The following is a 72,089-nucleotide window of genomic DNA, read 5'->3' as shown; positions in this document are numbered from 1 at the left end:
TAATCTTGTGGAAAATATTAAAGAAATGTGTCATCTTTACCCTTATGCCTTTTGGTGATCAGTTCATCTTCTGCTCACTTAACTATTCACGGTAACAGAGATTTTCAGCAAGGGTGCCCAAACTTTTGCATGCCACTATATATTCTTCTTCTTTAGTGTTCTGCCTAATGGCAGGTCTGTTTTCTAGAGAAGAATTACAGTAGTGGTTTCCCATTGCCTTCTACTGGATGGGCAATTTAGGCCCTGTCCACACGACAATGGATTCAGGTGAATCTGATAAAATTGTTTATCGTTTCGGCCTGGCATCCACACGGCACTGGCGTTTTGGGTGCCCCAAAACGAAATCTTTTGAGAACGGGTTCCAGAGTGAAAAAATCTGGCAACGGAGCCGTTGCGAAGTCTTCTGGATGAGTAGAACTGATTTGTTTACGATGATGTCACAACCACATGTGCTTCACGCCGGGTAGAAGTGTAACGAACTCGATGCGAGTTGTCAACAAATCCTATAACTTGGTTCATGAAACACGCTTACAAAATATTTTCACTGTGAATATTTATTGTGTAATGGTGCAAAGTGAGAGAGAGAGAGAGAGAGAGAGAGAGAGAGAGAATAGCCCTTAGGGCAGAGTCAATCCTGCCAGCAAAAATAGGGGAAAAAAGGAGTGATCTCACCTCTTCAGATGTTGGTTTAAGTCCGACAATACATTCCTCAAAAAGGGCGTAGAAGAACAAAGTAATCCATCAACGTGTAGCATTCAATTTATTCCGGACCATTAAAGAATTCTGGAGGATATCAGAATGTTGGCGTACCAGCTTCCATCTACCCCCGTTCATTCCTCTTTCCGCGTCTCCATTCAAAAAACGAGCACGTGATTTAAAGGGACTATATCCATAGGATAGGGAGTGAGAAAGTGTGTGCATGTGACAGTGACAGGGATAGTCACTGTGCGCATGCGCAGTTATGCGCATGCGTCTACTTCTATTGTTCTGGTGTCTCTGATGGGACCGTCTTACAGCGCACGTAGTGGTGTGGCATGTGTATTGCATCGTTTTCAGCAAGCGTTGCGTTGCCATATGAACCTGATATTTTACTGATCTGTTGCCCATGTGGACCCGATATTTAAAAAAAAAAATCTCATTGCCGTTGTCGTGTGGATGTAGCCTTAGGCTACGTTTACACTAGACCGTATCTGTCTCGTTTTCTTCGCGGATGCACTGTCCGTTTACATTAAACTGCCTGGAAACGCCTGGAAATGGGAATCCGCCAGCGTCCACGTATTCAATCCAGATCGTGTCAGCTCCGGTGCTGTGTAAACATTCAAAATACGTGGATACGCTGTGCTGAGCTCTAGCTGGCGTCTCATTGGACAACGTCACTGTGACATCCACCTTCCTGATTCGCTGGCGATGGTCATGTGACGCGACTGCTGAAAAACGGCGCGGACTTCCGCCTTGTATCACCTTTCATTAAAGAGTATAAAAGTATGAAAATACTGCAAATACTGATGCAAATACTGCCCATTGTGTAGTTATGATTGTTTTTAGGCTTGCCATCCTTCCACTTGCAAGTAGTAAGTGATATGCGCTGGGATCTCACACACAGCGGCTCAGTCCCGAATCGTGGCTTGTGCACTTCACTTGCGCGCTGTGTGAGCTGCGCAAGGCTGGAGTGCGCACCCTCCAGAGGGCACTCGCTGTTCAGGGCGGAGTGATTTGGAGCGCAGGATGCCTGCGGAGCCGAGCGTATCCGTGTATTGGCGTTGCTGTGTGCACGGCTAACGGTTTTAGTGTAAACGCGAATCATTTTAAGAACGTTAATCTGATGAGCCGCTGATTCGACGTAATGTAAACGTAGCCTTAGAGTAGCCAGTCAAAATAACCGCATGTCTTTGGATAGTGGGGGAAACTGGAGCACCTGAAGGAAACCCACGCAGACATGGTGAGAATGTGCAAAGTCCACACATAAAGGCCCTCGTTGGCCACAGACCTCGAACCCAATACCTTCTTGCTGTGACGTGCTAACCACTACGCACACACACACACATGCATGCACACACACAGACAGAGTACTCTGCAAAAGTCTTAGGCACATGTAAAGAAATGCTGTAGACCAAAAATAGCTTAAAAATAATTAAATGAAATGTTTTGATATAAAAAAAAATATAGACTATAAACAGCAGTAAGCCATAATAAATGAAAAAAAGTCAATATTTGGTGTGAGACGATCTTTTGCTTCAAAAAAAAAGTAGTCTTAGGTACAATTGTTGCAGTTTTATAACGATGAGCTGTACGTTTTTATGAGCTGTAGGTTTTACTGAGTATCTTGCAGAACCAGCCACAGTTCTTCTGGACACTTTGACTGTCACACTTGCTTCTTATTTTTGCAGCAAAACCCAGTAGCCTTCATTATGTTTTCTTTTTTAATCTGAAAAATGTTCTCTCATGTAATATGTTGCTCAGATACAAAGTTTTTATGGTAACATTTAATTTTGTGCTGGAAAATGAACGTTTGGAACTCTGTAGAAGTCATAAAACAGAAATCTATTACAAAGTTTGTATGAAAAAATAGGGTGCCTAAGACTTTTGCACAGCACCATATTATATATATATATATATATATATATATATATATATATATATATATATATATATACAACCCCGATTCCAAAAAAGTTGGGACAAAGTACAAATTGTAAATAAAAATGGAATACAATAATTTACAAATCTCAAAAACTGATATTGTATTCACAATAGAACATAGACAACATATCAAATGTTGAAAGTGAGACATTTTGAAATTTCATGCCAAATATTGGCTCATTTGAAATTTCATGACAGCAACACATCTCAAAAAAGTTGGGACAGGGGCAATAAAAGGCTGGAAAAGTTAAAAGGTACAAAAAAGGAACAGCTGGAGGACCAAATTGCAACTCATTAGGTCAATTGGCAATAGGTCATTAACATGACTGGGTATAAAAAGAGCATCTTGGAGTGGCAGCGGCTCTCAGAAGTAAAGATGGGAAGAGGATCACCAATCCCCCTAATTCTGCGCCGACAAATAGTGGAGCAATATCAGAAAGGAGTTCGACAGTGTAAAATTGCAAAGAGTTTGAACATATCATCATCTACAGTGCATAATATCATCAAAAGATTCAGAGAATCTAGAAGAATCTCTGTGCGTAAGGGTCAAGGCCGGAAAACCATACTGGGTGCCCGTGATCTTCGGGCCCTTAGACGGCACTGCATCACATACAGGCATGCTTCTGTATTGGAAATCACAAAATGGACTCAGGAATATTTCCAGAGAACATTATCTGTGAACACAATTCACCGTGCCATCCGCTGTTGCCAGCTAAAACTCTATAGTTCAAAGAAGCCACTGTATCTAAACATGATCCAGAAGCGCAGACGTCTTCTCTGGGCCAAGGCTCATTTAAAATGGACTGTGGCAAAGTGGAAAACTGTTCTGTGGTCAGACGAATCAAAATTTGAAGTTCTTTATGGAAATCAGGGACGCCGTGTCATTCGGACTAAAGAGGAGAAGGACGACCCGAGATGTTATCAGCGCTCAGTTCAGAAGCCTGCATCTCTGATGGTATGGGGTTGCATTAGTGCGTGTGGCATGGGCAGCTTACACATCTGGAAAGACACCATCAATACTGAAAGGTATATCCAGGTTCTAGAGCAACATATGCTCCCATCCAGACGATGTCTCTTTAAGGGAAGATCTTGCATTTTCCAACATGACAATGCCAAACCACATACTGCATCAATTACAGCATCATGGCTGCGTAGAAGAAGGGTCCGGGTACTGAACTGGCCAGCCTGCAGTCCAGATCTTTCACCCATAGAAAACATTTGGCGCATCATAAAACGGAAGATACGACAAAAAAGACCTAAGACAGTTGAGCAACTAGAATCCTACATTAGACAAGAATGGGTTAACATTCCTATCCCTAAACTTGAGCAACTTGTCTCCTCAGTCCCCAGACGTTTACAGACTGTTGTAAAGAGAAAAGGGGATGTCTCTCAGTGGTAAACATGGCCTTGTCCCAACTTTTTTGAGATGTGTTGTTGTCATGAAATTTAAAATCACCTAATTTTTCTCTTTAAATGATACATTTTCTCAGTTTAAACATTTGATATGTCATCTATGTTCTATTCTGAATTGAATATGGAATTTTGAAACTTCCACATTATTGCATTCCGTTTTTATTTACAATTTGTACTTTTTCCCAACTTTTTTGGAATCGGGGTTGTATATATATATATATATATATATATATATATATATATATATATATATATACACACAGATTTTTGGTTTTATTGCATTTTTGAATTTTTCCATCTGGAAATGGACACAGAAAAGATTTTCAATAGTTTTACTGACCACTGTAATTGTATTTTGTAAATATAAACAAAGTTAGAATTTGATGCCAACAACACACTCAAAAAAAAAGTTGGGACAGAAGCATTATTGTCATGGTGTTATTCCTTTGAATAACATTTTTTAATTGTATGGGATCTGAGGTTACTAATTGTTGCAGTTTTACATTTGGAATTTTTGTCCATTCTTGCTTGATACAAGATTTCAGCTGCTCAACAGTCAGTGATCACCATCGTCTGATTCTCATCTTCATGATGCACCATACATTCTCAATAGGAGACAGATAATGGATCGGCAGCAAGCCAGTCAAGCACACGCACTCTGTGTCTACAAAGCCATGCTGTTGTTGCCTGTGCAGAATGAGGCCTGGCATTGTCCTGCTGCAATAAGCATGGACTTTCTGGGAAGAGGCATTGTCGTGATGAATATGTTTCTCTAAAATCCCAAGATATCAATGGTAGGCACCTTCACACACATGCAACTCACCCATGCCATGGGTACTTATGCACCCCCATACCTTCATTGGCTTTTACACCTTTCTCTGATAACAAACTGGATGGTCGTGTTCACTTTTGGCACCGAGAACTGGATGTCCGGTTTTTCCTGATAACAAGCTGAAATGTGGACTCATCTGAACACAGCACATGTTTCTACTGTCTTCCGGTCCAACTAAGATGAGTTCGGGTCCAAAGAAATTGGTGGTGTCTCTGCATGTAATTGATGAATGGTTTCCTCCTTGCGTAATACAGTTTCAGGTTGTATTTCTGGATGCAGCGGTGGACTGTGTTAAGTGACAGTGGTTTTCCAATGTACTCCTAAGCTCATGTGGCTATATTTGTCACTTTAGCATAACGGTTTCTCAGGCAGTGCCACCTGAGGGCTCAAAGGTCACACATATTCAACTGTAGTTTCTGACCTTGCCCTTTATGCACTGAGATATCTCAGAATTCCCTGAATCTTTTCACAATATTATGTACTAGAGATTTTGAAAGAACTAAACTCTTGAGTTGAGAAATGTTCTTTTTGAATTGACAAACAATTTTGGCACAAAAGAGGGAGCCATGACCCATCTTTGCTGGTAAAGACTGAGCCTTTGGTGCATTCTCCTTTTATAACCAATCATGTTACCAACTGATCTACTTATTGTGGAATTTTCCAAAATGATGTTACTTGAATATCCTATAAAGTTTTCAGTCTTATTTTGCCTCTGTCCCAACTTTTTTTTTGAGTGTGTTGCACACATCAAATTCTAACTTTGTTTACTATATTTACAAAATACAATTAAGTTGGTCAGTAAAACTATTGAAAATAGTAGCACACACTGCTGAAAAAATTCTGTTTTAGCCAGCATTAACTTTTTCAGCAGTTTGTGCTACAATAGTTCTTCTGTGGAATTGGACCATATGGGCTAGCCTTTGTACCCCATGCGAATCAATGATCCTTGGCCTCCCATGACCCTGTCACCGGTTCACCTGTTGTCCTTCCTTGGACCATTTTGTTAGGTATGAACCACTGTATACCAGGAACACCCCACGAGATGTCCCATTTTGGCAATGCTCAGACTCGGTCATCTAGCCATCCCAATTTGGCCCTTGTCAAAGTCACTCAGATCTTTACGCTTGCCCATTTTTTCTGCTTCCATCATATTCTTCCATCAACTTTGAGAACTGACTGTTCTCCTGCTGCCTAATATATCCCACCCCTTGACAGGTGCTACGGTGTTTATGACGTAAAGGTGTAGATCTGGAGGGTCCTCAGACATGGAGTGTTTTGGTAAACTGGGATGTATGGATGCTGTCAGTCCCCACTCACTTGCTCTCTCAAATTTGTTGACGGTGTAGTGGCTGGCTGCTTTATGTCCCAGGGCTCCCTCATGCCTGTGTTACCTTCTGGCTCTCGCCTTTTAGTTATGCTGTCATAGTTAGTTGCCGGAGTCCCTGCTTGTACTCAGTGCAATATATATACTGTTCCTACTTATTCAGGTGACATTGGGCATACCTAACAACCTATGTTTTCTTCCCCCCCCCCAAATCTGTCCCTTTGAGTTACATGTTGGTCCTGGGATCGAGATGCTGACCTCTTCTGCTCCTCAGACCTGCCTGATCCATCCTGGTGCCCTGTGTCTGGTTGGAGTCTCATCGCATCGCTCCTGTGGAGGGCGGCCCCATGTGGACAGTTGGGGGTTGCGCCTGGAGTACGCTCTGGACTCTTGCAGTGGTGCTATTGTGGCTGGGGACTGCAGTTGACTTGCTGACTTTGGGACTATGGTTGTCGTGAACGGTTTTGCGCTCAGGTTTCCGTTGGTGGGGGGTTTATAGCATCAACGAAGATGACTTTGTTGTGACTGTTAATGTTATAGTCATGTTGTCCGGATGGGGATGAGTTCCCTTTTGAGTCTGGTTCCTCTCGAGATTTCTTCCTCATGTCATCTGAGGGAGTTTTTCCTTGCCACCATCGCCACAAGCATGCTCATTGGAGATAGATTAGGGATAAAATTAGCTCATATTTTAAGTCGTTCTAATTCTGTAAAGCTGCTTTGTGACAATGTTTATTGTTAAAAGCGCTATACAAATAGACTTGACTGTAACAACATCCATCCATTATCCTGTTCTACAGAGTTGCAGGCAAGCTGGAGCCTAGCCCAGCTGACTATGGGCAAGAGGTGGGGTACACCCTGGACAAGTCACCAGGTCATCGCAGGCTGACACAGAAACAAACAACTATTCACACTCACACCTATGGTCAATTCAGAGCCACCAATTAACCTAACCTGCATGCCTTTGGACTGTGGGGGAAAACCACGTAGACACAGGAAGAACATGTAAACTCCACACAGCAAAGCCCTTGCCGGCCCCTGGGCTCGAACCCAGGACCTTCTGGCTGTGAGACAACGGTGCTAATCACTACAGCACTGTGCTGCCCTCTGTAACAACATCTCATCTCGTTATCTCTAGCCGCTTTATCTTGTTCTACAGGGTCACAGGCAAGCTGGAGCCTATCCCAGCTGACTACAGGCGAAAGGCAGGGTACACCCTGGACAAGTTGCCAGGTCATCACAGGGCCAACACATAGACACATTCAACCATTCACACTCACATTCACACCTACGGTCAATTTAGAGTCGCCAGTTAACCTAACCTGCATGTCTTTGGACTGTGGGGGAAACCGGAGCACCTGGAGGAAACCCACACGGACACGGGGAGAACATGCAAACTCCGCACAGAAAGGCCCTCACCGGCCACGGGGCTTGAACCCGGACCTTCTTGCTGTGAGGCGACAGCGCTAACCACTACACCACCGTGCCGCCCTGTAACAACATAATCAATGTAATTAATTTTATCTGTCAGTGTTTTTAATTTTATGGCTGATTGGTGAGTATATATTACACTTTTACACACACATTTATATATATAAAATTTGATTGACCATTTATGCATGTAAAATTTTTAGTGCATTGTTTTATCCATCTTCAAATCGGCTAACTATGTAAAATACAATAATTATTTTTCTCTACACAATAAAAAGTCTGTAACTTAAAGGAATGCAATAAGGTCTCTTTATTTGTCACAGAGTATAGGTATTTCATGACAGGACTGTTTTTGACTTATTGCTGTTTTGATTATGAATTTACAATTTAGGATCAGGAGACAAGAACCAGCTCAACCTGTGTGCAAGTACACCTTTGAACACAAACCTGGAAACAGTTAATCATGCTCGTACACCACAATGCCAAGTCTCAAACACTTTGAAGTATCCCAGCTTATTTTTCCGATGATAGCCATACAATTGAGCAACAGATTTTCTCTGAGACACAGAGGCACCTCGTGTTTTAAACAACAGTACAATGAGTGATCCAGAACAGGCACCTCACATATATTACCTCTGCACGCAGCAGGGTTTGTAGATAATGTTGCGCAAGCTGTGGATGAGTGGATAAGCAGAGCAGTGATATACAGATCCATCAGCAAAAGTTACATGAACACATTGACACATTTTTCTACACACCTTATAACATCTTTTTATTTTCACATGTGAATATTTATATTCATTTATATACTGTAAATCAAGATGTTGATTTATATTATAAATATATATTTTCATGTTTTATTTGTTAATTTTTCAGATGTAATTTTCTCATATTTGGCACCACAGTGGTGCAATGGTTAGAACTGTGACCTCATAGTAAGCAGATTCTGGGTTCAAACCTGCCTGTTGATCAGAGTTTTTCCTGTGTGGAGTTTGTAAGTTCTCTTTGTGCCTGTGTGGGTTTCCTCCCTCAGTCCAAAGAAATGCAGATTAGTTCAACTGGCTACTCTCAATTGCCCATAGGTGTGAATGTGAGTGTGAATACCTGTCTGTATCTCTGTGTCCAGGATGTGCCCCACCTCTCCCCCAGTGTCAGCTGGAATTGGCTCCAACTCACCTCCAGCTTACAATGGGATACATGCTACCGGTATACAAAATGAATGAATTTTCTCATATTAATAATTATCTGTGATCATTTGATTTGTTTACTTAACAACTTTCACATGCAATTTCAGTGCATAACACATTGAAATGCACCTGTTCATGTAATCATATATGACCCACACAAAATGTATGTGATTTTTTCATAAAGGGATGACTAAGTTGCAGAGCTCTTTTATCCAAGATGAGTCAAAAGTGCAATCCAGATCATAAACAACAGAACATCAAAATTCATCTGCTTTATCCTGGTCATGGTTCTCCGTATATTTCAAGTCGATTTGGGGTATTACATAAAGCTGTCAATGCACCTTAGATAAACCTCATAGGTTACAATATTACCATTGTGATAGGATATTAAATTTTCCAGTTGTTTTGTATCTGAAGTTTTTGTCCTCAAATGCATTTATTTTGACTATGCCAACAAGCCCTACTTTAATCATTGTGAATACTTTTTCTCTACACAATAAAATAAAAAAAATCTAACCTTTGGATGTTGTTAATATTAATTTCATTATGAAGACGCTCTCATGGGGAAGGCTTTTACATCTTAGATGCCCGTTTGGTTATTTGCAGCAGAAAAAATACAGCTATGAAAAAATATAGAGAGAGAGACCACTTTTACCATTAAAAGTGGTCTCAATTTATTTTTTCCATAACTGTATTTTTCTGCTTTATTAGCTTTAATTACATAAGCAAATAACAGCCGACTGGATAATTACTACAGTGATTAATATGTTTCAGCAGACAATTCTTTTAACTGATGTAGTGAATACCTTCTCATTTCTTTAACAACCATGTCTGAATATGTATTCCATGGTTGTGGAAAAGATGTTCCTGTGTTTCAGAAGTGTCAAATTATTGGCCTACATCAAGCAAAGAAAGCAACTAAGGAGATTGATGAAATTATTGGAACTGGGTTAAGAACTGTCCACTGCATTATTAAAACCTGGAAGGATAGTTGTGAACTGTCAACTTCATGGAAGAAACGTAGTCGGAAAAAAAAACCTTGACTGACCATGATCAGAGATCACCTAAACTACTTATTGGTGAAGTCCATTCCATTATCTGTAACCGCTTATCCTGTGCAGGGTCGCAGGCAAGCTGGAGCCCATCCCAGCTGACTGTAGGCAAGGTACACCCTGGACAAGTCACCAAATCATTGCACCGCTGACACATATGCCTCTTTTTCACCAAATCAGTTCCAGGGCTGGTTCGGGGCCAGTGCTGGTGCTGGTTCACAACTTGTTCAACTCGCGAGCCAGCTGAGAACCAGTTTGCTTTTCCATAGCTTGCGGTGCTAAGAGAAGCCACGTCATTACGTCGCTGTATAGACCCCTTCGCAGTAAACGTCATTCATACGTAAGCAGAAATTGCGCGCGCAGCCTGGACCCAAAAAAGACTCAGAAATGCCTAGTTGTTGTGTTGTCGGGTGTCAGAATCGTAGCAGTGATGGGGTTAAAATGTACAGAATTCCAGCAGGATCTCACCCATTCCAAAAAAATCGCCGACGTCTATGGCTATAAGCCATCAAACGTGTAGACTGGGATGAAAGCACCATCAAAAATGCGCGGGTTTGCAGCGCCCACTTCATCACAGGTAAGATCAGGCTATTTATTAAATCTTTCTTTTTTATTCTTTCTAGTCTTCGTTTATTGATGTAGCAAAATACTTTGGTAACGTTTGTCTGATTAGCTGGGTCATAGTTACACAATGTAATGAATATTGTTAGCATGTTAACTTAGCTTTGCATGCAATTTTGTTTGTAGGAGAGGTCTCGCTTGACTCAAGCAGTCCAGATTTTGTGCCATCATTATTTGTGTATGCCGAAAATCACAATTTTAAAGCAAGGATGGAAAGGTAAAATTGTGTGCCCTCACTCTAAATGCCAACTTACGTTGACTGCTCTAACCTAGCTCCCGCCCCGTTCAGTTTCATTTCTGCTCTCTGCCTCTCGCTTTTTATGCAGCTCTGATTTCTCTTAGCTGCACTCTTTACACTATCATTCCTTTCATGCCATTACCTCCTGCAAATTGCTGTTTAGTGTTGGTATTTGCTGTTGTAGCTAAAGCCACATTGCCATCACATCACTGGCATAATTTGATTAAAACAATTTCAGTGTAAAACACGTTCTGTACATGCCCGCACATAACATAATCATATGCGTCTAAAGACTTGTAGGCACGAAGTTTTTTGTGGGTGTACACTGAAGTCTTGTCATTAAGGTACGAGTATATATCTGGCCATTGCATACCAGGGAACTTACTAACATCGTCCGTCCACTCTTTAATTAAACGCGGATCCGGTAGGCGATGTCCACTTGTTAGAGTTAACTTATTTATGTAGCATTCTTGATCTTGTAACGACAATTGTTTTGCATAATCTGACAGCTCATAATGCCGGTCTATGGGCAGCGCCATTGTTTCTGAGTCCAGGCTGCGCGCGTATCCTGGCAATGGTCGGTTTGTTTACAAACATGCGAAGGGGTCTATACGTCAGTTACGTTGCTACGTTTGCATAAACCTTAGCGCGAATATCGAAGCAAAAACAACACGGAAGCAGCAGCAGCAGCAACAACAACAATAATAATAATGGATGACTTCGCGTTTGTACAGCTGCTGCTTCTTGTCGCTTAAAAATGGCGATCTTTCGCGGTCTTGTTATTGTTGTTGGTCTTAACAACTCCGCCCCCCCGCTGACGTAAGCGGTTCTTTCCTCTGGCCCAGCAGAGAGTTGGTGCTAGCCTGGAACCGGTTTTTCTGGCCCCAGAGCCAGTTCTTTGTCAGTGGAAACAGAAAACCCGGTTCCAAACTAAGCACTGGCCCCGAACCAGCCCTGGGACTGCTTTGGTGGAAAAGGGGCACAGAGACACACAATTCACACTAATGGTCAATTTAGACCTAACCTGCATGTCTGTAGACTGTGGGGGAAACCAGAGCACCCAGAGGAAACCCACGCAGACCCAGGGAGAACATGTAAACTTCACACAGAAAGGCCCCCGTCGGCCACTGGGCTCAAACCCAGAACCTTCTTGCTGTGAGGCAACAGTGCTAACCACTACACCACCATGCCGCCCTTGGTGAAGTCAAATCATAAAAAAAAAATAATCCACAGTTGTGAACGCATAACTATATATATTTTTTTGGGCCTTTTCCACCTTTATTGGATAGGACAGTGCAGAGACAAGAAATGAGCCGGAATCGAACCTGGGTCCCCGGATTTATGGCACGACACCCCAACACATAACTATATTAATACTGAAATTAAGAGCATTTCCACACACACAATGTGACAAGAACTCACAGGATTAGGACTAAACAGCTGTGTGGCTATAAGGAAACTACTTGTTCGTGAGGCTCATGGGAAGAAAAGGCTTCAGTTTGCTAGGGAGCATAACTGATAACTTATGGGCCTTTTCCACTACCCTTTTTCAGCTCACTTCAGCCCAACACGGCTCGCATTTCGACTACCTCAGAGCAGCACGACTGAGCTCACTTCAGCCTTACTCAGCACCCAAAACTCGCATGGTTTTGCAGTGAGGCTGAAGTGAGCCAAATCGAGCCGAGTGGGGCTAGGGGCGTGAGGAGACACTCCCCTGTGCACTGATTGGTGAGGAGGAGTGTCCTCACATGCCCACACACGCCCCGCGAGCACGCTGGGAACCATCATCTGTAAACACCGTAAACCCGGAAGAATTACGACAAAAATTATGCGCCTCGCCTCATCTATACGCTCTTGCCAGTATCTGTTGGCGTTGTCAGTGACAACAAGCCACAGCACCAAGACCAGCAACACTAACGACTCCATGTCCTCCATGTTTATTGTTTACTATCCAGGTCGTAAGACTACCGCTTAAAAGGTCAGATGTCACTGTTTGCGCCGCCTAACGACATCACGTGACGTCCACCCACTTTCGCTAACTCCACCCAATGTGTCCACCCACTTCCAGCCAGCACGGTTCAGCCCCACTCAGCTCGACTCAGCTCCGTTGGTAGTGGAAAAGCCCCATTAGGGACTCTAGAGCAATGGAAAATGATCATGTGGGCTGATGAGTCCAGATTTAGCCTATTCCAGAATGATGTGCACGTCAGGGTAAGGAGGGAAACTCATGAAGCCATCATGCATAGTGGCCACTGTACAAGACTCTGGAGGCACTGTTATGATCTGTGTTTACTTCAGTCAGTCAGGATGAGGCTCAGCAAAGTTATGTGGGAATAAAATGAAGTCAGCTGACTACCGTTCAAAAGTTTGGGGTCACTTTGAAATTTCCTTATTTTTGAAAGAAAAGCACTGTTCTTTTCAATGAAGATCACTTTAAACTAATCAGAAATACACTCTATACATTGCTAATGTGGTAAATGACTATTCTAGCTAAATTCTACTAAATGTCTGGTTTTTGGTGCAATATCTCCATAGGTGTATAGAGGCCCATTTCCAGCAACTCTCACTCCAGTGTTCTAATGGTACAATGTGTTTGCTCATTGCCTCAGAAGGATAATGGATGATTAGAAAACCGTGTACAATCATGTTAGCACAGCTGAAAACAGTTTAGCTCTTTAGAGAAGCTATAAAACTGACCTTCCTTTGAGTAGATTGAGTTTCTGGAGCATCACATGTGTGGGGCCAATTACCGTAAATGCTCAAAATGGCCAGAAAAATGTCTTGACTATATTTTCTATTCATTTTACAACTTATGGTGGTAAATAAAAGTGTGACTTTTCATGGAAAACACAAAATTGTCTGGGTGACCCCAAACTTTTGAACAGTAGTGTACCTGAATGTACTGAATGATGAGGTTATCCCATCAATGGATTTTTTTCGTTCCCTGAAATTAGAGCTCAAATTATGAAAGAGTCGCTTAGGAAGCATGAGGAATCATTTTCACATGTGAATTTGGGTGGCATGGTGGTGTAGTGGTTAGCACTGTCACCTCACAGCAAGAAGGTTCTGGGTTCAAGCCCAATGGCTGATGGGGGGCTTTTCTGTGTGGAGTTTGCGTGTTCTCCCCACATCTACGTGGGTTTCCTCAGGGTGTTCTGGTTTCCACCACAGTTCAAAGACGTGTTTAGGTTAACATGGGGCAGCCTTGGGCTGAAATGCCCTCAACTGCTCCCTGGCTGCTGTAGTAGAGCTGTCCACTGCTCTGGGTATGTGTGTGCTCATTGCTCACATGTGTGTGTTCACTGCTTCAGATGGGTTAAATGCAGAGAACAAATTTCACTGTGCATGTGACAAAGGGTTCTTCTCCTTCTGAACTGGCCACAACAGAGTCCTGACCTTAATCTTAACCCTGTTGTGAAAGTGCTTGGGATGTGCTGGAGCAGACTTTAGAGTGGTTCAACTCCCATCATCAAGACAAGTTCATCTCATCTCATCTCATTATCTCTAGCCGCTTTATCCTTCTACAGGGTCACAGGCAAGCTGGAGCCTATCCCAGCTGACTAAGGGCGAAAGGCGGGGTACACCCTGGACAAGTCGCCAGGTCATCACAGGGCTGACACATAGACACAGACAACCATTCACACTCAATCAAGACAAGTTCTTGGTGAAAAATTAATGCAACTCTGGATGGAAATAAACGTTATGTTGCATGAAGTTGTCGAAACAATGCCACAGTGAATGCACCATGATCAAAGCTAAACATGGTCTAACAAAATTAGTGTGCACAACTTTTTTTTTTGGACAGGCAGTGTATTTTTCTTGTTTAAATAAGATACCATTCATTTTTAAATTGTGTTTCCCTATATAACTTCTAATATATTCAAAAATTATCAGCATTTCAAGCTATTCCCCTGTGACATCCTTCAAATTAGGGATAGGAAGGACCATGAATGCAGGTCATCTGGAAACAGGTTTCAGTATGGAATACAGGAATATTTAGAAATTATTATTTTTTTAATTATGTTTAAATTACATTTAGTAAGGTTTATACTGTTTATAAAATAAATTGACATGCAGGTCAATGATAAAAGATAACAGCAAGTGGCAGAAACAAGCTTTGCAGGGATATACAACATGACATGATTGTGCAAAGTGGGTAAAACCTTCACCAAAGTTGATAAACTTATGAGGTAGTCATGGACCAAGTGAAAGGAAAAGTGAAATAAACAATGTTTGTTTCTGTTGAGTTGTCTTTGTTAGTTTTACAGTGTAGCTTGCATGTTAGAGATACAAATCTGAAAAATGACAATAATACATTTTAAATTGTAATGTCTTAAGGTCCTTCTTGAAAGACCTGAAATTTGGAATTTTAACCTCATACGTTCGGCAGCTGCTTTTATTACTATTATTATAAACAACTATAATTGAGACAGGATACAATTAAGAATTTAAAAAGATCCAACAGCAACAGATTAGCAGTTCTAAGGTTTGAACTCACAACCTTATGGTCAGTATCCCAAAGACTTAAATTATTATAGCCAATGTAGTTTTACTAGTATTTTGGAGTCTCAGAACAGAGTCCAGTAACTCAGATTTCCTTATGTTGTTTGTGACACCATGTGGCAAACGGACCTCGAACATTTGGTTTATTAAAAAAGGATGTCGCATACCTAATAGCACTTGTAGCACACACCAAGTGTACTCTGCCCAGATTAAGGTTACTTTGACCTATCTCCTGGAGCCAGGCCTGGGGAGGTGAGTATCCACAGGTGAGCATTTGGTGACAAGACCATCATGTCACCCTGCTAAGCTCAGCCCAGAATGGTAGCATGGAGCCATCTTGTGGGGTAAAATAAAAGGTGGGGGTCAGATGTAATACCAGCTGAGCAATAGGCATATGAAGGACAGTATTAAAATGTTTTTGGGAACACAAAAAGGTCACTTTGCTTGGGTGGGGGGGAAGCTGCATTAGTGTGGGAGATGGAAACATATGGACTAGATGTGTCAGCCTAGGTTTACCTCTATGATCATGCAATTAGATTGCCAATTTAGGATAACCTCAAAAGAAGCAAACGCTTCTCCAAATGGAGAGAAGCCAGTTGAGGATTAGCTAGTGTAGAAACCCAGGACCCTGTAGAGGAACTATATCTGTCAGTTAGCTTGGGAACATGTGGAAATCCTCCAGGACAAACTAATCTGGGGCTAGGGATAGAGAAATCTGAACTGACCTTTTAAACCTGGTGCCACTGCACCCACCATTAGGAAAACAAAGAAAAATGGATGAATGAAAAATGAAGGCTCTGTCTTGAAGCAGAATAAATTTAACCCAGTTTGTAATCTGAAGCAAGATGATTATAAAATTCACATTTGATTTGTGTATTGTAATGCAAATAGTATTATGGTGATTTCCGAGGCAGAACATCACAAGCCCAAACACAAAACCCAAGAGTGTGGATGATTAACTACATTTGGTGTACATTTCATTTTTGGCTGAAGTGTTTTTAAAACCGCATTAACCATTAAGAGTTTAGTCAGTGATTATTAAAAGTTTAGTGACTGCCAGGGAGAAAAAGAAGGTAGAGGGAAAGTTCTGGTTGGCATGAAAAGCCCAATTTCACGTACATGGCACCAGATCAAAGGCACTTCATTACACATTGAGATCCATGCCATCCCAAACTGTCAGTTTTGTTTTAATAGATCATAACCCCCTGAAATATGGCCAACAATTGTACCAGGGACCGACGTTATGTAGAAATGTAAAAACCGATTTGGCAAGCTTGAATTCTGTGAAACTCAAATAAGCCACAGAAAAAAGAAGAAAAAAAAAAAAAACCCAGCAAGCTTGAACTAATAATCATTAGGAGCTACACATGTTACAAAAATGCAGCATTTCCCACAAAAGTACAGAAAAGAACTGAAGTGAGCACAAATAGTGAGGATGGTATAATTAGAAATAAACTTGTTACAATCTGTTCTAATTGTTTATAGTAAAATTTAATATTTTACATTTAAGATGACAAAGAATGTCACCAAGTACTTTAAGATGTTCACTGATGGAGGAGTTTAAGTATAATCCCAGACAAATCTTTCATATATAGGCATGCCAAACATATTCCCAGCATCTCAGTGGCTTTCCTCTATAAAAGGACTAATGGCCAAAACACCTGATAAGCTTTACAGGGACACCTGCTGGTTTATTACTGTACTGAAGTCCAGTCCAATAAATATCCAGGTCATAAGACAACTGGAAGGTCACAGTGGTACACAAACAAAGCCCACATGAGAAGTTCATTTCTTTTGGAAAAAACCCATGATGGATGCTTGTTTTGTTGCTTTATTTGCAGCAGCCTTTTTCTGACTTTTCTCTTCAACCTTTTTCTCCTCATCCATCCTTGGGAGTGGCTGCTTGAGTGAACTTGAATCATCAGAAGGCTGAGTGGCTCCCTTAGACTCATCTTCACTCTCTGAGTAAGATTCAGTCTCGTAACCTTTCTCAGTCACTAAGTTTAAAAAAAAAAAAAACAAGATGGAAATCAAATTATACCACAGCAGTTGAATTCTCAATTTTGATTGGTCAAAAAATATTGATTAAATTTTCTATACCAGAGAGGTTGCTTTAGCTAATTTACTTTATCATTTTCCTAATTTTAAAAAGCATTAACTGAAAAAGGCCACTCATTATACTGATTGATGTAAAATAAGGCAGTCTATCCATTCCATTCAATTTCAATCAGTTTGATAATATGCCAGAAAGTGGTCTGAACTGTACTGGAAGAAGAAGAAATGTGTCTTCTACCACAGACCTAGATCAAGTAGCACTTGACTCAACATCACTGCCAATGGATAAACTGCACACAGTCCAGGTTCGAGCCCAGTGGCCAGCAGGGGCCTTTCTGTGCGGAGTTTGCATGTTCTCCCGTGTCCGCGTGGGTTTCCTCTGGGTGCTCCGGTTCCCCCTCCCCACAGTCCAAAGACATGCAGGTTAGGTTAAATGGTGGCTCTAAATTGACTGTAGGTGTGAATGTGAATGGTTGTCTGTGTCTATGTGTCAGCCCTGTGATGACCTGGCAACTTGTCCAGGGTGTACCCCGCCTTTTGCCCGTAGTCAGCTGGGATAGGCTCCAGCTTGCCTGCGACCCTGTAGAACAGGATAAAGCGGCTAGAGATGAGACACCCATTCACACTCCCATGGTCAATTTAGAGCCACCAATTAGCCTAACCTGCATGTTTTTGGACTGTGGGGGAAACCCACAGACATGAGAATATGCAAAATGCCACACAGAAAGGCCCCTGTTGACCACTGGGTTCGAACCCAGAGCCTTCTTACTATAGACACCACTATATACCACTGTGCCACCCAAGAATTTTCCTTAACACCAAATTATTTTTGTTTAAATGGACAGAAAGCTACTGAATTCGAATCACAAACTTCCAATTTTATAATTTAAAAAAAAAAATGAATTTGGGGCCACATGGCCCTAAATCTTCCACTATTTTTTCCTGTTTCAACATGATCCAATTCAAGATACTATGTCATGCATCATGTGGTGGGCTTTCCCTGTTCACGCAAGGCATTGTGGGATACAAGTTTGAAACAGGAGAGAATGGAGGATGCGAGTGTGCAAATCAAATGTGAAAGACCAACTACAGTAACAAAGTGAGAAAAGGATATAATGTGGCAAAGAAAGGAAATGCAGGACCAAACTAATAAATATCAGCAGTCAGCAAGCACTTGTGTGATTTTGTTTAGTGACAGAATGATGTGACCGTCAGTGCACGGTCAAGGTAAACCTGTAGATGGCAGTAATGCAACACTGGATGCTAGCTACCATAAAATGAAGGTCAACCTGCACATGCACACATGGACTTCCTTTCTGTTTGAATGCATGACGCAAGCAATTATTTGCTCGGGAATCCCTTCAAATTAAATAATTTCCCAGCCATAGAATAGCCGTTTTTTTGAGAAATTACAGAAAAAAAAAAAAATTACAAATGACCAAATTTTAGAGGGAACTAAATTTCACAGATTTTATAAAATCGAAAGGCCATCTAACTTGAAAAGCATGACCCATCATTCCTTCATAAAATTAAAATAATTCTCAAACTGCTGTGATAAGAGGAAAAGAGTATCTTAACTTCATCACACAACCCTGATCAATGACTTGTAACACCACGCTCCCAAGTGTTTTATTACAGTACTTGTGGTATATAGTTTTTTTTCCTCCCCCCTCCATTTCAGATGATCTGTGAACTTAAACATATTTTTAAAAAAATAGAAATAAAATAAATAAATAAATAAATAAATAAAAGGGGGGGGGGGGGGGGATTGGTAATAATAATCCTTTACTTACCAATACAGCCTTCTTCATCAACAAACGTGCGGGACTTTAATACCCGTCTCCTCTTCCTCCTCCTACCCTCAGCCTTCTGTAGTAAATAAGACATTTCAGGAATTCGGGGCATACATGTGGTTCAGACTACATTACAAAAATAAAGCATTTTTTGAGGAAAAAACAGTTAAAAAGAAACTAGGGGGAAAATTACCCAAATACAGCGACAAGGCTGATCATTTAAACCTCATGAGGAATTTTACAGAGCCACACACACGGGGGGTGGGGGTGGGGTGTCCCCCCCCTTCCACTGTGCGAAGCCTTTGAAAAATTGAGGCTACAATGGGACATTCTCAGGCTGAGAGGGAAATTGTCAAGATTGAAAAAGAAAATAAAACTTTGTGACAATTCAAATTCTAATACCTCAATTCAAATTACACAATACTAATTCCTCATGATTCAAATTGAAATTTATAATTCAAAATGAATCAAACTTACAAAGTATTAAACACTCAGCAGAGAAATCTGTTTTCTTGTACTAGAATAAAGGTCGAGTTAGTTGTTCAAAATGGGGGGGGAAAACAACCACATCTCATTAAAAATAAAAATTCCAGAGCAAAATTTTCTTTAAAAGGAAACTAAAAAAGTAAACATTGCAAAAGTTGGAATCCAACCCAAATCACAAGTTTGAAACCATGCAAAAAATGTAAGCGCCCTTAAAAAATAAATAAATAAAAATAAATCCCCTACTTCAACTTTTCGTGGCATTCGTCCTTTTTCTCATTTTGCTTTTCCACTGAACACTCGGTGCCTTCATCGGAGCAAAACATCTGGTCTTCGTTTGTCACAGATTCCGTGATGCCGCCGTCACAGCGCTCGGTTGGCGCGTCCTCCAATGAGGCCCCGGAACCGGCGGCACGGACTGATCCCTCGATTGTCGTGATCTCGCCATCGGAAACATCTTTATCCGCTTTGTGTCAGAAAAAAGGTGGTCATTTTCTTCTGCCCCATACAGTCTTTGGCTTTCTTCTGTTTCGTACCGCGGGATGACCTCTAAATGCCCAAGCATCAACAAAAACAACTCACGAACTTGTCAAAAGCTCCCGCACCGGTGGGTGAAAGGTCATTCAGTCTCGAGAAATCAGCCGACCTTGTATGAAACCTGTCAAATCTCACAAGAGCAGCTGCGACAAGTAAACAACTAAACATGGCACCTCGGTCTGGAAAACGCCAATTCGGATCGTTTTTGCACCGTCTGACGGTGTATCTACGATGATTGTAATATTTTCGGAGTAATTATAACGTATTTGATGATCAGACACATTGTCACATGGTGTTGCTGGGATGTTTTCACAGAGAAAAGATCATTTTGAGAAAGACTGCATGTTGTGCAGTAGCATACAAGTGCATGGCCCAAGAGTGACTTGGGGTTCAATCGGCATTTCAGTAAGGGGGCGCACACCCAGAGTAAGAGGGCGCAGCGCCCCTGTTCCCCAGTTTAGACAAAAGCATGCAGTTGTAATACAACAGAATGTGGTGTAGCAAATCTCACTGAAACAGACATCATCTGGAGGGCAGCATGTTGCTTCAAAAACTACATATTCAGCATTAATGGTGCCTTCCCAGATGTGCAAGCTCGCCATGCCATGTGCACTAATGCACCCCATACCATCAGACATCATAGCACCTGGTATTCCCAGGCAGTCTCCCATCCAAGTACTAACCAGGCCCGACCCTGCTTAGCTTCTGAGCTCAGACAAAATCAGGCTCTCTCAGGATGGTAGAGTTCTTTAGGGCAGTGGGCATGTGCAGTCCTTGACCTCCATATAAGTAAGGCATCTCTTTCCCTCCACTAGCCTGGGGTGGTGCCTTGAGCAAGCACTAGCAACCCCTCGTTCCCCCAGTCAGGGTTACGACTGAAGCCTGGACTCAGCAGACCGCGCAGGAGAGACCACCACCTGCTCGTTCAACGGGCAGGAAGGCAAACCCAGCAAAGCATTTGTGAAGCATGATCAGGGCACAGTGCAACACCTAGAACACTTAATCATCCACTGCATCCTGACCTAGCTCCAGCCATCTTGATTCTGTCTTGCCCCTGGACCCAGTTAGGTCGGGACGAGAGAGTGAGGCTGACTGCTGTGCAATTCTCCCACACTCAAATCCAAGTCACGCACAAGTCATGACTTCAAATTCAAATCCTGTGGCAATGGGCAAGTGGCAAAGCAGGTGTAGAAACACTGGAAGCTGTAGTCACCAACTGGCACACAGGCAGCCCAGGGCGCAGGGTTGCTCTCTGCTGGAACGAAGCAGCAGCGGATTTTGGCAGCCTCCTGGGTGTCTGAGCAGCCCTGTTAAGGATTCAGTCTGCTCACCTCCATGGAGGAAGGGGCTAGAAAAGGTGGCTCAAACATAGCCTGCTTCAGCTCACCCTGGCCAGCACACTGCAGCTGGCCTGGGATCCCACTCAGCAGTCAAAATATAACAAATAAAGATAATATAGCAAAGGTACTCAACATTGGCACATACACACTACCAGAGAACATCAAAGCAGACAGGCCAGAGAGAACTGCACTAGTCACCAGGGAACTAGCTTGCTACAACGTAGACATAGCTGCCCTCAGCAAAACACACCTAGCAGACAAGGGCCAGCTCATGGAACATGGTGATTGTTATACCTTCTTCTGGAATGGATGTATGGTGAAAGGCAGGTAGTTGGATTTGCTGTAAAGTTCCACCTCGTCCAGAAATTTACCAAACTCCTGGAGAACATCAACAATTACAAGGACACTTCAGCTTCTTAGAGGCAAGAACACCGTGATTAGTGGTTATGCTCCCACAATAGATGAAATGCATCACCAAGGCCCAGAAGAAACAAGCTGCATGGCAGGCTCGAACCATCACCAGCCCCACGTGCCCGACATGTGGGCATACCTTCAAAGCCTGGACTGGCCTCAGTCACAACTGCCACAAAAACCCAGACACACAACCACCACCCACCAAATTGAAGTCATGGTCATCTTCGACCCCAAAGGAGCTAGTTTTTGAACTGTGCACTGAAGCTGGATGGTACCTCTCCTCTTTAGCCCAGAGAATGTGGTGTCCATGATGTCCAAAATTTCGATTCGTCAGACCACAGGACAGCTTTCCACTTTGCCTCAATCCATCATAAATGAGATCAGGCACAGAGAAGGTGGCGACGTTTCTAGATAGCGTTCATATATGGTTTCTTCTTTGCATGATAGAATTAACTTGCATTTGTGGATGCAGTGATTTATTGGTGAACAGTTATGGTTTTCAGAAGTGTTCCTGAGCCCATGCAGCAATTTGCACTACAGAATCTGTTTCTAATGCAGTGCCATCTGAGTGCCTGAAAATCACAAGTATCCAGTGTTGGTTTTCAACCTTGTCCCTTGCATAGAGATTTCTCTAGATTCTGAGAATCTTTTAATGACAACATTATGTACTATAGATCTCCAAATGCTTTGCAATTTTCCAATGAGGAACATTATTCTTAAAATTGTTGCACTATTTGCCCATGCAGTCTTTCACAGAGCAGTGAACCCCTCCCCATCTTTGTCTGAGAGACTCAGCCTCTCTCTGATGCTCTTTTTATACCAATCACATTACTAACCAGTTGCCAATTAACCCAGTTACTTGTGATATGCCACCAGGTGTGTTTTTGTTTTAAGCACTACACAATTTTCCAAGTCTTTCGTTGCCCCTCTCCCAACTTTTCTGAAGTGTGTTGCTGGCATTAAATTCAAAATGAGCATACATTTTTTTAAATTCTCAGTTTCAACATTTTTCAATGAAAGTGTTTCCATAATTTATAAATATTTGCATTGTTTTTATTTACATTTTACACAGCATCCCAACTTCTTTAGAAGAGGGGTAAATAGAATACATATATGTTGTCAACTATAAAAAAGTATTTACACTTTGACATAAAAGGAAAAAGTCAAACAAATTAGACACCGTGACTACCAAAACAGGAACACTGCCCAGCATTTTTCCATTCATACATTCCCCCCCTCCTGGAAAACATGGTTTTAGTTGTCAAACGTGATCATTCAGATTCTTACTTGTGAAACAGGCTCATTCTTCACATGCTTTACAGGACTTGATGTTTGCACTTCAGGTGCAGGTGGAGAATCTGGAATCACTAAGAGAATAAGATTGTCAGACTGCACCAAAATAACTATAGTGAAATTACCTGAAAGTGGAACTATATTTTAATTGCAGTTTGCAGCACATTTGTTTCACCTACCCTCATCATCACTGCTGTCAGGCTGTGGGTTTTTTATCCGCCGTCTCTTTTTCTTCTGACTCTCCACTTGCTCATCTTCACTGTCCAGATGCTCCAGACGCTTCATTTTACTAAGAGATATCATGGCAGTCACAAAATCAAATGCTACACATATGAACACCTGCTAAAACAAACCATACACGTGAATCCATTTAGACAATATTTTCCCATATTATGAAAAATGCCAGCCCTGTGATGACCTGGCAACTTGTCCAGGGTATACCCTGCCTTTCGCCCGTAGTTAGCTGGGATAGGCTCCAGCTCGCCTGCGACCCTGTAGAACAGGATAAAGCGGCTAGAGATAATGAGAAGAGATGAAAAATGCCTAGATTGCATGATGCTCTTAAATAAGCCAGTTCATTTCAGACAGACAGTTAATATCTAAAGCCTACCTCCGGATCTCTTTGGAGTCATCTTTAATCACGTCAGCCTCCTTTGGCAACTCCTCCTTCATGTCCTGCTTAAGTTTGGATGAAATGCAAGTCTGTTTTGTGCTCCCTGCAGCTGATGATATTGGGACCCCATCTGCCTTTTTTATATTTTTGTCTGGTTTATCAAGCTTTTCTGTCCATCAGATTAAAAGGAGGTCAGTAACAGAAATAAAAAGTTTAGTGACTCTGTAATAGAGATAATAAGTTACTCACTGTCTGCTGATTTCCCAAAAAAATTGTTCATAATAGCAGCTTTGGAAGGCAACTTAGTTTTAGGTTCTTCAGCCTGAAATGCAAAAAAAAAAAAAAAAAAAAAAAAAAAAAAGTGTTTATTCCAAGATGATTTTATTTGAAATCTGAATTCCATACAGTGCTTTACGCAAAAGCTTCCAATTCAGTAAAGTCTGTAATTCTCTAAAGTATATAGATTTAAAAAAAAAAAAAAAAAACCCGCAGATACTTCACAATGTTGAGTTTTCTATGGAATCAATTTTGTGCCAAAATGTTCATACAATACTTTTGAAATATCAAACAAAAACTACAAATCAAAATAAGAAAAAAAAAATTTTTAGACTGGCAAATTATTCGTGTAATCGTGCAAAATAGTCTATTACTCTTCAGAAATCTTTTATTTTTGTTCCGCGTCTTTCTCAGTTTTGCTTGACGTAATTTATTTTGGTTGCGATTCCAGCTTTCTCGTTTGCGCTCCCTGACTTTTTGCTTGCAGTTTTGGCACAAACTTGACATGTGGGTGGGCTGTCCAGGAATGCATTCCCATTGGCTAACTTGTGTTTGACTGACAGCTACGCTCAGCCATTCCCTACTCAGATTTTGGCGGACTGCTTGACGAGTGACCGATCCATTGACGGTAAACAAGGATCGAGTGGACTTCAGTGGCGACTATGATATTGAATTAATTCAACAAAGTGTAAATTCAATATCATAGTCGCCACTGAAGTCCACTCGATCCTTGTTTACCGTCAATGGATCGGTCACTCGTCAAACAGTCCGCCAGAATCCGAGTAGGGAATGGCTGAGCGTAGCTGTCAGTTAAACACAAGTTAGCCAATAGGAATGCATTCCTGGACAGCCCACCCACACGTGAAGTTTGTGCCAAAACTGCAAGCAAAAAGTCAGGGAGCGCAAACGAGAAGGCTGGAATCGCAACCAAAATAAATTCATCTCATTATCTCTAGCCGCTTTATCCTTCTACAGGGTTGCAGGCAAGGTGGAGCCTATCCCAGCTGACTACGGGCGAGAGGCGGGGTACACCCTGGACAAGTCGCCAGGTCATCACAGGGCTGACACATAGACACAGACAACCATTCACACTCACATTCACACCTACGGTCAACTTAGAGTCACCAGTTAACCTAACCTGCATGTCTTTGGACTGTGGGGGAAACTGGAGCACCCGGAGGAAACCCACGCGGACATGGGGAGAACATGCAAACTCCGCACAGAAAGGCCCTCGCTGGCCACGGGGCTCGAACCCAGGACCTTCTTGCTGTGAGGCGACAGCGCTAACCACTACACCACCGTGCCGCCCCAAAATAAATTACGTCAAACAAAACTGAGAAAGACGTGGAACAAAAATAAAAGGTTTCTGAAGAGTAATAGACTGATATTTTGCACGATTACACGAATAATTTGTTTGCCAGTCTAAAAAAAATTTGACTTTTTTTTGTATTTTGATTTGTCGTTTTTGTTTGATATTTCAAAAGTATTGTATGAACATTTTGGCACAAAATTGATTCCATGAAAAACCCACGGGGGGGGGGGGGGGGGGGGGGGGGGGGGGGGGGGGGGCAGGAGGTAAAAACAGCCATAATGTCATACAAGCTTTAAATACATTTTTTCCTTAGCACCACAGTTTGGTCTCACTCAATACAGTCACTCAATACCACTGAAGGCCAAACTGTCCATTTGAAGTAATCAGGATAATTTGTCTAACATTTTATGTTTTAAGGCAAGTGTGTCGATTGTTCACTTACAGGAGACGGATCATCCATCTGCTCCATCTTCACCTCTTTGTTCTGCTCTTCACTTTTAGGAGCTGCTTTACTTGAAAACATCCCCATGATGCCTTTTGGCTGGTTGGAGGTGGGTTTGGATGCAGGTGCTGTATAGCTGCTGACAACAGGTTTATTGGCATCTTTGGCAATTGCAGTAGACATGGCCTTTTCTTGAACCCTCTGTAACTCTGCTGGGGACATTGGTACAGCAGCAGCACAACGAATTGCACTGTACCTGTGAACAGTGAAATATTCTGTAGTTGTACCATTTTCTTGACTAACCAGTTTCAAGTCCATCAATCATTTTGTACTACTGAATAGAAAGGCTTGATTAGTTAATACTTGTGCGATTACAGAATGACACTAACCTGATAGATTTTAGGTCTTTCAGTGGTTTAAATTATTCAAAACTAAGTGTGATGATTTTAGAGATATTTAAATTAGACAATCCTTTTTACGAATGGATGTACATAGATTTTTTTTGGGTTCCAAACAGATAAGATTTTGATTCAATAGTTTGTGTTCATCCACAACTGCACACGACATTTTCAGGTATATAGAAAATGTTCAGGTCGTCCAAAAAATACAAGCATAAGATATTAAAGAAATTGCACACTTATCTACTGCTATATTCCGACCAATATACCTGGACACAATGTTAAATGAGGAATAAAATACTTTTGGGGGTGTCCTGTAATAAGAAAATCAGTGACAGGATGCCATGAATGCAAAGTTACTTTTGCTGCCCCGAAGTTTATTATTTTCATATAAAAAGCACATCCTGATGCGTTTTATTCCTCTTATACCACAATTATTTGCCAGTGATTTAAATGCATGAGCCGTTTGATTTAGCTGAACAGCAGCTAGCCCGCAGTCTGATAATGACATCGACTTATTTAATTTTATTATATACTGTTGTACATAAAATGTCTTGTATTATCAATTTCACCATGTGAATCCCTTTATATATATTTTTAAAAAATCCACATGCCTCTGAACTTTCTCTCCATTTCTCAGAGACCATGTAAACCACACTGCTAACACCAGCCATTTAGAAGCTAGCCAGTATTTACTTACAACTCACTATATAATATCCCAGCCCTTTTCGGATAAGATTGAAGACTTACAATCCCCTGAAAATGGGTGGAATGAGACTCCAAGTGAGGGATTTCAGTGGAGGAATTTTAATGAATGGGGTTACTCAAGTAGTGTTACACTGATGCAAGGTCTCTCCATCTTCAGCATGAATAACATTAGCTTGCTACTTGTTTTTAACAACTAGCGTGGGAAATGAGGCCAGACTGGTGGACATTTACCAGTAATTTTCGCATTTGTCTGTCTGTATTTCAAATGCATCGGACTGGATGGACCATGAAAAATTGTAAACATATGGGTCTAATCTACTAATTTTCTTCCAAATGTTACACTGGGTGAATACATTATGTCACAACATGACCTGTAAAACAGGGGTCTCTGCAGGCCCGAATTTAAGTCCATAACTCTGCCACTGATGGTCCTAGCAGAGTCAAAATTTGCAGGAACATCCCTCTCCCCAAGCCCTTTCATTACAGCCCAGGCATGGTCTGGCCTGCTCTTCGCCCCAGAAAAACTGACACGAGCCCTGGCTCGAGCCAGCCTTTAAAAATTCATAACTCAGCCATCCAAAGTCCCAGCCCTGCCAAATTTTGCAGGCACATCCCTCTCCCTGAGACCTTTCGAACAAGCCCAGGCACAGCCTGATCCAACATTGGGCGTGAGCTTGGCTCACGGAAAACTTTAGCACGAGCCCTGGCTCCAGCTGCTCACGCACGTGGGGATTTAAAAATTCATAACTACCACCGACGGTCCGAGCCCCACCAAAATTTACAGGCATCGCCCTCTCCCCGAGTGGCACACTAAATAACAAGTGTTAAATAAACATGCTTTATTGAAACATGGCATTCATTCTGTAATGTATAACAACTGCATTAAAATAAACCTGTACAATCAATGTCAAAGTAACATACTTGTTGCAGTTTTTAAGGTTCTCCTTCATAGCATCGTAGTCAGTACTGTAAAGCGGTGCACTGTCCTTTAGCTCAGCTTTCTGCACGCTGTACACATGTACGCTAATGGTCACATCCAATTTTGATTTTACATCTGGAAAAGATTTAAGATTGCAAATACAAAGGAATCACCTCACACACTTGCAAAACAAACATTTCAACTTCAAATCTGACATCAAGATCCAATGCTTAATATCCAACACCAGTGTGATAGAAAAGCACAAAAAATAAACACCAATCATCCAGTGCTCACTGCTCAGACATATGTTCAATGCATCGTGGTTAAAAAAAAAAAAAATCTTTAATATTAATCAAGTCTTTTTGTAGTCAGTACAAAACTCTTCCAATGTTAACTAAATATTGAATGACATAATTTGGGCTCAGAATAATAATTAAATGGAAAATAACTCCACAGCTCCAGCTGCAAGGCAAATCACAGGTGTCTGTCTGTCTCTCACTTTATTAATCCCCCAGAGGGAAATTCAAAATTGCAACCAAAATATATATTAATAAATAAATAATAAATGTATGTATATGTAACTGCTGATATTTAAGGTGGCGTTTAGTTATTATTTTTGGAAGGAGTCTCTGGTGTGAGCACTTTAACAGTCAGAGATAAAGCTATTCTCTGAAGTTTACAGGACTGCAGACGGGGGGGGAAATGACTGACTGTTGAGGGAGGTTTGTAGATAGGCTATAAATGGTTAATGCATAACTTTTTCCTAATAAAGAAATCAAGTACTGCAAAGTTAATTAAAAAAATAAATAAGATGGTGAGTTTTCAGCATATACATGTGGTGGAAAAATGTGCCACCATGAAAATCTAGTGTTCATGTTTAGCATATTTAACTGTTATTCAGTACACTCACTTTTGCCATTTTATCCACTGTTTTTTCAAAATGTTAGAAAAAAACTCAAATGTAACGAAACATACCCTCAAGCTTGTCTTCACGCACTACCGACACCTTATGACACTAGAGGAAATTACAGGAGGGAAAAATAAATAAATAAAAAAGTACCATGTAGTACTTGTTAAAGCATAAATACAGTGCTGCAGAAAATTCCTGAACTCTTTAGAATTTATACGTTTCTGCATAAATATGACCCAAATCATGAGTTTCATACAAGTCCTAAAAGTAGATAAAGAAAATGCAATTAAAACAAATGAGAAAAATATTATACCTCTTTATTAAGGAAAATGATCCAAGATTCCATATTAGTGAGTGGCAAAAGTATGTGAACCTTGGCTTTCAGTATTTGGTGTGACCTGCAACTAAATGTCTCCAGTAATTGTTGGCCAATCCTGCACACTGGCTTGGAGGAGTTTTAGCCCAGTCCTCTGTACAGAACAGCTTCAACTCTGGGATGTTGGTGGCTTTCCTCACATGAACTGCTTGCACAACATTTCTACTGAATTAATGTCAGACTTTTACTTGATCATTCCAAAACATTAATTTCATTCGTCTTTAACCATTATTTTGGAGAACGACTTGTGTGACTATGGTCACTGTCTTGCTACATGACCCACTTTCTCTTGAGATTCAATTTATGGACAAATATCCTGATATTTTCCTTTAGAATTTGCTGGAATAATTAAAAATACATTGATGACAAGTCAGTCTGACCCATATGTAGCAAAACAGTCTCAAACCATGATAATACCATCTCAGCCTTTCACAAATGGGATATGCTGGAATGCAGTGTTTTCCTTTCTCTGAACATAATGCTTCTCATTTAAACCAAAAAGAGTTCCATTTTGGTCTCCTCTGTCCACAAAATTTTTCCAATAGCCTTCTGGTTTGTGTGATCTGTAACAAACTGTAGTTGGGCAGCAATGTACTTTTTGGAGAGAAGTAGCTTTCCCGTTTCAACCCTGCCATGCGTAACATTGCTGTTCAATGTTCTTCTGATGGTGGAATCATGAACATTAACATTGGCCAATGTGAGAGAGGCCTTTAGTTGCTAAGAAGTTACCCTGGGTTTCTATTATCCCTTTTCCACAAAGTCAGTTCCAGGGCTGGTTCGGGGCCAGTGCTGGTGCTGGTTCACAACTCGTTCAACTTGCAAGCCAGCTGAGAACCAGTCTGCTTTTCCATAGCTCGCGGTGCTAAGGGAAGCCACGTCATTACGTCGCTGTATATGTCAGTTACGCCACTACGTTTGCATAAATCTTGGCGCGAATATCGAAGCAAAAACACGGAAGAAGCAGCAGTAGCAACAACAATAATAATAAATGACTTCGCGTTTGTACAGCTGCTGCTTCTTGTCGCTTAAAAATGGCGATCTTCTGCAGTCTTGTTATTGTTGTTGGTCTTAACAACTCCACCCCCCCTGACGTAAGCAGTTCTTTCCTCTGGCCCAGCAGAGAGTTGGTGCTAGCCTGGAACCAGTTTTTCTGGCCCCAGAGCCAGTTCTTTGTCAGTGGAAACAGAAAACCCAGTTCCAAACTAAGCACTGGCCCCAAATCAGCCCTGGAACTGCTTTGGTGGAAAAGGGGCATTTGAGACTTCAGGGTATTACATGCCTTGCTCTTGGAGTGACCCTTGTTGGTCAACCACTTCTGGGGAGGGTAATTGTCATCTTGAATTTCCTCCATCTGTCTGAAGTTCAAGCTGTTTAAAATTGGTTCTACAACCTTTTCCAGCCTGTTTAGCCTTAACAACCCTTTCTTAGGTCCTCAGAAATTTCCCTTGTTCATGCAATGATGCACTTCCACAAATGAGTGTTGTGAAAATCAGATTTTGATGGAGCCCGGTTCTTTAAATAAAACAGGGCACCCACCCACGCCCAACTGTCACCCCACTGACTGAAAACACCTGACTAATTTCACCTTCAAATTAACCACTAATCCTAGAGGTTCACATTCTTTTGCCACTCACAGACATGCAATATTAGATCATTTTCCAGAATAAATCAAGTGACAGAGCATAATTTTTTTTGTTTATTTCTTTAATTGGGTTCTCTTTATCTACTTTTAGGATGTGTGTGGAAATCTGATGACATTTTAGGTCATATTTATGTAGAAATACAGAAAATTCTAAAGGGTTCACAAACTTACAAGAACCGCTATATTAATGACCATTTACACTTTTCATTGTTTGTCCATGGAATCATGTAATTTTAATAACTTAATTCAAACAAAGGGATGTCCAAACTCACCACGCTGCCGTTTTCAAAGCACTTCCCTGAGACCAAATAAGTTGCATGCAGAGTGTTTCCAGATCGCTCTTTCCGTCGCTGCTCTATGTAGTGATACAGCATTCTGCAACAAATCCAACAAATCCAATCCAACAAATCCAATCCAACAACAAGAACCGTTAGCTAAAAATTAGATGTTGAGCTTGCCATCAAAGGAAGACTTACTGTTTAGCTGTGTTAACATGAACACCAAGAGTAAGACTCAGCCATTTATAGGTGACCTGTTTGGACACAATCAAGGTCATTGGGTTAATATCTGGAAGGGGAAAAAGAAACTTGAATTGTACTGTTAGCAGAAGATAATTGTGTAAATCACAATGGTTTAATATTAGCATTTTCAGTATTAAAACTGACAGCATGTTTGTGTTCAGTGTATTAGTGAACATCAAATGCAATGGCCATTGAAAATATCTTGCACTGTATTTGTGAAAAAAAATCTTCACTGACTTTCCATGTAAAGTTTTCTTCTAAAAAGGTCATTGTACAATTAAAGGGTTTTATACAACAGCGTTCTTGAATTCTTGACTCTGATTGGTCAGGAGTTGATTAATTTTCTATAATAACAGTCCTGACAATAATGCAGCTGCAAATGGCAAGTTCATATTTACCGTATGCATTCATTCTAATTTCTTTCGTAACACATTCACAGGGACCTGGATGCTCCTCATAATCAATAATAATATTTAAAAAGTGCCCCATTTTAACATTGATATGGTGATGCTTTTCATAAGGAAGCATTTATTTAATCTCTTTGTAACATACCATAATTGTCAGCACAAGTTTTCCACCACAGGAAAATTTTCATAACAGAGAACTTGATGCTTTGTGGTTTCTTGGTAACATGGCAAACTGCATTTTTTTTTTTTTTTTGGTTTTATTAACTCCAAGAAAGCGGAAAGGAAAAAAAGGATGCAGCTGGAAGAATAACTAGTGTATATGTTGCTATAATCTAAATAACAGTAGCTAGTTTTGTGGACAACTAGTTCCACAACAGTGAAGGATAAAATCGCATGCTGTCATTTTTTTATTAATAATTTAAAACAAACAAACCAACAAACCCACATCATTGCCAAATTGCTGTGATACAAGTAGAATAAAATACTTTGGGACATGTCATAGGAGAATAATCACATGATCATAATCACCATATCATCATGTTGCTGATTATTTTTCCATAACAGCATGCATATTCCATACATGCTAAAAATTATACAATGTTATATGCATTCAATAGCTCTTGAAATGAGCCATTTTCAATTCCATACAATCCTAAGAATAAATACAATCAAAAAAGGGACAATCTATTCTTTAATCCCGACTCCATGTTTCACAAAAACATTAAATAAAAAAAACACCCCCCACCACTTTATCTTCCAAAGAGTTACAAAAGCACAAGATCAAATTTGGTCCCAACAGTGTTTAGTCCAAATACTGGCCAGAACTCCAGAAGGGAAGGAAAATATTTATTTATTCCCCCCTTACAAATAATTGGGCACGCGCACAGCTTCAGCATTGACTTGTCTGAATCATTTTAGGGCTATGGATTACAACCGATTACATGTAGATTAATACATTAACCACCCTAGAACTGTTACGATGGGGACGAATCAGAAAAGTACACAGATGAAACACACAAGTAATATCCAAAAAAACATTATACGAGTGAAAACCCTAACACTCAGAAAGCAAAACACACACAAGAACAAAGAAAATGGCGCCACTGAGTAAACATCTCAATTAGTTACCTGCATATGCACTGTAGAGAAGCTATTAACGCCATATTATTAATCAAAATTAAATACAATATTTTCCCCCCTGTACAAATTTCAAATCAATAATTAAGATGAAGTGTGACTATTCGGTCAGATCTCGTGGCATGAACACACTTTACTGCAGTGCTAGCTAGCTTTTTCAAGTGTTAGGATAACGAACAGAAGTGATTCCAAAACAAAAGCTAGCATACACCTGGAAAAAAAATACAAAGTCGAACTTACAATTTTATTCTGATCGTTAACGTATTCGTCAATGTTGTCTAAATAAAGATCATCCATGGTACTGCAAAGTTGGTCACCCTGGAAACACACTAGTCCCTGCATGAAACAACGCGGGAACTTTATTTACTTCCGATCACGTGGGTATTCGAGCGAAGACCAGTGTTGCCAGCTCCGTGGTAAACCCACGGACCAGAAAGTACTGTAGACACTTTCGATTGCACTCATCCATCCATCCATAATCTGTAGCCGCTTATCCTGTCCTCCAGGGTCGCAGGCAAGCTGGAGCCTATCCCAGCTGACTATGGACGAGAGGCAGGGTTCACCCTGGACAAGTTGCCAGATCATCACAGGGCTGAAACATAAAGACAACCAACCATTCACCCTCACATTTACACCTACGGTCAATTTAGAACCACCAATTAGCCTAACCTGCATGTCTTTGGACTGTGGGGGAAACTGGAGCACCCAGAGGAAACCCACACAGACACAGGGAGAACATGCAAACTCCACACAGAAAGGCCCCCATCAACCGCTGGGCTCGAACCCTGAACTTTCTTGCTGTGAAGCAACAGTGCTAACCACTACACCACCATGCCGCCTGTTTTGCATACATTAATTGTATTCATGTATTAAACCATATTTAAATTAAAATAAAAATTATGTACTTAAATTGTTTCTGTACCATTGGACAAATGTTTCTCTGCAGGGGTGTCACATACGCTTGACAAAAGTAGTACAAAACTGACAATTCATTAATTCACTTCATTTATTCATTTTACTTATTTATTTTCTGAGTACTTTATTCTGTTCAGGGTTGAGATGGATCTGGAGTCTATTCCAGAAACACTGGGCCAAGGCTGGACTATTTCAGGATGATATAGTCCATCATAGAGCATTACACACACACACACACACACTGGGTAATTGAGGTATTTCACCCACGTGACCAAGTCACGTGACGCAGCCATTTTGGACGGCACGCTTAAGTCCTTCAGTGCAAGGCGGTATGAGATGGTGGAGACCTTTGCACATTTTAACAAGAAAGTAAGCTGTGATTCGTGTTAAATTGGATCTGTCTTTTATCACAAACACTGTACCCAGCCTTGGTATGGAGCCCTGTTTATTTATTTCTGTGTCCCGTTTCTTTCTAGCCTCTGTTATTGCGTTTTATGTCTGATGTTTGCTACATGCAACCCTAGACAAATTAACACTGCCTTGTTTCACTGCTCAGATGGGTTAACAAACATTGACCCATTTACTTTTTGCTATATATTTTATCAAAATTGCGTTAACTGATAAACTAACCTGAAATGAAATGATCACTGCAAAGTCTGGAGTACTCTGTTGGCTCCCAATCCTGTCTCTTCACAGCTGCAATCCATTTGGCCCTCTTGTGTGGGTCAGTAGGAAACCGGTAGTGATGTGTCGGTCGCGAACGATCCGGTTCAAAGAGCCGGCTCTTTGAAGTGAACGACGGGAGCCGGCTCTTCGGTGGGAGCCGAGTTGGGGAGCTGAATTAGTTTTTTGTCCTTAGGTGCCTCAGAGAGAGAGACTTTCACAAAAAAAGTTGCTGTCTGATTGCGTCTTTGTGTTGTCTATTACCATTCAAAGGAAAAAAAGTAGCATGGTGTACGCCTACTTTTTTTGGTTGGGGGGTTGATGTCATTCACAGCTGCGAAAATACAAAAATTGGTGTAATGCTTAAAGCTGTGGAGCGCAGCGGAGAGGAGTCTGTGAGGCACCTGAGGAGGGGAAAATCAGCTGTGTATTTTATATTGGTAATATAACACAGTTTTGCATTATGTTTGTGAGAAAATAATTTATTAATTGGTAAGTAAGTTTTATTTCTATAGCTAGAACATTGTTACACTGCTATACTTTACAAAGCTTTACAATGGCTACAAAAACTAAAAAATACAATGGAAAACATCCTATTGACAAAATATAAATAATGTAATTAATTAACTAGTTAATTGCAGCAATTAAATCAAAAATAAAATCTCAGGAGCCATTTGGGAGCCGAAAGAGCCGGCTCCTTATAGTAAGAAGAGCCAAAAGAGCCGGCTCCCGAAAAAGAGCCGAAATTCCCATCACTAGAAACCGGTAAAAGGAGCGTCCTTCACGCTGTCCCTGTCTGTTGTGGCAGCCCACAGCACAACAAGCAAACACCATGGTTATTTATAGAGTGCTTACTGACAAATTAATCTATTCTAGGTGTCTGTAACACGTTTTTTTTTTTCAAGCTGGTTCTCCCTCTCTGTCTGCAGCATTAGTATGTAGCTTGACGTTCAAAATGGCGGACACCAGGGCGTCACGTGACCCTGTGACGTCAGGTGAAATACCTCAATAGTAGTGTACTGTACATTTGGTGTAGCCAATCCACTCCTTTTTTAGGGAGGTGAGAAGAAACCAGAAAACCCAGAAGAAACAACTCTGGAGTTGTTTGTGTATAGTAAAACAAATCAAACAAACAAACAAACAAACAAAAAAAACCCCATCACTAAAATTCAGACTGTACACACTGATTTTTTTTAATGTTTAGGTTTTAAAATGTCAGTTGAATGACACTATGTAAAAGGTTGAAAAAGTGCATTTTGAGGATTACCTCAGCCACATGTTTCAGGTTCCCAGCCCTGCAACACGCCTGTCCTGCATATTTTAATGTGTTTCCTGCTCTAACACCCAATTCAACTCACAATGGACTGTTTAATTAGCTGAAAGTGCATGAATGTGAATGAATTAGGTGAATGCGTGTTGGGAACAGGTAAATGTACAGGACAGGGAGTATTCCAGGCCCAGTTCCAGCTTGGTAACAGGGTGGGCCAGGGAGATTTTGCAGGGGTCAAATTACATACATACATACATACATACATACATACATACCAGGCTTGTAGTACTTGAGTCCAGGATTTGAACTCGAGTCTGACTTGTGCCCTAATTTTAAGGACTCGTAACTTGACTTGGACTTGAGCACTGATGACTCGGACTTGAACTCAGACTCATGCATTAACTGCATTCGGACTCATAAATTGGAGATGAGGACTCGGATTTTATCTTTATTTTTTTGTAACATCCCATTTGGCATAAAATATTTATATCTACATTAATTTTTATACTAATTTCGTGCAAGAGAATGCACAGTCACCTGTTCATACGTCATGTTCAGGAACAAACTAACGTTAATGGCACTAAAATACCTGGAGAGAATGCCCCTAGGATTGTCCACTTTACTTATACAGACTTCTCGTGCAGTGGGAAAAAATGCACTGCTATGTGTTCCATATGTAGAAGAACTATTGAGGAAATGACGGGGACAACCTTGACCTTCAATCGTCATTTGGCAAGGCTACACCCAGAGAAGTAAGTGACACGCTGTTAATTGCTCTGTTGATATCAGTGCTTGCTTGCTGACCAATGAACTAGCTAGTGTTAACCCTATCTTATGTTATTTGCCCTGTTGATAGCGGGGCTTGCTGAGCAACGAGCAAGCCTTTTACAGTGTCTTGCAAAAGTATTCATCCCCCTTGGTGTTTGTCCTGTTTTGTCGCATTACAAGCTGGAATTAAAATGGATTTTTGGAGGGTTAGCACCATTTGATTTACACAACATGCCTACCACTTCAAAGGTGCAAATTGTTATTTTATTGTGACACAAACAATAATTAATATGAAAAAAAAACAGAAATCTGGAGCATGCATAGGTATTCATCCCCTTTCATATGAAACCCCTAAATAAGAGCTGGTCCAACCAATTCAGTTCATAAGTTACATAATTAGTTGATTAAGAGCCACCTGTGTGCAATCAAAGTGTCACATGATCTGTCACATGATGTCTGTATAAATCAGCCAGGGAAGGACCCTGACTCTACAACACTACTAAGCAAGCAACATGATAACCAAGGAGTACTCCAAACAGGTCAAAGACAAAGTTGTGGAAAAGTATGACTCAGGGATGGGTTATAAAAATATCCCAAACTTTGAATATTCCACAGAGCACCATTAAATCCATTATAGCAAAATGGAAAGAATATGTCACTACTACATACCTGACAAGAGAAGGCCACCCACCAAAACTCACAGACTGGGCAAGGAGGGCATTAATCAGAGATGCAAAAAAGACACCAAAGATAACACTGAAGGAGCTGCAAAGATCCACAGTGAAGATGGGCGTATCTGTCCATTGGACCACTTTAAGCCAAACACTCCACAGAGGCTTTATGGAAGAGTGGCCAGAAAAGTAATTGCTTAAGAAAACACGTTTGGAGTTTGCCCAGCAGCATGTGGCAGACTCCCCAAACACATGGAAGAAGGTTCTCTGGTCAAATGAGACTAAAATTGATCTTTTTGGCCATCATGAGAAATGCCATGTGTGGCACAAACCCAACACCCTGAGAACACCATTCCTACAGTGAAGCATGGTGGTGGCAGCATCATGCTTTGGGGATATTTTTCATCTGCAGGGACAGGAAAGCTGGTCAGGACTGAAGAAAAGATGGATGGCACTAAATACGGGGCAATTATGGAGGAAAACCTGTTTGAGTCAGCCAGAGGTTTGAGACTGGGACAAAGGTTCACGTTCCAGCAGGACAGTGACCCTAAACATACTGCTAAAGCTACACTGGAGTGGTTTAAAGGGAAGCATTTAAATGTCTTGGAATGGCCTAATCAAAGCCCAGACCTCAATCCAATGGAGAATCTGTCACATAACTTGAAGATTGCTGTACACCAACACAACTCATCTAACTTGAAGGAGTTGGAACAGTTTTGCCTTGATGAATGGGCAAAAATCCCAGTGGCTAGATGTGCTAAGCTAATAGAGACATACCCCAAGAGACTTGCAGCTGTAATTGCAGCAAAAGGTGGCTCTACAAAGTATTGACTTTGGGGGGTGAATACCTATGCACACTCCAGATTTCTGTTTTTTCATCTTAGTCATTGTTTGTGTCACAATAAAACAACAATTTTCACCTTTAAAATTGTAGGTGTGTTGTGTAAATCAAATGGTGCTCCCCCCCATCCATTTTAATTCCAGCTTGTAATGCGACAAAACAGGACAAACACAAAGGGGGATGCATATTTTTGCAAGACACTGTATCTGTAGCCTGTTAACTAAAATGGAGCAGTCAAGCAGTAACATTAGTCCAACACAGTAGCAGAGACAGTTTCACATAAAGGCAGCAACAGCCACCGTCAAATGGTGCAGTTGGAGTCTTGTTCTCGGACTCGATTTAGACTCGACTTGGACTTGACTCAAAATTTTCTTTAATGACTTGGACTTGACTCAGACTTGAACACTGAGGACTCCAGACTGGACTCGGATTCGAGGTTTAGTGACTCGACTACAACACCGATACATACATACACATGGCATCCTTCCGTCTTTGAGATATGATGGTGTAGCATCCTCATTTTCTCTTGGCAAAACTTACCTGCACCTGCATGAGTGGCTGTATAGACCAACTCACGAGTGACAGTTTCTGTTGCAATTACTGCATACGAACATAGATGTCTGTTGAGGCAGCTGTTGTTCCCTCTTTCTCCTGGCCCTCTTTTCAGCAAGGTTTTTAGACCTTGCCTTCTCTGATTTCTGTGCACCCTGTCTGACAGCAAGGCTCTAAACAGAGCAATCTTCTGCATGGCTTTCCCATGCGTTGATGTTGATACTGCATAGCTTCATGTCCTTCTTGAAGACATCTTTGTAGCACAGTCATTGGTATCCAATTGGTTGTGAGTCCTCTGCCAACTCGCTGTAAAGAAGGTCCTTGTGAATTCATCCTGGATCCATTATTTTGATGTGGCCAAGCCAGCGAAGGTGCCTTTCACTGAGAAGGACGAATATGCTTGCCATGTTGATGCGTTCCAGAACCTCTGTGTTTGATACTTTATCCTGCCATTGGATGTGTCTCAGGTGGAAGCTGTTGAGTTTTTCTCGTGGCTTGCATAGGTGGTTCATGCCTCACTGCTGTATAGTAGTGTGCTGAGCACGCAGGCCTGATAGATGTGCAGTTTGGTCTTTTCAATGAGGCTGGGGTTGTTCCAGACCCTCTTGTTCACTCTGGTCATAACTGCAGCAGCCTTAGCAATCCTACTATTTATTTCTGCATAAATGGAGAGTGAGCTAGAAATGGTGGACCCAAGGTAGGTGAAACTCTCCACAACCTCCAGGTTGCACCCATTTATGGCGATGTTTGCAGGGTGGTCTGTGCTCTGTGCTATGATGTTAGTCTTCTTCAGACTGATGGACAGCCCAAACTCCTTGCAAGCATGGGAGAGACAACTGACAAGCTGCTGCAATCCATCTCCAATGTGTGATGTCAAGGCTGTGTCATCAGCAAAGAGTAACTCGCAGATGAGTACCACAGTGACTTTGGTCTTGGTGTGAAGGTGGGTGATGTTGAACAGCTTGCCATTTGCCCTGGTGTGAATATAGACTCCTTCACTGCAGTCCTCAAAGGCGTACAGGAGGAGCATGGAAAAGAAGATGCCGAAGAATGTCGGTGCAAGGACGCAGCCTTGCTTCACTCTGCTGCTGACTGGGAAGGCCTCAGATGTTGCACCATTGTAGTGGACTGTGTTGTGCATGTTGTCATGAAATGAAGTGAACACTGCTAGCAGTCAAAGGGGACAGATGATCTTCTGCAGTAGCCTGAAGAGTTCACTCTGGTTGACCAGGTTGAACACTTTTGCCAGATCTATGAAGGCTATGTAGAGGGGCTTCTGCTGTTCATGACACTTCTCCTGCAGCTGACCAAGTGAGAAAATCATATCTACTGTTGACTGGCCAGATCGAAAGCCACACTGAGACTCTGGGTAGACATGAGAGGCAAGAGTCTACAGGCAAACCAGGGTGACATGGGCAAAAACCTTCCCAATGATACTCAGGAAGGAGATGCCCCAGTAATTGTAGCAGTGGTCCCCTTTACTCTTATACAAAATGATGATGGTAGCATCCCGCATGTCCTGAGGGATATATCCCTGTTCCCAGCAGAGGCAGAGGAGTTCAAGTAGGGGCTGGATTAGTGCAGGTTTTCCGCTCTTCAGTATTTCTGGTGGGATGCGGTCGTCCCTGGGGGTCTTTCCACAAGCAAGGCAGTCAATTGCTTTTCTGAGTTCATCCAGAAGACACGCTAGGGGTAAGGAGCTGGTGGGGTATCCAGCTCCTCCATGACAAGTAGGTTTCGGGTGGCATCCAGAGCGATGTCTGTGATGACATTATGGGTTGTAGACAGCTCAAAGTAATGCTCAACCCAATGCTGCAGCTGCTTCCCTTGATATGTGATAATTTCACCTGACTTGGACTTCAGGGGTGCAGTCTTGGTGGTAGAGGGACCTGTTGCCTTCTTTATGTCCTTGTACATCTTCTTTGCATCCCCGGTATCGGCAGCTGTCTGTATACTACTGCAGAGGTTCAGCCAGTATGTGTTGGCGCAGTGACAGGCAGTCTGCTGGGTGATTCTCCTGGCATTCCTGAGGGCTTTTAGTGTGCTGGGGATAGGTGCAGCCTTGTAGGCCAGGAGGACTTTCCTCTTAGCCTCAGTCATAGGCTCCATTTCTTGCCAATGGGCTTCGTACCAGTCAGTATTTTTCCACTCCTTTTTCTCATAGGCAGCCATGGCTGAGTTGTACACAGCATCACGGAGGCGGCACCACTTGGAGTCGATGGTATCAACCGGTGTCTTCACGGCAAGAGCCTCCTCCAGTTTCCTGATGTAATGCTGCGTCTTTTCTGAGTCGCTTACACAGCAGGTGTTAATGCATGGGCAGCCCTTTCTCTTGGAGTGGTGCAGCTTGTTTGGTGTTAGCTGCACCTTGCTGTCCACAAGGGAGTAGTCCGTATCACAGTCAGCACTGTGATAACTTCTAGTGAGGAGAACACTTACAAGATCCGCTCACCTGGTGATGACTAAGTCTAGCTGGTGCCAATGGTGGGAACATGGGTGCCTCCAAGACACCTGGTGGATCTTCTTGCACTTGAAGAAGGTGTTGGTCATGCAAAGGCCATGGAAGCAGCACAACTCCAGCAGTCATTGACCATTTTCATTGATCTTACCCCTAGCGTGAATACCAAGACAGGTGGGCCAGGCTTCACGGTCAGGGTTGGAGCATATACGCTGATGATGTTGGCTGGGCCTGAGGATGTGGACAGCCAGAGGGCGAGGATCCTCTCAGTGCCTGTTGATGGAGGCTCGATGAAGGCAGTGAGTGAGTTCTTCACAATGAAGCTGACACCATGCTGTCAAGGTTCATCAGAGGACTTCCCTTGCCAATAGAAGGTGTAACTTGCTTCCCTGATAGTGCTTCTGTCAGCCAGTTGAGTCTCCTGGAGGCAGGCTACATCAACGTTTAGTCGGGAAAGTTCCCTGTCAATGACGGCAGTCTTGCATGTGTCATCGATCTGCTGTAGGTCATCAGTGAGGCTGGGACACAAGGTCTGAACATTCCAACTTGCATACATACATACATACATACATACAGTATATCCTTCCTGGCAGCTCGAACCAATCTGGGGTGGGTTTCCCAAAAGCCTCTTAATGCTAAGAGCATCTTAACCAGGATAGAGTGTGTTCATTGTGCTGCTCGCTCTACCATTTAACAATGGTCTTTGTGCTACGATGCTTTTGGGAAACCCACCCCTGACCATTGTCCTCTGACCTCTCTTATCACCAAGGCATTTCCACCCACAGAACTGTTGCTCACTCAGTGTGTTTTTTTTTTTTTTTGCACCATTCTGCATAAACTCTAGAGACTTTTGTTTGTGAAAACCCCAGGAGATCAGCAGTTTCTGGAATACTCAAACCAGTCCATCTGGGACCAACACCCATGCCACAGTGAAAGTCACAGTGATCACAATTTTTCCTATTGTGATGTTTGAATTGAACATTAACTGAAGCTCTTGATTTGTATCTGCATGATTTTATGCATTGTGCTGCTGTCAAAGGACTGGCTGATTAAATAACTGCATAAAACAGCAAGTGCATGTGTGTACCTAATAAAGTGACCAGTGAGTGTATATGCTTATGATAACACAAACTTTCTCTCTGTTTTTTGTTACAGGAGATCATTTATTACTATAGTAAGTGTTGAATCTGTAGTTTTGTGGTGTTCAGTAATAGACTTATAAAATGTCAATCTATTGGTGTCAGTAAAGTTTGACTTTAGACAAATTTCCCATTTGCTGGCATATGTATTTTGTCTTTGTTTTACATATGATGCATTATTTCCAGAACACTTAAATGATAGTTCAGTAAAGAATTTGTTTAACTGATAAGTCAAAAATATTATCATCCAACAGCTGGCACTTATTTATTACTGTGAAGTTTTGTGTGTGTGTGTGTGTTTCATTGTTCATCTACTGAAAAGTCACATTAATAGTATTCACAGTAGTTTTTGATTTATTTAAAATGAAAATGGATTTAGCTTTAAATACAGTAGTATTTATCATGAAATACAACTCCAATTAATTAGACACTAATTAATGTATTAAGAGGCTGTGAGGCATATTAAGAAACATGATGAATGCAATATGACTCCACAACAATGTTATGCAGTTTTCCATATTATATATTACACATTGTTTCATATAAGCATTTACCATAATATATAATGTAAAAGGTTTTTGAATACTGGAACTTTATTCACACCTAATTCTGTGTATGATGCATGACTTAATAATAAATCAACAATACCACGTGACAACACTAATAGCTGCTGCAAATGACAATTTGCACTCTCAAACATTTATTTAAAAAGCTTGTTTATTCCAGGATTGGTTATTATTAAATTCATATGATGGGCAGCACTTCAGGTACAACCCCCTTCTAATTTAATTTTCAGCAGTCAAAGGAAATTTGACACAGCATCTGGAAAGGAAAAAAACAAAACATACACACAGTTCTTAGTGACAGTGCAAAGAAATGGCATATTTACACCTAGACATGACCTTTGTGATATGAATAATAGTTATAATGAATAGGGCTATCATAAACAAAATACTCACAAAAAATTCTTCCCACATCCTAACGGTCCGAAGTAGAGTTCTGAAGGCAGACATGCTCCTTGTCTACAAACTCCATTGAGGGCAACACAGGCCCAAGCGAATGACAAAGCTTCATTTCCTCTAGCTGAAATCAAATGACATTAATTTGTACCCCTATGAACATACCAAAAGTAAGGAATAAAACACATGAGGGCATGCTGTTATCAGAAAATAATCCACACTGGGGTGGTGTGATACAGCCCAACACAAAGCAGAATTACTGTTACCAACCCAACATGGATTAATTTCCTATAACTGCACATCCTGAAGTGTTTGATTCCTCTTATACCACAATGATTTTGCCAGCAATTCCAGTTTTAATTTATTAGTGAATGAAATATCTTGTTTTTATAAATTTAATATCTTGGAAGATCTGTGAGACGTTAGTTCCTGTTATCACTTCACTATCACTAGTTCTTTCCTAATCAGCCTTTTTTTTTATTCTCTCTCTTGAGCTAAGAGAATGCAGCTTGTCATGTTACTAAATAACTGTAATGCATAAACTCCTCTGTCCTGAAGAGCCTCCAGTGCTGACTCCTTCCAGAAATATTAAATAAACATCACATTACTGAAAATGTCATGATATAAATGATTATATATTTTATTAAATAATCTGTTTATTATTGAACTTATACAGATTGTATACGACCCTGTGTACGAGCTTTTACTATAGAAAAAATAACCTATTATATAAATGTATTATTTGAATTATAGCTGGAACTAATGTCAGAGCTGATGAAAATTAATCCACACTTTCAAATTTTAGAACTCAACAATGCAGTGGTAAAATTTAAATGATTACATTTGTTTTATAATCTAGACTGTATCTGTACAGTATATAGTATGTGTTTAATATAGTACATGTTCCATCCATTATCTGTAGCCGCTTATGCTGTACAGGGTCGCAGGCAAGCTGGAGCTTATCCCAGCTGACTATGGGCAAGAGGCAGGGTACACCCTGGACAAGTCGCCAGGTCATCGCAAGACTGTATATGTTGCATTCTATTATTATTATTATTATTATTATTAACTATAGAAAACAATCCTGTTTCTTATTGTATGTCATTTGAATTTTTACCCACAGCAACATAAAGCTATGCAAAGCATGAAGGATATGCAATATATAAGCTTATTAAAATAAAGCCAAAACATGTTGACAAAACTTACTGTGCAGAGCTAAGATGACCAACAGGACCAGAAGCAGTGCACACTGAGGTTTCATACTTGCTCTTCATATAGTAATTCTCAAGTTGGCCTAATATTCTGGTTAGACTGTTTTATTTTCCCATATTCAGGAGGGAGGAGCAAAATCTAATGAGGTGACTTAGATTTGGATGACCAGTTCAGAATTGCATTATGCAGTGTATGAATAGCAATGCTGTTCTTAATTACATTCATTATCCCCACTGTGAGAGTGATTCATCGGAGCATGTCACACGACAGGGGCTGCAACAAATTATCATAGTGGTAAAAAGAGCTGATCTCAAAAACATGCAGCACATGACAGTTCCAATTTTCATGTATACATTTGCAAAATCTCAACGATTCACACAATCCATACAGCCAGATGACACAGATTTTATTTGCACATTTACAATTAGTAGTTTATTTTCTTAAAGAAGAGATTGTTCAGGAAAGTTTATTGGTGAGACTTAAATCTTTGACCTTTTGGTACTTTGCCAAAGTATCTGATCTCTTAACTACTTTTCCCAAGAATGGGTCTCTCCCAAGCACAGGTCAGGAAATTACCAAATATCAGAAGAAAAAAAAAGTTTAGTTGCCACACAGACAATGGGTGTTCAAGAAAACCTGTACCCTTATACATGATTCCAGGGTGGCTGGTCCTTTTCCACTGGACAAATAAATGTATTGAAAATGTGTTGCCCTCCAAATCTGCCTGATTCATCCTGATGCTCCATTTCTACTTGGAGCTTATGCATTTGTGACTGAGTTTCTTCTGTGGATGATCTCACATGGGTACCCTAGCAATCTGCACTTGTTAGGACTGGGACTGTTTTGGCCTCTAGAGGCCGCTGTTATGTTTATCTTGTCATGGTTGTTTTGGCCTCTAGAGGCCGCCACTGTGTTTTGTGTTTGTCTTGATTGCCTGTTTCCTGCCCCGCCCTGTTCCTTAATGAGTTTGTTTATAAATACCCCTCTGTTTGTTCCCCCCTAGTCACGGAGTCTTTATACTATGTTGTCGAGTGCTAGTTTCCTCTGTCCCACGTATCTTGCCTGTGCCCTTGTGTTTTTGATGTTTTTGCTTTCTTTGGACTTTGTATTTTTGATCTTCTGAGTGTTCTGCATTTTTGCCTTTCCTTTTGTTTTTTGGGACTTTGAACCTTTGGATATTTTTATTTTTGGTCATCTTCTGAGCTTTTGGATTTTCTTTTTGTTTTTTTTTCCATCGGATTGTATATATTGTAAATAAACTGTTTTTTGATACTCTACCTACGCCTCACACCTCTGCACTTGAGTCATCCCTCGCCTAGTGGGGGTTTGTTGGATTATCACACCAGCGATCCGGGTTCGAATCCCAGCAAAACCCTAACAGAAAGACTCCGTCATGACCGACTCAGCAGAGGCTTCTTCAACTGTCTACCCAGCAGGGAATGATGGCCGTGTTAACATTCCTCGGATCCACCATGGACGGACTCTTGCAAGCCAATGTGAGACCCTTGCTCGCCACGAGGTACTGCTTCAGCAAATTGGGAAAACCCTGGCACAGCTGACTTCTCTGCCCCCATCTCCTGTTCTACCATCCGTTCCTGCTCCAGTGCCTCCTGCCATGCTGCCTCCTTCACCTTGCAAACCCAGCCTTCCTGCACCACAGAGGTATGACGGCAAGCACAGTGAGTGTCAGGAGTTCCTTACCCAGTGCCAACTTACCTTTGAGCTCCAGCCTACCACCTACACTATGGATCGCTGCAAGATTGCCTTTGTGATAACCTTGTTAGCTGGTAAGGCACGAGCTTGGGCAACAGCCATCTGGGTTGATCTCTGAGTGCTCTGATTTCCAGCTGTTTACGGAGGAGATGCTTCGTGTCTTCGATCAAGCAGACATCAGCAAAGACGTAGCCAGAAAGCTCATGTTCATCCGGCAAGGAAACTTTATGGATATCCACTTCGCCCAAAATATCAATGTCCCGACTGCGCCTCTTGAAGTCCCACTGTCTGTGTCTGCCCTGGATGGCCAAGCTTTAGGTGACGGAAGAGTCACCCAAGTTACTTCTCCAGTCTTTCTCCAGTCTCAAGGTCACAAAGAAGAAATATCCCTGCACCTTATTCATTCACCCGAGTTCCCAGTTATTCTAGGCCTTCCTTGGCTTACTCGCCACAACCCTCGCATAGACTGGGTAACAAGCCAGGTTGTGGAATGGGGTCCTGCATGCCATGCCTCTTGTCTGCTCTCTAGCTCTCCTGTGTCTCCTGCCGAGCCTCCTGATCTCAGAGTTATCTCAAGTTCCCACAGAGTACTGGGATCTGAAAGAGGTTTTTAGCAAGAGCAGGGCCGCCATTCTTCCTCCGCACCACGCCTACGACTGTGCCATCGACTTGCTCCCTGGGACTACTCCTCCTCGGGGCCGACTGTTCTCCCTCTCTCAGCCAGAACGCAAGGCCATGGAGGAATACATCAAGGAAGCCCTGGTCTCTGGGTTCATTCGACCCTCCACTTCACCTGCTGGTGCCGGCTTCTTCTTTGTCGGCAAGAAGGATGGGGGGCTCCGACCGTGTATTGACTATAGGGGCCTGAACAAGATCACTGTGCGCAACCGCTATCCCCTTCCGCTGATGTCCACAGCATTCGACCTGCTCCAAGGCGCCACCGTCTTCACCAAGTTGGACTTACGGAACGCATACCACCTCGTCCGTATCCGACAAGGAGACGAGTGGAAGACCACCTTTAACACCCCGTCAGGGCACTACGAGTACCAGGTGATGCCCTTCGGACTCACCAAAGCACCAGCTGTTTTTCAGGCCCTAATCAACGACGTCTTGAGGGACATGATTAACCTGTACGTTTTTGTCTACCTTGACAACATCCTAATCTTTTCCAAGACCGTGCAGGAGCTCCGCCACCATGTCCGCCAGGTTCTCCAGAGGCTGCTACAGAACAATCTGTTCACTAAGGCCCAGAAATGCAAATTTCATGTTCCCGAGGTCTCCTTTCTGGGTTTTATTGTATGGATGGGCCAACTCCAGATGGATCCAGCCAAGACCCTGGCCGTCCGGGACTGGCCCACCCCCAAGTCTGTCAAAGAGGTTCAGCGGTTCTTAGGATTTGCTAACTTCTACCGCAAGTTCATCAGGAACTTTAGTTCTGTAGCAGCGCCCATATCGGACCTCACCAAAGGGACAGGTGGATCATATGTCTGGTCTCCTCAGGCAGAAAAGGCGTTCAAAGACCTCAAGCACCGCTTCTGCACGGCACCCATTCTGGTCCTCCCGGACCCTTCGCAACCCTTCATCGTCGAGGTGGACGCCTCGGACAGCGGCGTCGGCGCGGTCCTCTCTCAACGTTCGGAAGGAAGGTTGCACCCCTGCGCATACTTCTCCCACTGCCTGAGTTCTCCGGATTGTGGCCCCTGTCCGCTGGGGTATTGAGGAGGCCGTCCGACGAGCCCAACGCCAGGACCCCGGTCCTGGGATGGGGCCACCGGGCCTCTTGTACGTCCCACATCAAGCCCGGGCCAAGGTTCTCCAGTGGGGTCACTCATCCCCTCTCACCGCCCACCCGGGAGCTCGAAGGACCCTGGACTTTTTGAGAAGACGCTTCTGGTGGCCTAGCATGGAGAAGGAAGTGAGGTCATTCATCCTTTCCTGCGAAGTGTGCACCAGAAGCAAGAACCCATGACAGCATCCCCAGGGTCTCCTGCATCCTCTGACCATTCCCCAGCATCCCTGGTCCCACGTGGCAGTCGACTTCATCACGGGTCTCCCTGAGTCACAAGGTAATACTGTCATTTTGGTCATAGTAGACAGATTCTCTAAGGCCTGCCGCTTCATACCACTGTGCAAGCTCCCTTCTGCCCTGGAAACTACCAAACTCATGTTCACTCATGTCTTCCGAGTTTTTGGTCTCCTACAGGACATCGTTTCTGACTGGGGGCCCCAGTTCTCCTCCCGAGTGTGGCACGGGTTTTGCAAGGTCATCGGAGCCACTGCCAGCCTCTCCTCTGGGTTCCACCCACAGTCCAATGGCCAGACGGAGAGGCTCAACCAGGACCTGGAAACCACCCTGTGAGGCCTGGCTATGGATAACCTGACATCGTGGAGCACCTGGCTGCCATGGGCAGAGTACACCCACAACACCCTGCAGTCATCGGCCACCAAGCTGTCGCCATTCCAGTGCCAATTCGGGTTCCAGCCACCTCTGTTCCCGGACCAGGAGGAGGACGCGGGGGTTCCCTCGGTCAACCAATATGTGAGACGGTGTTGCAAGACCTGGAGCAAGGTCAGGAAGACCCTCATCCAGACCTCCAGAACCAACCAGACTCAGGCCAACCGCCATAGAAGACCTGCCCACGCTTTCCGCCCTGAGCAGCGGGTTTGGCTGTCCACCAAGGACCTTCCGCTGCGGGTGGAGAACCGCAAGCTTGCTCCTCGCTACATTGGCCCCTTCAAGGTGGTGCGCAGGGTGAACCCTGTCGCCTACCGGCTCCAGTTGCCCCGGATTCTGAGGATCAACCCCACATTCCATGTTTCCCTGTTGCGGCCTGTACTGACGTCCACGTATGCCCCTGCCCCTAGGAATCCCCCACCCCCCCACATCTTCCAGGGTCAGACTGTGTTCACCGTGCATCGCCTGCTTGACTCCCGCCGGGTCCGCGGCGGGCTTCAATACCTGGTAGATTGGGAGGGCTATGCCCCTGAGGAACGCTGTTGGGTCCCCGCCCAGGACATTTTAGATAAAGGACTGTGCCAGGACTTCCATTCGGCCCATCCGGATCGCCCTGGGAATGTCAGGAGACGCTCCTAGAGGGGGGGGTCCTGTTAGGACTGGGACTGTTTTGGCTTCTAGAGGCCGCTGTTATGTTTATCTTGTCATGGTTGTTTTGGCCTCTAGAGGCCGCCACTGTGTTTTGTGTTTGTCTTGATTGCCTGTTTCCTGCCCCGCCCTGTTCCTTAATGAGTTTGTGTATAAATACCCCTCTGTTTGTTCCCCAAGTCACGGAGTCTTTATACTATGTTGTCTAGTGCTAGTTTCCTCTGTCCCACGTATCTTGCCTGTGCCCTTGTGTTTTTGATGTTTTTGCTTTCTTTGGACTTTGTATTTTTGATCTTCTGAGCGTTCTGCATTTTTGCCTTTCCTTTTGTTTTTTGGGACTTTGAACCTTTGGATATTTTTATTTTTGGTCATCTTCTGAGCTTTTGGATTTTCTTTTTGTTTTTTTCCATCGGATTGTATATATTGTAAATAAACTGTTTTTTGATGCTCTACCTACGCCTCACGCCTCTGCACTTGAGTCATCCCCCTGGTGGCCTAGTGGGGGTTTGCTGAATTATCACACCAGTGACCCAGGTTGGAATCCCAGCAAAACCCTAACAGCACTTCCCAAAATCAGTTTATGTCTGAGTCTCACTACTTTCATGCTTCAGTGTATAATCTCCCTTGGAAAATATAGATTTGTACTTAATAACTTCTCCTTTAATTTTAAAGACTATCCTGTTCTCATCCCAGGATTCTTATTCAGAATATGTTCAAACTAATTGATGTTCACTTAAACATTTAGTACTGCTTGACTTTACTCTTCTATGTCTTTATATGGTATTTCTTTATAATCTCTCTATTGGGTGTCACCCAGAAGAGGATAGGTTCCCTTGAGAGTCTGGTTTCTGTCAATATTTCTTCCTGATGTCATCAGTTTTTTGTCTCTCATTATGGATCTAAATTCATGTACTGTATGGATTTATCAGAAGCTGACTGGTGACAAAAAAGTGCTATACAAATATGATTTAAATGCGATACAAATATAATTTTGATGATTTCAGTGGGCGGCACGGTGGTGTAGTGGTTAGTGCTGTCGCCTCACAGCATGAAGGTCTGGGTTCGAGCCCTGTGGCTGGCGAGGGCCTTTCTGTGCGGAGTTTGCATGTTCTCCCCGTGTACGCCGGTTTCCCCCACAGTCCAGAGACATGCAGGTTAGGTTAACTGATGACTCTAAATTGACCGTAGGTGTGAGTGTGAATGGTTGTCTGTGTCTGTGTCAGCCCTATGATGACCTGGTGACTTGTCCAGGGTGTACCCTGCCTTTGCCTGTAGTCAGCTGGGATAGGCTCCAGCTTGCCTGCGACCCTGTAGAACAGGATAAAGCGGCTAGAGATAATGAGATGAGATGATCTCAGTGAGATCAGCAACGCAGTGGAAACACACAAGACATTGCAACTCCTGAGAGTTTATGGGGTAGCTCCACAGCAAAAAAGATGGCTAATGAGACAACCAGGGATTCTATTGTTGTTATTCAAACACAAACAAACAAACAAACAAACAAACAAATAAAAACATTAGCTATCACAGATCCTCAGGATATCTCAGACATTTTTTGCTCACATGTGGGAAAAATTATGATTGGCTTTCTTAATCTGCTCATTTTAATGTGGGCACTCCAATTTGACCATTTAAAACCCTATTCGTTACTGAGTAAATAGTCCTTCTTATTAAGCTCTAAAATAGCCCTGTGCATGTGGTATTTATCTGTACACAAAAATTTGCAAGAACACAGCTGTTCACTGCTTTATGGTCTGGCATATTTTTTAGATTTTAAGCGCACATATTTGCCATTTACAAGAGTTGCTTGTGAAAAGCCCTCAAAACCACAGCAGCCCTGCAATGTTGCTGTGTTGTCAAGTATTTGGCCACAATTTGGATACAAACAGCTCAGTGTTTTTACTTATTGTTCCTACATCGATTGTTAGTCAGCATTGTAATTTTTCAAATGCTTCTTGAAAGCCCATATTAAATAATTTGTTTATACATTTTAAACCAAATATATATATGGAGGTTATGCAGTTGTATTTTACTAATTATATTAAAAATCCATATATCCAAATATATGTTATCTTTAACAATAAATGGACTGAAAATATACTGTTTAACAAAGAAAAACTTATCACTGACGTGGAGAAGGTTTCTCTTAGGAGACTTTTAGTTAACATTTATGGAATAAGTCTTGGATGTCAGTACTTTTTAAAAGTCAATAAGTTTTCCAGACATGGGAGAGTCTTCATGATGATGGCTTTGCACTTTCTGTGTTCTCAGCACCATGACACATTGTTTTGTCTTATTAACTCCAACAGGGAAAAACGCAAGGCTGGTGGGTAAACAACTGTTTATTATAGCTTCTATAATACAAGTGATAACAAGAACTAACTTGCCTCATGGTTATTCTGCAATTTTAAATCTATAAACAGTGTGTGTTATTTTTGGATAACAGCACAATCTATTGTGTTTTATTCCTTCCTTATTACAGAGCTTTGTTGAATATTCTATTCTGACTGGTCAATTACAGCATTCTACGTTCTGTTATTTCTGAACAGAAGACCATTGCTATGGAAAACAGACTGTTGCTATGGACACAGTTCTGGCCATAGACTCTCAAGGACCATGCCCAATCATATCAATCCGCAGAAAGAACTCCAGTAAATTTTGCTGCTTTAAAGGGGTGGCTCACCCTTTCCAGAATCCAATTTGTTGTTTTTGTTTTGAAAGCACATGGTCACTACCTACTAGCTCTTTGTGCTGCAAAACCTTAGCAAATTCACTGTTAGTGATCCCTTCAAAACACATCTCAAAATATTTCTTCATCTGTACAGTATGTCATACATGGAAGCTTTAAAAAATATGCCTTGTCTTTTCTTTCCTTTGCAGCTGCTCATGAGACGGCCGAGGCCGGTTCTGGTCTGTTACAATGGAATAACTATATGGAAACAGAATGGATTGGTTGAAAAAAAATATATATAGATAGATACTTTGACAGAATAACTTCAGTTTTACATGACAATTTCTATGTAATCTATGGCCTATGATGTCAGTGAATTGTTGCAGACTGTTTTTGGAATATTGTTAGCAGTGAAAGTGGATACTCACTACCTGCCAGATTCTGGGAAGGATGAGCTGGCCCCTTTAAGAATCAAATTATAACCCCAATTCCAAAAAAGTTGGGACGCTGTGTAAAACATAAATAAAAACAGAATGCGAAGATTTGCAAAATCATGGAAATCCTGTATTTCATTGAAAATAGTACAAAGACAACATAGCAAATGTTGAAACTGAGAAATTTTATTGTTTCTTGAAAAATAAGTGGATTTTTTTTTTTACCTACTTTTAACCAAAACAAGTCAGTGTGGGCAAACATGGTGGACTCCACTCTCCTGCGAGCTAAAATCCAGCAGAAAAGAAAAGCCTGTCTAGTGAGTGCAACTGCAAGATAGAGCAAGGTTAGATGACGCTATTTTTCTGGACTAAATCATTCACACTTAACTACTATCTTAGCCTGAGAATCCATGGGCTCGACTCCATGGTAGCGAGTATGGAGTTACAGGGGCCTTTTCTGTGATGTCATCATAACTGCGGATTCATTTATCCGGCCAAGCTTTGTGTTTGACGACGACCGGCACAAGTGTACGTGAGTGATTGTAAGCCCAATTCAGTGCATCTACAGATACATTTATAGAAGTTACATCTAAAAGAATAATGCCAGAGACCTATAGTGCTTCTGGATATAACAACAGACGTGGAGATAAGCCTGGTTTAACTTTTCACTGCTTCCCAGCAAACCCAGAAAGATGGGACAAATGGCGAGCCGCAGTTAAACAGGAAGACTGGAGGTCAACAAAACATTCCCATGTGTGTGGAGAACATTTCACAGTGTCTTGCAAAATTATTCATCCCCTTTTTTGTTTGTCCTGTTTTATTGCATTACAAGCTGGAATTAAAATGGATTTTGGGGGGTTAATGGTGCTCCATGGGATATTCAAAATCTTTGGGATATTTTTTATAACCCAACCCTGATCCATACTTCTTCAAAAATTTGTCTCTGACATGTTTGGAGTTGGGTGGCACGGTGGTGGAGTGATTAGCGTCTGTGTTACATCCTGTCACTAGGTGGCACTACAATAGATAGTGAGTCACAGAGAGCTGTAACAGTAGCAGTCATCTGTTGACAAATGACAGTTATAGAATGCTCGTCATAAAAATTCCACCATTCATATTTAGTATTGTGAGGTAGATTGAAAGATAGAAAGAGAATATGGATTGCACAGAGAAAGAAATGCTGATTAATATTGGAAAGGTAATAAAGATATAGATAGAGAGAGAGAGAGACAGACTGCGACATTGGCCCAAAATTGTTTCTGAGTCACTTGGTATGACTCTGAGTCACAGTCACATATCAATTGCAAAGCAACATTGGGTCAGATTTGACAGCCAACTGCAATTCTACATACTTGTCTCTGAACTAGCAATGAACTTCTAACTTACTGCAATTTACTTGTTTACATTACGTGCTCACTCACTTTGATGACTGAAAACAAAACTTCCTGTAGCCCACAGTATATGAACCCAAGAGAAAGCTTACCTCACCCTGTAATACATTTAGCAGTTATTCCATGAAATCAAGTCGTACATGAGCTGATAGCCAATGAGACGGATAGCGCAGAGTAGGCAATAAACTACTGTATGTACGATGAGATTGAGTGGAATAACTGTTTTATTATATCTACATACACTGGATTTTGAGAAACAGAGCGTTTTTATTTTTTGCAGATTTGATAAATAAAACTTTACAGTGTTCTGCAAAAGTATTCATCCCCCTTGGTGTTTGTCCTGTTTTGTTGCATTGCAAGATGGAAATAAAATGGATTTTTGGAGGGCTAACACCATTTGATTTACACAACATGCCTACCACTTTAAAGGTGCAAATTATTGTTTTATTTTGACACAAACAATAATTTTGATGATTATGGCTTATAGCTCATGAAAATCAGAAATCCAGTACCTCAAAATATTAGAATATTTCCTAAGATCAATCACAAAAGGATTTACAGTACAGAAATGTCCAACTTCTGAAACGTATGTTCATTTACACACCAATACTTGGTTGGGGCTCCTTTACCACAAATTACATCATCAATGCAGCGTGGCATGGAGGCGATCAGCCTGTGGCACTGCTGAGGTGTTATTGAAACCCAGGTTGCTTTGATAACTGCCTTCAGTGCATCTGTATTTTTGGATCGGATGTTTCTCATCTTCCCCTTGACAATACCCTATAGATTGTCTGTGGGGTTCAGGTCAGGTGAGTTGGCTGGTCATTGAAAGGTGCTGACTGCAAAGTCATCTGAAATTTTCAAAATTATTTATTGTGCTATGTCTCACAAGGACAATGTCATGCAGACGAGATGTGATCATTTTGATGTGCTGAGTATCGCTTTTCTCTGTTTTGGGACAGTTTACCTACCTCCTGAGATCAACAGCATGGCCCTACGGAAATAGCAGAACATGAGGAGCTTTTTTTTTTTTGAACATGAGGAGCTTTAACTATTTTGCATAACTATGGAACTGCATCACACCAAGATGGTGATGAGCGGAAATTATTGGTCAAATTCTCCTCTCCAGTACCCTGGAGTAAACCTTCCCCGGGAGGCTGAGAAGTGTGATTCCCCTATAATTGGAGCACACTCTCCGGTCCCCTTTCTTAAAAAGAGGGACCACCACCCCAGTCTGTCACTCCAGAGGCACTGTCCCCAACCGCCACGCGATGTTGCAGAGGCGTGTCAACCAAGACAGCCCCACAACATCCAGAGACTTGAGATACTCAGGGCGGATCTCATCCACCCCCGGTGCCTTGCCACCGAGGAGCTTGCAAACCACCTCAGTGACTTCGGCTTGGGTAATGGACGAGTCCACCTCTGAGTCATCAGCCTCAGTCTCCTCAATGGAAGACATGACGGTGGGATTGAGGAGATCCTCAAAGTATTCCTTCCACTGCCCGACAATGTCCCCAGTCGAGGTCAACAGCTCCCCACCTGCACTGTAAACAGTGTTGGCAGAGTACTGCTTCCCCCTCCTGAGGCACCGGATGGTTTGCCAGAATTTCTTTGAGGCCGACCGATAGTCCTCCATGGCCTCCCCGAACTCCTCCCAGTTCCGAGTTTTTGCCTCTGCAACTGCCCGAGCTGCAGCACGCCTGGCCTGCCGATACCCGTCAGCTGCCTCAGGAGTCCCGGAGGTCAACATGGCCCGATAGGACTCCTTCTTCAGCTTGACGGCATCCCTTACTACTGGTGTCCACCACCGGGTTCGGGGATTGCCGCTACGACAGGCACCGGAGACCTTGCGGCCACAGCTCCAAACAGCTGCGTCCACAATGGAGGCAGAGAACATGGTCCACTCAGACTCAATGTCCCCTGCCTCCCTCGGAAGCTGGGAAAAGCTCTCCGGGAGGTGGGAGTTAAAGACCTCCCCAACAGAGTGCTCGGCCACACGTTCCCATCAGACCCTCACCATACGTTTGGGCCTGCCAGGTCTGTCCAGCTTCCTCCTCCGCCAGCGGATCCAACTCACCACCAAGTGGTGATCAGTTGACAGCTCAGCCCCTCTCTTCACCCGAGTGTCCAAGACATAGGGCCGGAGATCAGATGAAACGACAACAAAGTCTATCATCAACCTCCGACCTAAGGTGTCCTGGTGCCACGTGCACTTATGGACAACCCTGTGCTCGAACATGGTGTTTGTTATGGACAAACCGTGACTAGCACAGAAGTCCAATAACAAAACACCACTCGGGTTCAGATCGGGGAGGCCGTTCCTCCCAACCACACCCCTCCAGGTGTCACTGTCGTCGCCCACGTGAGCATTGAAGTCCTCCAGTAGCACAATGGAGTCCCCAGTCTGAGCACCCCTCAGTACCTCTCCCAGGGACTCCAAGAAGGCCGGATACTCTATACTGCTATTCGGCCCATAGGCACAAACAACAGCAAGAGCCCTCTCCCCAATCCGAAGGCGCAGAGAGGCGACCCTCTCGTTCACTGGGGTAAACTCCAACACATGGCGGCTGAGCTGGGGAGCTATAAGCAAGCCCACACCAGCCCGCCGCCGCTCACCATGGGCGACTCCAGAGAAGTGGAGAGTCCAGCCCCTCTTGAGGAGCTGGGTTCCAGAGCCCAAGCTGTGCGTGGAGGTGAGCCCGACTATCTCTAGCCAGTACCTCTCAACCTCCCGCACAAGCTCAGGCTCTTTCCCCCCAGCGAAGTGACATTCCATGTCCCAACAGCTAGCCGCTGTATCCGGGGATCAGGTCGTCGAGGCCCCTGCCTTTGACTGCCACCCAATCCACACTGCACCAGTCCCCTACTGCTACCTCTGTAGGTGGTGAACCCACAGGAGGTCGGGCCCACGTCACCTCTTCGGGCTAAGCCCAGCCAGGCCCCATGGGCAAAGGCCCAGCCACCAAGCGCTCGCAAACGAGCCCCAACCCCAGGCCTGGCTCCAGGGTGGGGCCCCGGCTGCGCCATACCGGGCGACATCACGGTCCTCAATGGTTTCTCCATAAGGGTTTTGGTGAATTGCTCTTGGTCTGGCCTGTCACCTAGGACCTGTCTGCCTTGGGAAACCCTGACAGGGGCATAATGCCCCCGACAACATAGCTCCTAGGATCATTCAAGCACACAAACCCCTCCACCACAATAAGGTGGCAGTTCTAGGAGGGGACATTTGGACATGATATATTTTATTATATATTATATAGACCTAGTGTTTGGCTGGACTAGTACCATGTTTGTTATATACTGATAATATAGACAAGGCTAAACACCATAAAATATGCTAGATCTAGGCCCTGGCTTATTTATTACTATTAGAAGTCCATGTTTGAGCTTGCCTTTGTCATAATAAGGTACTTTTCTTTATCAGGAATTCCCATAACATTCTGGCATGCATGAAACCTGCCTTGAAATACAGTATCTATAGGCATCTGTACTTTTGTAAGCCTTTCAAATCCCAGTGTATTTAGAAGTCCCAAATACTAAATAGTTCAGGATGTCATAAGACCCCAAATCTGGTAGCTGGTTTGCTGTACACATTTTAAGTGGTATAAATACATTTGTGGGTAAATTAAGAAGAAGAAGCCTTTATTTTTGTCACATGTATACTCAAGCACAACAAGATTCCTCCTCTGCATTTAACCCTATCTCAAGCAGTGAACACGCATGAGGCACAGCAGGCGTGCGCGCACGCACACACACACACACACACACACACACACACACACACACAAGTGGACAGAATGAATGAATAAATAAATAAGTGGGTAAATTATATGCATCTGTGATGCCTGCATGTTTCAACTTTTGGATGTAACACATTCTGCTGATATAATCTAAATTTTTAATTGGCACAATGTTTTCCGCTCATCACCATCTTGGTGTGATGCAGTTCCATAGTTATGCAAAATAGTTAAAGCTCCTCATGTTCAAAAAAAAAAAAAAAGCTCCTCATGTTCTGCTATTTCCGTAGGGCCATGCTGTTGATCTCAGGAGGTAGGAAAACTGTCCCAAAACAGAGAAAAGTGATACTCAGCACATCAAAATGATCACATCTCGTCTGCATGACATTGTCCTTGTGAGACATAGCACAATAAATAATTGTGAAAATTTCAGATGACTTTGCAGTCAGCACCTTTCAATGACCAGCCAACTCACCTGACCTGAACCCCACAGACAATCTATAGGGTATTGTCAAGGGGAAGATGAGAAACATCCGATCCAAAAATACAGATGCGCTGAAGGCAGTTATCAAAGCAACCTGGGTTTCAATAACACCTCAGCAGTGCCACAGGCTGATCGCCTCCATGCCACGCTGCATTGATGATGTAATTTGTGGTAAAGGAGCCCCAACCAAGTATTGGTGTGTAAATGAACATACGTTTCAGAAGTTGGACATTTCTGTACTGTAAATCCTTTTGTGATTGATCTTAGGAAATATTCTAATATTTTGAGGTACTGGATTTCTGATTTTCATGAGCTATAAGCCATAATCATCAAAATTATTGCTTGTGTCAAAATAAAACAACAATTTGCACCTTTAAAGTGGTAGGCATGTTGTGTAAATCAAATGGTGTTAGCCCTCCAAAAATCCATTTTATTTCCATCTTGCAATGCAACAAAACAGGACATACACCAAGGGGGATGAATACTTTTGCAGAACACTGTAAAGTTTTATTTATCAAATCTGCAAAAAATAAAAACGCTCTGTTTCTCAAAATCCAGTGAATGTAGATATAATAAAACAGTTATTCCACTCAATCTCATCGTACATACAGTAGCTTATTGCCTACTCTGCGCTATGCGTCTCGTTGGCTATCAGCTCATGTACGACTTGATTTCATGGAATAACTGCTAAATGTATTACAGGGTGAGGTAAGCTTTATCTTGGGTGCATATACTGTGGGCTACAGGAAGTTTTGTTTTCAGTCATCAAAGTGAGTGAGCACATAATATAAGCAAGTAAATTGCAGTAGGTTAGAATTTCATTGCTAGTTCAGAGACAAGTATGTAGAATTGCAGTCGGCTGTCAAATCTGACCCAATATTGCTTTGCAATTGATATGTGACTGTGACTCAGAGTCATACCAAGTGACTCAGAAACAATTTTGGCCCAATGTCGCAGTCTGTCTCTCTCTCTCTCTCTATCTATATCTTTATTACCTTTCCAATATTAATCAGCATTTCTTTCTCTGTGCAATCCATATTCTCTTTCTATCTTTCAATCTACCTCACAATACTAAATATGAATGGTGGAATTTTTATGACGAGCATTCTATAACTGTCATTTGTCAACAGATGACTGCTACTGTTACAGCTCTCTGTGACTCACTATCTATTGTAGTGCCAACTAGTGGCAGGATGTAACACAGACTGTTGATGTTAAAGAGAGCGGGGTAAGATGAGCCACTTTTTACATTTTTCATCATAACTACATGTTAAAGCCATTTTTGCTTCCAGTCTACACACCATACCAAATTTCAAAGTGTACTGTTACTATCTGAGCAAAAAATAATTGATAAGCTCTTATGGTTAGAGTGATATTACCTCTTGAAAAAAAAATGTCAAGTGGCTCAACTTACCCCATGCACGGGGTAAGATGAGCCACTGTGTGGGGTAAATTGAGCCAACACAAAACATGTTAGGTTAACAAAGTAAACAACTTTTATTATTAGAAATGCAATCAGTGAATCAAGTCAAGTCAATCAAGTGGGGGATAGGGCCGTTGCATAGAGAAGGGGAGATGAAGAGAGAGGTGATAGAACGAGATGGGATAGGGAGGGATAGATAGATGGATAGAGAGAGAGATATGCATAGATAGATAAAAAGAGGGATGGTTAGAGAGGGAATGAGAGATATACTATATTATAGAAATTACTAAAACAGTAGAACAGTGCCAAAAAATCTTATTTCTTTCAGTAGGTTAAAACTTTGCTAAAACATGCAGCAATCATTCCATCAATCATTCAATCATTTCATCATTATTCAATGTTCCAAGCGTTCAAATTGCAAGGGAACACCATTTGCATCTCCCTCCGTGCTGTCCCCCCAACAGTAAAGGGGCGGGGCAATTTTTTCACAATATCCTGTCTTGACAGGACAGCCTCATCTTTCTCTTTGAAGACAAAGGTTGGCTTTCTTGCAGAGCCATGGCATGACTGGCTTCTTCTGAGAAATCTTGCCTCTATTTCAAAGACATCCAATTTGATTATCTGGCCAATGAAGAAATGCACTTTCTTCTTCCCCGTGAATTTTGCCACAACATAATCCCCCACATCTAACAACTGGTCTTCCTCATCTGATGTCATATATATATATATATATATATATATATATATATATATATATATATATATATATATATATATATGTATGAAGAGTTCAGATGCAAAACCCCCTAAACGCCATCTCTGTGAAAAATGAGTTAATGATGTTGTGTGAATCCTGTCTACATCTAGTATATGTAACTGAAATATTTTTGTAAAAAAATTACATAAAAACCACTCCCCGTCTTGTCTAAAATATCGGTTTAGTATTAAAAACCTCTAAACGCCACTTCACTTTAGCAGCAAAAGCCTCTACTTTCAACAACCAATCAGAACGTGACCTGGACTCGCGTGCCATAACGTTTGTAAACAAAGTTTCATCAGGAAAACTTTATTCACAGGAAGATTTTTGCGAAATGGCAGCTAATACCGACATGAATTACAATGGCATGAATGAACCTGTCCTCCAGACAGTGAATGGGCGAAGGAAACGTCGTGTTGTGGAAAATCATGGTCGCTATTTAGCGAAAATGAAGCGATATAGCGGCGAAAATGTTGAAAATGGAATAGTCTGCCATCACAACAGCTTGATGTGCGCCGCGGTAAGCTTAACTCAGATCGACCTGGCTTACTTCAAAAAACAGTTATACACGTCCAAAGATAAGGTTGAACAGGACGCTATACTTCTGTCTCACTTGAATATTATGCCGGTTAAGCGGAGGAGAGAACAAGTTGACGACGAGGGGAAGAGACGACAAAGAGACGTGACCATCAAATTAATTATTATTTTAATAATAATTAAAATAATATTAATAATATTATTATTAATAATATATAATAATATAATATAAATATTATTTACCATCAAATCAAATTATTATTATTATCACAGTTATTGTGTCAATGTTGTTAATGTTACTAACTTAAACTTGCCCTTCTTGGCAGAATATTGCTTGTTGCATTTACTGTACATGTATTTGTGTTAAGATTTTCATGTTGTTTACACCAGGTTTTTATTGCACTTCAGTATTATTCCAATGTATTTTATTTGGTTTAGTACTTTGTATCATTTGCTTGGAAAGCAAAAGTCTGCTGATGTGAAGAAAATAAACCTATTGGCATTGTTTAAACTGTGTGGATTTCGAATTTCTTAAATGTTGACATGACAGGCCTTTTGCCTTCATTTATGAAGAGGAGTGTTGGTATTTATTTAGGTATTGCTTAAAAACATGACACGATTATCTCATGATCATAGGTCCATTAACAGCTATGAATGTGCCAACCACACCACCATCACTATTACAACCACCCTATATGTGTGGCATACTAATTTTCAATGTTTCCAGTTGTATCTCTGGTGATTTTGTAACACTTACCCATGTCTGTAAGGAAAAAATGGATTTAGAGGTTTTTGCATACAAAGAACCTATGGATTTAGCTGGTTTTGACGCAAAAGAAAGAAAGTATTTGTTAAAAACAGTAATTTTGCTGAAGTAACATTTGTGAGATTAACACAGTGTTTTCCCTAACTAATAACCTTGTGATTTCAAATTAATCTAGGTTTCTATACTTAAATACAAAGGCCTGATAAAAAATGGCCTTTTTCTCAAAAAGTGGTCAAGTGGAGTTAGAGGGTTTTGCATCTGAACTCTTCATATGTTGTTGTCATATATGACCAGTAAATGTGAAAACTTAAGTGTCATCCATATTGGGTAAGCTCAGCCACCAATGGGGTAAGTTGAGCCAGTGGCTCAACTTGCCCCACATCTAATGGCTCATCTTACCCCGTGGCCACCATTTTGTAGAAAAATGCTAATAAAGGGGATTAGGCTAATCAAAATTATTTTTATTAGCATTCATATCATAGCTTAGAAAGCCACTAACTTAACCCTAATGTGTCTAAATATTATTCTACTTTTGTCTTCTCTAAATCATCTTCACTGTGGACAAACATGGAATTGACTTAGAAAGCACAAAAACACATTTTTATAAATATCTCCCTCACCTAGTTTGACATGTGGTGCTCCTCTCCACAAGTGTAAGTAAATGGTCCCGCCCCCCTTTGAATGTGGTCACATGGTCACATTTGTTTACTGTTTCTTAGAAACAGGGGGTGGCTCATCTTACCCCCTGGCTCATCTTACCCCGCTCTCCCCTACTGTTTTTATGCATATCTAACCAGACACATATACATTGAAGTAATCAGACACATAAATACACTGATTTGTCTTATGCTAATTATATACTGATTCAAAGCCAAGGATGTTGATTTTCAGTAAAAGAGTAAATGAAGTTGAGCGCCACAGTGGTGTAGTGGTTAGCACTGTCACCTCACAGTTTGCATGTTCTCCCCATGTTTGCGTAGGTTTCTTCTGGGTACTCCGGTTTCCCCCACAGTCCAAAGACATTCAGGTTAGGTTAATTGGTGGCTCTTAATTGAATGTAAGTGTGACTGAGTGTGAATGGTGGTTTGTCTCTATGTGTCAGCCCTGCAATGGTCTGGTGACTTGTCCAGGGTGTATGCTGCCTCTTGCCCATAGTCGGCTGGGATAGGCTCCAGCTTGCCCATGACCCTGCACAGGATAAGCGGTTCCGGATAATGGATGGAGTAAATTAATTTGATTCTCTTAAAAGTAATAATAAATTGATTTATAATCATAATTACAGTAAACTGTGGGTGGTAGAAATGGGCAACTGGACTTGCTTGAAGATTCTTGAAAATGTTTCACCTCTCGTCCAAAAGGCTTCCTCAGTTCTGTCTGACTAATAGGGAGTATCAGATATTTATCTTCTCCTGGCTCAGAATCAGAATTCTGATGACCAGCTCATCTAAGGTGTCATTGAGGCATCATGTTGGTGTGGGTCGCTGGAGGCTGGGTGTGAATGGCGAGTCATTAGGGTGATCAAAGGATCGCCCGTTAGGGTGATCAATGGCAATCTGACTCTCTCTGTCCTCCTGTGAGTCCCCGAAAACAGCTGGGTCCTGGCGTACACCCAGCCGTCTGGGAAGAGTGTCCAAGACCACCTTGTAGATGGCTGACAAATGATGTCTTAGACCCCCACCTCTGTTCAGTGATGGCCATTCCAGGTTGACAAAAATGGCTTCTTTGACTCCTCGCTCATACCAACGATCCTCTCTGGCTAAAATGCGTACGTCACAATCCCAAAATGAGTGTCCTTCGTTGTTAAGATGAATGTAGACAGCCGAGTCCTGGCCTGAGGAGCTGGCTCTCCTGTGTTGGGCCAAGCGCCTGTATAGCGGTTGTTTCGTCTCCCCAATATACGAATTTGTGCAATTCTCACTGCACTGAATTGCATACACTACGCTGTCCTGTTTGTGTCTGGGTATTCTGTCCTTAGGGTGGACCAGTTTCTGCTTCAGGGTGTTATTGGGTCTGAAATGTACCGGAATGTTGTGTTTGTAGAAGATCCTCCTGAGTTTCTCAGATAGATCAGAAATGTAGGGAATGACAATGTTCTTGCGTTTGTTCCTGTTATCATCCTTGTCAGTTATGTTCCTTTTTATGCTCTTTAGGAAAGCTCAGTTGGGATAACCGCAATTCTGAAGTGCTTTCTTGATATGATTCTGCTCCTTCTCTTTTCCCTCTAATGTTGTAGGAATGTTCTGAGCCCTGTGTTGCAAGGTCCTAATGACCCCCAATTTATGTTCCAGTGGGTGGTGAGAGTCGAAAAGTAGGTACTGGTCTGTGTGTGTGGGTTTCCGGTAGACCTCGATACTAAGGCTTCTGTCTTGTCTAATGTGTACATCACAATCCAAGAAGGCTAGATTATTCCCACTGACATCCTCCTGAGAACAAACGCAAGAACATTGTCATTCCCTACATTTCTGGTCTATCTGAGACTCTGTCGGCGCTATTCTCACTATCCACTGAATCAACATCCACCTTTAGCACCTGAAGCTGTAGCATGGGAGTTGGAACAGCTGACACCGTCTGGTCAGCATAATCAAAATCCTTCAATGCTGCACAAGGGAAAACATCCGCCACCTTGGCATTGCATCTCAGTGTTTCTGGTTGGGCCAGCGGGTTGACGATCTTCAGTGGGAGCCAGCCATCATTTCTTAAGATTGTCATAGTTTTCCCTATGAGAATGTTCCTTGGTCTTAGGTGGGCACGTGTGGGTTCGATGACCACAGCACTGCCAGCTGAAATGTTCTGACGGTCCTTGAGCTGTGCCCAAACTAAATGCTCCTGCAAAGGCTCTAAAATGATTGCCTGCTTCAGCCTCAGTGTTCCCACCTTGTCTGGCACATTGCTCCCCTGCCACCTCTCCACATTGGCCAAGAGAGAGAAAAGCTGTTCCTCTTCGTCAGTACACACTGCTGGTCGTGTTTCAAAGACATCATTCTTCATAACATGTATGAGGTGTTTAATAAAGTTGCTACCAATGATCAGATCATCGACTTGGCCATCCACTACCAAAACAGGAACAGAAGCTTTATGGCCAAACACTGTTAGAACCAAGTCACATGCCCCTGCCGCTCTGGTCTTCATACCGCCACATCCAACGAGCACTACATCCACTGGGTGGAGTGAGTAACTCGACAGAACACCAGCTTCACACAGGCATAGCACAGCTGTTGAGGTCAGTGTACAAGCCATTGAACCATTGTCAATCATCACCTGCAGTTCCATTACATCATTCACAGAAACAGAAGTATAAAATAAATCATAGTTTGGAGCCACCTTGTGTATATTTTGATAGATTACTTTTACAGCAGATCCTTCAGAAGCACATGCACACGAATACACAGACACTACATCATCACAGTCATTCAGAGGGACATTATTAGGCCCATCACTCGTCCCCTCCCCGTGTGGGCCATCTAGTTTCCCTGCAGGTTGGTTGGGCCCTGCTGTGCGAGTCCTGCTCTTGGTCTGAGGCCTGTGGGCATAATGCCAGAGTATGACCAGGGGCGTGACAGAGGAAGCATAGATGGTCATCACGACAGTGTTGTACTGTGCTGTGGTTTGCCTCCCCACACACTGAGCAAGGCAAAGACGGGTTCAACCTTCTCCTAAACCGTTGTTGTGGATGAGAGCCAGGACTGCTCACCATTTGTTGTGGCCTCTGTTCAAGAAGTCGCTCCAGCAACGCAATGACCTAGGCAAAAGGCTCAGACGGACTGAGAGAGGAAGCTGCCACTGGAGCGGGCTTTTGTTCAATGGCTGGCTCAGGTTGGGTCACTGGTACAAGCTTGACTTTAGGCGACACCACCAGAGACGACACTTCCTGCTCCAGTGTGGAGACAGTCACCGGTGAACACGAAAGATGCTTGGCTCTGCTCTCCCTTTGATGGTCCTCTAGTCTCTCATGCACCTCACCAGCAGTCCATTGATGCAAGGGTTTGCACTTGAAAATCAGACACAGTCCAGGATCAGGGCAATATCGGATAAACATAGCAGTCACTTTACGAGCAGGATCTTCTAGCTTCTTGCCCTGTCTCCTGACACAGTCCTCTGCTACATCAATTGCCCTGTTCAGTCTGATCCAATAGTCAAATGGTTTCTCGCCAGTCAGAGGTAAGGTTGTGTAAAAGTCTGCTAATGGCATGTCTGAGTAAACTACCTCACTGAAATGTTGTTTCAGAATGTCAAAAACCAGGCCTGGGCCTTGGCTTAGATCTATTTTAGAGTCACTGCGTAGCCCAACTCTGACGACATCCCACGCCCGTCCTATGATCTTACTCATCACTTCCTTAGACTGCTCCTGGCACTAAAACCCTTCTTGCGCATATAAACCACCATAAGCTCCTCCCACTCTTGCACTGTACACTTCTCTGAACCATCTCCCCTGAAAAACCCAGGTGCCTTCACATCAGCTTTCAGCACTAGGCCCATGCTTGAAACATCCCCAGCCCTACTATTATATTGAGGACCTGATGTGTCATCCATCACTTTGGTTGCTCCTAGACAGGCCACAATGCTTTCACCAATAGACTGTCCCACCCGCTCAACAATATCTGCCAGTATGTCAACTGAAACCTCCCTGTTCCCCAAAGGCGAGACTGGCTCAGAACTAACAGAGTGGGGTGTACTTTCATTGGCGCTGCGTGTCTGTTGTGAGGTGGAGTTTTGAACTGGTGTAGAGGTAAAAGGCTGTGCTGCAGCAGCATGGTCTGCTAACCTGGGAAACCTAGGCAGTAGGCCTAACCCCCCATCCCTACTGACACCCCCACCAATACCCCTACCCATATCACCCAATCCATTAGGACTATCCATTATGGGTCAGTGCACTAAGTGAAATGAAAAGAAAACAATATAAATAAAAAAAATCATGCAAAAATCAGTGAACAAGGGAAATATTCTTTAAACTAAAAATAAACCCTTCAGATGAAACAAAAAAGTTGGCAAAGTATTCTACGGTTAGCTCAGTCAACTTGATCTGCTAAATAACTTTCATTTGTTATTTGTCAGGACCAAAAACAGCAACTGCAAGTCACACTACAATGTACAATGAACCACTTAGTCAGAAAATACCATAAAATAATCCCATTTGCAGTACAATACCGCCACCGTGTGGCCAAACCTGAAACTGCAGATGCAATGTCTTGTAGCAAAGGATTATAATTGAGAACGTTCTTCAACAGGGCGGCACGGTGGTGTAGTGGTTAGCGCTGTCGCCTCACAGCAAGAAGGCCCGGGTTTGAGCCCCGGGGCCGGCGAGGACCTTTCTGTGCGGAGCTTGCATGTTCTCCCCGTGTCCACGTAGGTTTCCTCCGGGTGCTCCGGTTTCCCCCACAGTCCAAAGACATGCAGGTTAGGTTAACTGGTGACTCTAAATTGACCGTAGGTGTGAATGTGAGTGTGAATGGTTGTCTGTGTCTATGTGTCAGCCCTGTGATGACCTGGCGACTTGTCCAGGGTGTACCCTGCCTTTCACCCGTAGTCAGCTGGGATAGGCTCCAGCTTGCCTGCGACCCTATAGAATAGGATAAAGCGGCTAGAGATAATGAGATGAGACGTTCTTCAACAATCAATCTCCGGAAGTAACTGTAAAACCCTGCACAACGTGTGGTGAGGCTCATAGATTCCACAAAAAGATAACGTACAAGTTTCTTAAGAGACAAAGATTTCCGGCAGAAATATTCAGACCAGGAAATACGTGACTAGCCAAGCTATCTGTACCACATGGAAGCAAGCAACCCCAGTGATTCTTGTCAGCTTCAACAACATCGGTAGCCCTCCACGTCGACATCCAGCACGCACAAGAAGACCGTCACGGCACCAGTGTAACAGATGTGATGTGGGTTGCATTGTAAGTACCACACACAAACTTCCAGTTGAGGGTTTTATTATTCTAACAATAGACACAGAAGTTGTACCACTCAACTGTCCAAACTGGCAATGCTGCCATTAAAAATATAGAAACACTTGTGTTAGCACACACAGAATATAGGCTTTACAAGCCAACAGTCTATACTTACTGGACAGATGCAATAAACATGCAATTCTGTTCTCACATAAAGGTCCATCAAAGTCTAGGTACATATACATTGAAATAAGGAAAGATTATTTTTTCCCGGTCCAAATCCTGCGCTCTGATTGGCTGGCAAGTTACAGACCCCAGTTATGGACCTCTGGCGACTCGCTCGTTCAAAACAACAACAAGCGTAGTTGCAATCTTTGTCAACATTTATCTTTTTTTAATAAGATTTTTTATTTATAAGATTATCAAAAAGCTTATAAATTTTTGCCAGCATTTCTCAGGAGAATAGCATTAAAATGACAGTGTTCACAGCAAAAGCAAGTTTTACTACCCTGAGGAAGAAGAAATAAAAGAAAACATTTCAGGAGAAAGCTAAAAACTTGTAACTCTTGCTAACGCTGCGCAAAAACATGGCTGAATCCTGAATGACTCCTATTTGTATAAATAGGAGACTACATAGGCGGCAAAATGTAGTTTCTTTTTCCCCTGCCATGGAAGTGCACTTGTATACCGAGGAGAAAACAATTTGCATTACAGCCGTGAATGAGGATTCAAAATAGCATTAATTTTACAGCATGGATAGCGATAACGACAGTGTTCACAGCAAAAGCGCGTTTTACTACCCTGAGGAAGACAAAATAAAAACATTTCAGGAGAAAGCTAAAAATCTCTAACTTGCTAACACCGAGCAAAAACATGGCTGAATCCTGAATGACTCCTATATGTAGAAACAGGGGACTACATAGGCGGCAAAATGTAGTTTTTTTTTTCCTGCCATGGAAGTGCACTTGTATACTGAGGAGAAAGCAATTTGCATTACAGCCGTGAATGAGGATTCAAAATGGAGGCTCGGCTCGGTTTTCCCTTTCGGGCGCTCTCATTTTCTGTTAGAATTTGGTAAAGAAGAAAATAAATATACTATTTACCAGCTTAAGGTCGGTCCGTATGGTGAAATGCCGTGACCTCGGCCTTGAATACCGACCTCGGCCCAGAGAGCCTCGCTCAGTACTTTCAAGACCTCGGTCACGGTCAGGCATGCAAACTGGTCAGGGGTGAAAAAGGTGAGAAGGGTGCACGGACGCACGGCACGTGCGCAAAAGTACATTTCGTAGTTTACGTTACAAAAAAAATTGCAACCAGTGACATCTTGAATTTAATACAGTACAAAATAACTTTCCATAAACATGTCTTTATTGGACAACAATTCAATTCAAGTGGACGCTTTCTTTACAGCCATTTTATTTTTTTTTCTTTTTGGCCTGCACCAGGAGTTCACAGGCCCTCTTCCTGTGTTTAGCTGCGTGCCTCAGCCTGGCCTGCTTCTCCTGTGTGTGGATGCAATGATTTCCATCTTCTTCTTATGTATTTCTGTTTGGACATGAGCCATCAAAGCATGGCTGCCCTTTTTCGCATAGTTTATGTCCTTGTGGCAGAGGACACACCTGGCCAATCCCTGTCTGTCAATTTTCTTAAAGACATCACCTATGTGAAATGACCCCTCTTGTCCCTTCATGGATACCTTGCCCTCCAGTTAAAGCCAGGTCCACTTCCAGCTGCATTTTATTTCAGCATCCAGCTTTTTAACAGCTGCAGCGTCCTCCTCCCCAACACACTCATTCTGCAAGAATAATGTTTGTATTAGTGTAAGTGGTACATCAGTACTATTAACTGTAAACCACTCTCTTTACTGTGTTCAGAGATCACAGAAGATAAAGCTGTACAACAGCCAAAAGTAATTGACTTTGAATGGTGACGAGTGACAAAAGCTACAGCAGCGACTAAACAACAATGGCAACAAAGCGGCTTTACACTACAGCTTTAGTAGCTTCTGGTCTAAATAAGCCTTTCCTGACGTCTCCTCTCACGCTGAAAAAAATTGCGCCGAGTCAATGGATGAAGGCAGAACAGTGTACAACACGAGACAGGCCAGTTTTCGCTATTTTTAGATGGCTCAGAACCATTACGTTTCAATGAATCAATAAATAACAATCCTGGCGACCAGTGTTTGTTACTTAGCGTTGACAACACAAGTTTGACACTAATTTCTTTAAAATATCTAGCAAACAGGAGCAAATCATTTTCCACCAGAGCTTTACTAGCTCTCGCGGTGTTCAACGCAAGTTGTAGCGAACGGTAACTAAACCCATGTCAAGAGTTCCCCAGTAACTTCGATACTACCAGAAAATATAAAAATAATTGGAACCATTACTTGTGCTTGTACATTGCTTGCGCTCTACAGCCAGAGCAAGCTAGAACAAGCGGTTGTCATGGGGATTTGAAAAGACGCTTGGTGCTTATTTTTAGGAGAAAAACACCCTGTCGGCTTTCTAGCTCTCGAAAAAAAAAAACTGTATTTGAAAACCATCCATTGTGAAGAGGGAATTTCTCTATACCACGCCACTGAGCTGATCATGTGTTCGTTTTCATCTCTCTCATATCTGGCGACAGTAAGCTATAGCGGCTGGTATTTACATCTGTAGCCGTCTTATGGAGCTAGCTAACGTGTTATGTCTTAAACTTGATTTCAGCACGTATGTTAAAACATATTAGACATAGTTACATTTATGTACTGGCACTGTAAAAGACTTACCTCAACACGTAACAGCAACAAAATCCAATGACTTTTCCAGCTATTCACCCCCGAGCGCGCTGGAAACTGTTCCATTGGTATGTTCAGACCCCTTCGCATGTTTGTAAACAAACCGACCGTTGCCAGGATGCGCGCGCAGCCTGGACTCAGAAACAATGGCGCTGCCCATAGACCGGCATTATGAGCTGTCAGATTATGCAAAACAATTGTAGTTACAAGATCGAGAATGCTACATAAGTTAACTCTAACAAGTGGACATCGCCTACCGGATCCGCATTTAATTAAAGAGTGGACGGACAATGTTAGTAAGTTCCCTGGTATACAGTGGCCAGATATATACTCGTACCTTATTGACAAGACTTCAGTGTACCCCCACGAAAAACTTCGTGCCTACATCATCCAACATATCCACAATGATAGTGTAAAGAGTGCAGCTAAGAGAAATCAGAGCTGCGTAAAAAGCGAGAGGCAGAGAGCAGAAATGAAACTGAACGGGGCGGGAGCTAGGTTAGAGCAGTCAACGTAAGTTGGCATTTAGAGTGAGGGCACACAATTTTACCTTTCCATCCTTGCTTTAAAATTGTGATTTTCGGCATACACAAATAATAATGGCACAAAATCTGGACTGCTTGAGTCAAGCGAGACCTCTCCTACAAACAAAACTGCATGCAAAGCTAAGTTAACATGCTAACAATATTCATTACATTGTGTAACTATGACCCAGCTAATCAGACAAACGTTACCAAAGTATTTTGCTACATCAATAAACGAAGACTAGAAAGAATAAAAAAGAAAGATTTAATAAATAGCCTGATCTTACCTGTGATGAAGTGGGCGCTGCAAACCCGCGCATTTTTGATGGTGCTTTCATCCCAGTCTACACGTTTGATGGCTTGTAGCCATAGACGTCGGCGATTTTTTTGGAATGGGTGAGATCCTGCTGGAATTCTGAACATTTTAACCCCATCACTGCTACGATTCTGACACCTGACAACACAACAACTAGGCATTTCTTCCAAATATTTCTTCTCCTCTCTACCGTCGCCAAAAGTCAGTCTGACCGTCGCTGAGTCTTTTTTGAGTCCAGGCTGCGCGCACAATTTCCTCTTACGTATGAATGACGTTTACTGCGAAGGGGTCTGTTGAGATGAGGTTGCCAGATCCCTCTATAAAAAGGTGACTTTGCGGTCTGAATCTGTGGAATTTTCGTAAGCGAGGATTGGCAACCAGCAGTGGGTTGCGCACCAGCTGATCAGAACTCCAATGGAAAAGAAGCGCGTGTTACTGTTTATCTCTCGATTGGCTGTAACCTTGTAAGTGAAATGTTTGGCAACAATAACGTTGTAGCCTGCCTAACCCCCCCCCCCCCCCAAAAAAAACTCTTCGGATCTACACGATTCACACAATTTACCTATTTTGGGACCAAAACGGCGAATTTCGCCGAAAGGTGAGGAGTTTGCATGTGTGCACGGTATTTCACGATACGGACCTCCCAGCTGGTAAATAACATATATGTATGCAAATAAAATAATCAAAATATTATTCAGTGTGCCAAACTCGACCTACCACTTGCGCAGGCAAGACAAACTGGGAAGAGCAGAATGCATCATTCCCATAACTACTGGTTTCTTAAAGGTGCAGAACACGATTTCACCACACTCAACTTGAAGGTCCTAGGCAACGGTCAGAAGTGAAATGTAGAATATCAACTTTATTGTCTAGAAGAACGACCCAAAAAGCGAATTAAATCTTCCTGGTGTCTAATTTGCACCCTAAAATTGAATGCTTAAAATATACTGTTTTGCCCAATTTCTGAAGGTTTACGTCTCACTTATGCACACTTTCACCACTAGGGGGCAGTCGTCGTGACGTCATTTAAACCAAACAGACCTGGGCCCTGTACTACGAAGCGGGTTTTCTGGCTTACCAGGGTAACTTGATCACGTGCAGCGTAACTTCCCGATTAACCCATACTACGAAAGTTGGCTATGTTCAAACCGAGGTATGCTGCCATGGCAACTTACGCTGCATCTCAAACCTGCTTGTCTCAGGTTATGTTCTTGGTTAACCCAAGGTATCCTTTTTAAATACCACCTCTCCGCCGACATTTCCTCTAGAGACATTGCCAGCGTATCTGGATGACCCGTGCGATATCGG

At 42.3% G+C, this 72,089-nt stretch overlaps 3 protein-coding genes and 1 long non-coding RNA gene across 9 annotated transcripts in view; 1 reads left to right on the top strand and 3 right to left on the bottom strand.

The window, feature by feature from the left end:
• The window catches only part of chrdl2 (chordin-like 2), a 49,421-nt gene extending 40,141 nt beyond the window's left edge, over positions 1-9,280 (top strand). The window contains exons 12-13 of one of the 3 annotated variants that reach the window (XM_060936053.1): positions 8,764-8,843; positions 9,009-9,280. In XM_060936053.1, the coding sequence (XP_060792036.1) occupies positions 8,764-8,843; positions 9,009-9,018 (90 nt within the window). In that variant the 3' untranslated portion in view covers positions 9,019-9,280. Of the gene's footprint in view, positions 1-7,006; positions 7,046-8,763 lie in introns of those variants that run through there. The other 2 variants (XM_060936052.1, XM_060936056.1) reach the window with 2 other exon arrangements.
• Positions 9,281-16,655: 7,375 nt separating this feature from the next.
• On the bottom strand, positions 16,656-33,177 carry pold3 (polymerase (DNA-directed), delta 3, accessory subunit). 3 transcript variants are annotated; one of them, XM_060936049.1, is made up of 12 exons: positions 33,055-33,177; positions 31,226-31,281; positions 31,022-31,124; positions 28,797-28,836; positions 27,824-27,956; positions 25,797-26,052; positions 24,016-24,088; positions 23,764-23,935; positions 23,333-23,442; positions 23,148-23,227; positions 19,087-19,162; positions 16,656-17,235 (listed from the first exon to the last, which is right to left on the bottom strand). In XM_060936049.1, exons 1-12 carry the CDS (start codon positions 33,154-33,156, stop codon positions 17,024-17,026), a joined length of 1,413 nt encoding a protein of 470 aa, XP_060792032.1. In that variant the 5' UTR covers positions 33,157-33,177; the 3' UTR covers positions 16,656-17,023. The 3 variants fall into 3 exon arrangements, with proteins under 3 accessions (XP_060792032.1, XP_060792033.1, XP_060792034.1); XM_060936050.1 differs by having other exon boundaries at positions 23,148-23,218; XM_060936051.1 differs by lacking the exon at positions 33,055-33,177 and adding an exon at positions 31,823-31,841.
• A 9,414-nt stretch (positions 33,178-42,591) lies between these two features.
• defbl1 (defensin, beta-like 1) lies at positions 42,592-44,777 on the bottom strand. The gene is made up of 3 exons (XM_060935091.1): positions 44,257-44,777; positions 43,051-43,174; positions 42,592-42,913 (listed from the first exon to the last, which is right to left on the bottom strand). The coding sequence occupies exons 1-3, from the start codon at positions 44,309-44,311 to the stop codon at positions 42,877-42,879; spliced, it is 216 nt and encodes a 71-aa protein (XP_060791074.1). The 5' UTR covers positions 44,312-44,777; the 3' UTR covers positions 42,592-42,876.
• Positions 44,778-51,434: 6,657 nt separating this feature from the next.
• Positions 51,435-71,032, bottom strand: LOC132894950 (uncharacterized). 2 transcript variants are annotated; one of them, XR_009655697.1, is made up of 3 exons: positions 70,753-70,808; positions 52,178-52,256; positions 51,435-52,007 (listed from the first exon to the last, which is right to left on the bottom strand). It is a non-coding gene; the product is annotated as an uncharacterized LOC132894950 (long non-coding RNA). The 2 variants fall into 2 exon arrangements; XR_009655696.1 differs by lacking the exons at positions 51,435-52,007; positions 52,178-52,256 and adding exons at positions 68,399-68,960; positions 69,933-70,117 and having other exon boundaries at positions 70,753-71,032.
• Positions 71,033-72,089: the final 1,057 nt, after the last annotated feature.

The sequence above is a fragment of the Neoarius graeffei genome, chromosome 12, assembly GCF_027579695.1.
Source record: "Neoarius graeffei isolate fNeoGra1 chromosome 12, fNeoGra1.pri, whole genome shotgun sequence".
NCBI lineage: Eukaryota > Metazoa > Chordata > Actinopteri > Siluriformes > Ariidae > Neoarius > Neoarius graeffei.
Note: the sequence above shows the minus strand (reverse complement) of the source record. Positions and strands in the feature narration are given on the sequence as shown.

Coding starts and splice junctions, on each gene's coding strand:
- pold3 (XM_060936049.1), bottom strand. CDS start 33,156: ATGCAGGGACTAGTGTGTTTCCAGGGTGACCAACTTTGCAGTACCATG. Junction 24,089..25,796: donor AGATGGATGATCCGTCTCCT/GTAAGTGAACAA, acceptor TTTGCATTTCAG/GCTGAAGAACCTAAAACTAA. Junction 19,163..23,147: donor AGAATGAGCCTGTTTCACAA/GTAAGAATCTGA, acceptor TATTTACTACAG/AAGGCTGAGGGTAGGAGGAG.
- defbl1 (XM_060935091.1), bottom strand. CDS start 44,311: ATGAAACCTCAGTGTGCACTGCTTCTGGTCCTGTTGGTCATCTTAGCT. Junction 43,175..44,256: donor GGTCATCTTAGCTCTGCACA/GTAAGTTTTGTC, acceptor ATTTGATTTCAG/CTAGAGGAAATGAAGCTTTG. Junction 42,914..43,050: donor GGATGTGGGAAGAATTTTTT/GTGAGTATTTTG, acceptor TTTCCTTTCCAG/ATGCTGTGTCAAATTTCCTT.